At 33.8% G+C, this 72089-nt stretch overlaps 6 protein-coding genes across 10 annotated transcripts in view; 5 read left to right on the top strand and 1 right to left on the bottom strand.

The window, feature by feature from the left end:
* si:dkey-51a16.9 (RING finger protein 122) overlaps nt 1-3745 on the top strand; it is an 8343-nt gene extending 4598 nt beyond the window's left edge. Inside the window, exons 3-7 of the mRNA XM_056471157.1 lie at nt 224-372; nt 1924-1966; nt 2188-2229; nt 2578-2660; nt 3023-3745. Coding sequence (XP_056327132.1) covers nt 263-372; nt 1924-1966; nt 2188-2229; nt 2578-2660; nt 3023-3143 — 399 coding nt within the window. The 5' untranslated portion in view covers nt 224-262 and the 3' untranslated portion in view covers nt 3144-3745. The remainder of the gene's footprint in view (nt 1-223; nt 373-1923; nt 1967-2187; nt 2230-2577; nt 2661-3022) is intronic.
* A 5864-nt stretch (nt 3746-9609) lies between these two features.
* Nucleotides 9610-10247, top strand: LOC130240179 (ATP synthase membrane subunit K, mitochondrial-like). Its single transcript, XM_056471617.1, has 3 exons — nt 9610-9673; nt 9903-9925; nt 10158-10247. The coding sequence occupies exons 1-3, from the start codon at nt 9610-9612 to the stop codon at nt 10245-10247; spliced, it is 177 nt and encodes a 58-aa protein (XP_056327592.1).
* A 7940-nt stretch (nt 10248-18187) lies between these two features.
* On the top strand, nt 18188-19405 carry atoh7 (atonal bHLH transcription factor 7). Its single transcript, XM_056471317.1, has one exon. It carries the CDS (start codon nt 18625-18627, stop codon nt 19027-19029), a length of 405 nt encoding a protein of 134 aa, XP_056327292.1. The 5' UTR covers nt 18188-18624; the 3' UTR covers nt 19030-19405.
* A 4434-nt stretch (nt 19406-23839) lies between these two features.
* Nucleotides 23840-41331, top strand: pkd2l1 (polycystic kidney disease 2-like 1). Its single transcript, XM_056471569.1, has 15 exons — nt 23840-24141; nt 25380-25493; nt 26129-26256; nt 28605-28858; nt 30269-30493; nt 31267-31495; nt 31610-31780; nt 31867-32048; nt 34627-34747; nt 34827-34925; nt 35209-35330; nt 38033-38150; nt 38229-38320; nt 40072-40210; nt 40293-41331. Exons 1-15 carry the CDS (start codon nt 23886-23888, stop codon nt 40458-40460), a joined length of 2418 nt encoding a protein of 805 aa, XP_056327544.1. The 5' UTR covers nt 23840-23885; the 3' UTR covers nt 40461-41331.
* Nucleotides 41332-41427: 96 nt separating this feature from the next.
* On the bottom strand, nt 41428-53956 carry tial1 (TIA1 cytotoxic granule-associated RNA binding protein-like 1). 5 transcript variants are annotated; one of them, XM_056470517.1, is made up of 12 exons: nt 53802-53956; nt 52692-52788; nt 52298-52453; nt 51604-51658; nt 50515-50602; nt 49174-49249; nt 48762-48870; nt 46456-46551; nt 46288-46372; nt 44858-44981; nt 44626-44765; nt 41428-42739 (listed from the first exon to the last, which is right to left on the bottom strand). In XM_056470517.1, exons 1-12 carry the CDS (start codon nt 53828-53830, stop codon nt 42625-42627), a joined length of 1170 nt encoding a protein of 389 aa, XP_056326492.1. In that variant the 5' UTR covers nt 53831-53956; the 3' UTR covers nt 41428-42624. The 5 variants fall into 5 exon arrangements, with proteins under 5 accessions (XP_056326492.1, XP_056326493.1, XP_056326494.1 ...); XM_056470518.1 differs by having other exon boundaries at nt 52298-52450; XM_056470519.1 differs by having other exon boundaries at nt 52298-52396.
* Nucleotides 53957-55882: 1926 nt separating this feature from the next.
* bag3 (BCL2 associated athanogene 3) lies at nt 55883-69711 on the top strand. Its single transcript, XM_056471011.1, has 4 exons — nt 55883-56167; nt 63650-63958; nt 66168-66455; nt 67880-69711. Exons 1-4 carry the CDS (start codon nt 55976-55978, stop codon nt 68531-68533), a joined length of 1443 nt encoding a protein of 480 aa, XP_056326986.1. The 5' UTR covers nt 55883-55975; the 3' UTR covers nt 68534-69711.
* The last annotated feature ends 2378 nt before the right edge of the window (nt 69712-72089 follow it).

Here is a 72089-nt window from a genome sequence, read left to right as displayed (position 1 = left end):
ACAGAGAGAGAAATATGCCACCTACTCGCATGACTGATTCATGACGTATAAGTGACGAAATCAATGGTTGTGCTTTTAGTACATTTGAATCGTGCATTCTTATTTATGATAATACAAGATGATGCAAAAACGGATGCTATTCCAAAAATGAATGCCATGACTCTCATTATAAACTTTAGAGGGTATGTTTGACAAATGCATGGTGTCGTTTGTTCTCTTGCAGCATGCATTTGTGACACAGACTATAGACACACTCTGCAAAATGACCACAGACATCACCGGTCGTCTTCCACTCAACGTCTATCTCATCATTCTTGGGATCGGCCTCTTCATCTTCATGTTGAGCATGATCTTCTGTTGCTACCTGTTCAGGTAACGGTCTGTCTGTCTGGCTAGCTGTGTGTCTGTCTGTCTGTCACTCAATATACACAATAACTTGCCAACCTGCCTAGTTAACCTACTAACCTAGTTAAGCCTTTAAATGTCACTTTAAGCTGTATAGAAGTGTCTTGAAAAATATCTTGTCAAATATTATTTTCTGTCATCATGGCAAAGATAAAAGAAATCAGTTATTAGAAATGAGTTACTATTATGAATATAAAACTATTATGTTTAGAAATGTGCTGACTTCAGCTGTATCTATCCGTCCGTCCGTCCATCCATCCGTCCGTCTGTCTGTCTATGCATCTATCTATCTATCTATCTATCTATCTATCTATCTATCTATCTATCTATCTATCTATCTATCTATCTATCTATCTATCTATCTATCTATCTATCTGTCTGTCTATCTATCTATCTATTTCTCTGTCTGTCTGTCTATCTATCTATTTCTCTGTCTGTCTGTCTGTCTGTCTATCTATCCATCCATCTATTTGTTTGTCTGTCTGTTACAGGTAAACACAAATGCCAAGATATTAAAAATACAGTTGCAATCTAAATTATTAGCCCCCCTTTGAATTTTTTTATTCTTTTTTTTAAATATTTCCCAAATAATGTTTAACAGAGCAAGGAAATTTTCACAGTATGTCTGATAATATTTTTTCTTCTGGAGAAAGTCTTATTTGTTTTATTTCGGCTAGAATAAAAGCAGTTTTAATTTTTTAAAAACCATTTTAGGGTCAATATATTTTTTAGCCCCTTTAAGATATATATTTTTTAGATAGTCTACAAAACAAACCATCATTATACAATAACTTGCCTAATTACCCTAACCTGCCTAGTTAAGCTAATTAACCTAGCTAAGCCTTTAAATGTCACTTTAAGCTGTATAGAAGTGTCTTGAAAAATATCTAGTAAAATATTATTTACTGTCATCATGGCAAAGATAAAATAAATCAGTTATTAGAAATGAGTTATTAAAACTATTATGTTTAGAAATGTGCTGAAAAAATCTTCTCTCCGTTAAACAGAAATTGAGGAATAAAATAAACAGTAGGGCTAATAATTCTGGGGGTTTAATAATTCTGATTGCAACTGTACATAAGGGTTATTAAAGCAATAATAAAACAGTAATGGCTGATATTTCAATGGTAAAAAAAACCTGTAAAAATACTACAGTAAATATCCCTGACCTGGTATATTCTATATATTTATTGTGCTTTAATCTGATTGTGGATAAGTTATTTGTGATGAGCTTTGGTTCATCATATGACTTTCTTATCACCACAATGCTTATAGTTGTGGTTTTGTCTGTATAACAGTGTTTCAAAGCGTTTGGTGTATAACACAAAATTAATGAAATACGGTAGTTTATAATAAAACAATTATACTGTTTTTAACAGTAAATGTCTGGCAACCACAGCTGCTGTTTTTTTTACTGTATTTTTTACAGTGTGCAAGTAGTCAGGTAGAGAACATTGCAGAAAAATGATATAGTGAAGAGAAACACTGCTGTATGCAACAAATGTTTTTATTTCACAGACTCAGACGACAGGGAACACAAGAACAATATGGATATAATGAGGTAATTCATTACCTTAATCAAAAAGTGTGTCAAATCTTTTCATTTTGATGCAACAAAAGTTTAATGTTTTAATAATTTTTTTTATTTTAAATTAATGTTACATTGTCATTTAGCATAACACTGATGTAAAATTAAAACAACATACCTATTTTGAACAGTTTTTAATTAAATTTGTACCAATGTAAAAGACACACACAATTAAATGCCTTTTTTTCTTACAGGTTGTTCTAAAAGGCCCAGGGAAAAAGTTGAGTCTTCTCGGAGTAAGTAACCAAAGACAAATAGAAAAATACAATAAGTAATGACAAAGTTTTGTCATTTTAATCTGGTATAATCTTTTTTTTTTTACTGAAACACTAAACAAAATGACAGACAGATAGAAGGTCCAGGCAGACTTTTACTTCATCACCATTTTATAAAAAGCAACTTGACCATTCTGTAACTAACATGAGGATTCTTTTCCCTCTCCAACCTTCATTATATTTTCAGTCAACCATCAAAGTTGAAGTAATAATACTATGAGTTGTTCCCGATGTGTAACTGAATATAAATGAGAACAAAGCCCTCCGGCTGTCTCTCTTTTTTTTCATTCTTTCTCTTTCACTCTGCAGCAGACCTGTGCGGTTTGCCTGGAGGAATTTCGAAGCCGAGATGAACTAGGAGTTTGCCCGTGTTCTCATGCCTTTCACAAGAAGTAAGCTCTTTTACAATCTTCTTCTCACCCTATCCAATCTTTCTAATTATTATTTTGTAACTCTGTAAATATGCTGCTCACACTGACTCTGACACAAAACAAGTCTGCTTCGAAATCAAGTTGCAGATTCCTGAGACACCGAATATTGCTAGAGGCACTGAAAGAAAAATGAAAAGCACAAAACAAATTAAGCTGTCAAGGCATTGCGACTTAAACATGAGTATTATTCTCATGTCAGCCTGTTTGTTTCAGCCTGTCATTTTGTGACGTGGCCATAATGCATATCAGCACTGGAGTCTATAGATAACTAAAGCATAATAGAGCCAGCTATCTCTTCACTTTTCACCTTGTCTTTTACTCAGGTGTCTGGTGAAGTGGCTGGAAATCCGCAGCGTCTGTCCCATGTGCAACAAACCCATCTGCAGACTCCAGCCAGACCCGCCGCAGGGGGCCGAGGGGCCCCAGAACCCCCTGGAGGTGTGACAGAAGAGGGACGTCTCTTCTCAGAGATAGACCGGCTATCACACACCTAAAAAAACAGTGTTAAATCACCACACTACTGAAGCAGGCAGTTGAAGAAGAGTCCCAAATACAATTCTCCTGCTGATGGGGGGAGGGAGGGGAGGTGGGATTTTTGCGGTGAAGCTGAACTCATGAACTCGTGCTGTGTTCTTGGTCATAATGTAGCTTTCAGCAAGATAGATCGATGCCTTGTGGACTCCAAACAGATGAAGATATTCAGATTGGGCACAAAACGGGGGGTCTGAGTTGGCCAATCTGGGCAGTATAGTCTCCATCTGAGATGCACTGTGGTCAGAATCTAAAGTCAGGAACAGCTCAGATACCCAGGTCTGGAGCTTGAGGTTCTGTGTGGTCATCTGTGTTTACTCTTGCCAATTTTTTGCCGTTTGACGCTCATTGTTTAAGAGTCATGAAAGTGTCCTGGGTGCTAAAGGGAGCTCATAAGAACCCATGTAGTCCAGAAGAACCACATAAAAATGAGATTTGGCCTATTTAAGCTATTTAAGGTGGATGTTTTGTACTATATATGGCTCTCAATAAAATGTATAGTTTCTGTGATGGAACTTCTTTGTTTTGTTTATTTTATTTTAAATAATGGCTTCATTTTGGAACACGGAGGATTAATCTCATTGTCATATGTTGCCATTCATTCATTAATTTTCTTTTCAGCTTAATCCCTTTATTAATCTGGGGTCGCCACAGCGGAATGAACCAACAACTTATCCAGCACATGCTTTACGCAGCTGATGCCCTTCCAGCTGCAACCCATCTCTGGGAAACATCCATACACACTCATACACTATGGACAATTTTAGCTTACCCAATTCACCGTCTTTGGATCGTAGGGGAAACCGGAGCACCCGGAGGAAACCCACGCGAATGCAGGGAGAACATGCAAACTCCACACAGAAACGCCAACTGACCCAGCTGAATCTCGAAACAGCGACCTTCTTGCTGTGAGGCGACAGCACTACCTACTGCGCCACTGCGTCGCCCCATATGTTGCCAGTAAAGTGAAAATGACTCAAAGAGACTGTCATCATATCCCATCACTGTTTTAGTCAGGTAATCTCAAACATAATATTTATTCATTCATTCATTTATTTTCCTTTAGCTTAGTCACTTTATTTATCAGGGGTCACCACAGCGGAATGAACCACCAACTTATCCAGCATATGTTTTACACAGCGGATGTCCTTCCAGCTGCAACTCAATACTGGAAAATATCCATACACACCAGACCCGTAGCCAGCCTAGTGAGAAGGGTGGACCTTTTGCGGTTATATGCCTCATTTAGGCTACTATTTAATTACGAGAATTAAAAACTGCATTTTCATGACATTTTAAGCTGAAATAGATTGTTGGGTGGTCATCATAAAAAAAGTACATTTAAAAATTCATGAATAATACCAATAGCCAATCTAGTTTTCAAATTAAAGTCCCTTTTGGAATAAAACCCGAATGAAAGTTACTTGTAAAATATTTTCTCTATTTAAAAACAATACAGTAGCGAAAGATGACTTGACCTCATCAGATTGTATGTTCTCTTGCACAGCTAGATATTGGACTCATGAAAAATAATTGTGTGCACTGGTCAAAACTGATTAGCTGAAGTCACACCGAAGCAACACCCAACAGAGGATTCCACTTGGTCTTAAAATCTTGTTCAACAGGTTATTTTCACTATTTATGATGGCATAGCAGTCAAAATAGGACAAATGAGCCCATGTATGGGACAAAATCTGGACCATTCTCAGTGAGAGGTGGGTCTTATACACTTATGTCTAAACCACCCAAAACCCCCCTGGCTATGGGTCTGCACACTCATACTCTACGGTCAATTTAGTTTATGTAATTCACCTATAGCGCATGTCTTTGGATTGTTGGGGTAAACCGGAGCACCTGGAGGAAACCTACGCAAACACAGGGAGAACATGCAAACTCTACACAGAAATGCCAACCCACCCAGCTGGGAATTGAACCAGCGACCGTCTTGCTGCAAGGCGACAGTGCTATAGTATACGTGTATAAATGTTGTAACATAAAAACATTAACTAATTAACAGTAAAATATTACATAAATAAATAAATAAAGTGTCAATAACAATGCATATGTCCACCCTGTCAAGGAAGGATTTGTGACAGGGTGATCAATGACAGGGAGGACATTTTTGGCTAAAGATAGCATTTATTCAATACAGGTTGTACCTGCAGCTGGCAAAAGTGTTTCCCCATTCAAGCTCTTTGTACACACCCTAAAAGCTATATTTTTGATTTCTGATTTTTTTATATAGTTATAAATATTTTACTATGACACGGCGGACATGTTACCCTTGACAACATTTCGTTTCAAACACAATATGAGGAAAAATAGGAAACATAAGTGTAGATAGTTACTGTGTGCACATCAGATGTTTTAACCTCCTTTGAAGAAAAGCAAAATGGGCATGGGGGTGCCATTGAGTACATCAGAGGGTTTCTTAAAGGGGTATTTACCACATCATGACAGGGTGGACAGCAATTTCAAGGACACGTGCAAAATGATTAATAATATTATGAAAACAAAATAAAAGTTATCAAAATGACTTATTTTATCAAATAACTTGTTAAAGACAATAATAAAGACAATAATATTTAAAAATATTTTTAATTTGATTTAATTTACCTACTTTTTAGACTCACTGAAGTTGGCTGAGCAGTGTGTCACATAAATTAAATCCCAAAATCACATGCATTAAATGAAAGAATATGGCAAAAATTGACAAAAACATATTTCAAAACACTTATAATTCTACCTGCATGTGTGTAAATGTTTTACCAATCATATTGAACATTAGAATTTAATTATTTCACATTATATAGGACTGATTCAATCTTGTGGGACATCAAAGGCACCTTATAGTCATAATGATAATTAATAACATAATTATAATTGTATATTTTTCTGTCATTATTATTTCAATTGTCGCGTAAGTTATTTTAACTATCAATCTTGAGTATTGTAATTTTTTAGAGTCAGGGATCAAAGTTATTTTAACTCAATACCGTGTAAATATAACTCATGTATAGTGTTGTACAAGTAACTCTCTTAACAGTGTTATTTTAACTCTGATATTGGGACAATATGTTCACTCATTCTTCCTGTAGTTGATTTTGACTCTGTTAGAGTAAAAAAACTGCTATTTTTGCAGTGTATATTTTGTTTTAAAAAAGTGCTGCATATTGTTTGAGATGGCCAAAACAAAATTAGGAACCCATAAAACACAACAAAGGTGCGATCGTATCATTAGAACAGACTCAATGACCCAGTGTGTAGTTACAATAAGGATCTCATGACTTGTGTGGAAAGTGAATTATCTTGTTTGAATGGCTCTGCATCTGCTGTTTGTCGTGCTTAAACGTGAATGTGTCTATTTCAGGAGTCAACAAAACACATTGATGCAAGTCCTGTTATTCTAAAAGCTATGCAGTTGAGCTCCTATAATCTTGCTGGCCGAGTGTGAACTTGCTGAAGGCAGCTGAGGAACACAGGGTAATTTTCTCTGAGTGTTGGACAAGCATGTTATTGTTCTGATTAAAAGAGAAGAGTAACATTTGTGAGCTGTACAGACTTGCTGCCATATGGTGATCTGCTGCAATGTGCTACTTCAGGACGTCTGACACTTTGTCAGGCTAAAATATTGCCTCTGAAAGATGCTTTAAAGTGATAATATACACAAGACTAAAGTCAAGACATTAGCATTTTATATGCATAATCATTGGCTTTACTTCGTGGACTGTCACCACAAATTAGCATGCACTTCCAATGCCATGATTTTCAGTAGCTATAACCACATGTTATGCAGTGACTCACACAGCTATGAAACACTGAGGCTTCACTTTCTGGAGCTCAAATGAACACTTTGCTCTGACTGAGTGTGGGAATTCAAAATAGAAACCTTTCATCTCTGTATAAATACTTATGAGGGAATCTTTATCTCATCAAGGAGGAAATGGAAGAGGGAGGATGCTTAACTAAATGATTCAATTACATCTTAGCGAAATGAATGAACTTAAATCAAATGATGACAAATCCCTTGTAGCCATGCCTTCATCTTCCCCAAATCACAGCCATACCTGATACCTTCATCTTCTTGGCTGAGTTTAAGTTGCCATTTGATTGGTTGACGTTTCTATAATTAAAGCAGGGGAAATGCAGTCAAACTAGTGAAATGGGAAAATCGAGCGCCACCTGGAGGCCAAATTGTGTCTGAGGTATAGTTGTAGTTCACTCTAAACTTAATATCCTAGTATTTATTTATACATTTCTCTAATTTACTTACCATCAGGTCATCCAAGAGATGACTTTTTCTTAAGTTGAACATTTAAGATTTTAGCTGAAACCGTGGCCTTCGGTGACTCAGTGAATGCAACTGTGGCAAGCTGTTCTGATTTTCATTCATTCTCAGGATATGAAATCTTAAAAAAATGAAATTCTTGACATCAACAATCGGCATTTTTGATATCTTGATAATTCATGATAGTCCGGGATGCACATCTTATGGGCTATAACAACAGGCCTATAACATCATCAACTAAAAATGAACTTTTGTTAAACTGAGGTGAATAAAAAAATTAAAATTCAGAGACAAGATATTTTTTGGAAGAAACTATTTCTTAAAAGTAATCAAATATCTTGGGAAAAAACAATGAGGATAAAACATATTTTTGAGCCTATATATTTTTGTAATTTTTTATAGCCTATATATACTTCTGTAAATGTGTGTCCATTTATTTTTATTCAGGTTTTATATCAATTTCAGCATATCGAGTAACCTAATATGGTTCATGTACAATACAGTTTTTTTTTGTAGTAGGCCTAATGTTTTCTATTTTATGAGAGACTTAGGTCTGCTTTGTTTATCAAACAAGTGGATCTCACATATGGAGGACGGAAGCTGCAAAAACATTAATAAATAAATGTGCAAACAAATAAATAAATGAGTAAATAAATCCAGAAATTCCTGCATAAATAAAACAATAAATTATAGAAATATAAAACTAGTACACCCAAAAATATTAAATACAAATTTTAAAAAGAGGAAAAATCAAGAGAAGCAAAACAATAGAGAGGTTTTCTTGAAATTTTGTAGGTTGTAATTTTTGTTTTTGCAATATTTAGCTTGAATTTAATTGAATTATCTTTCAATTTCTAAATATGTTTGGTGACTAAAATATTATTTCAATAAATATATCTGTTTAATAAATCTGTTTTGTTTAAATGCACCAAAATACATTGCCAATATTCACTGAGAAATGTATTTACTGTACTCTCAAAATCATTCTGCAAAAATCTGCAGATTTTGTACAAAATTCTGCGCAGAAAGCAAAACAAATGTCAGCAGATTTTGTCTGGCCCTTTAACCTATATATTATGACAGGCTATGACATGACATGACTTTACTAATCCAACAAGGTTATTCTGCAGTAAAACGTTCATTCCATGAAATAAAAACAAATAAAACAGTATAACCGTTTTAAGCAGATCCAATCTTGTGTTATTGTTTTATAGTTTACAGTTGAAGTCAGAATTATTAGCCCCCCTTTGATTTTTAAATATTTCCCAAATGATGTTTAACAGAGCAAGGAAAATTTCACAGTATGTCTGATAATATTTTTTCTTCTGGAGAAAGTCTTATTTGTTTTATTTTGGCTAGAATAAAAGCAGTTTTTAAGTTTTTATGAACCAATTTAAGGTCAAAATTATCAGCCCCTTCAAGCTATTTTTTTTTTCAATAGTCTACAGAACAAACCATCATTATACAATAACTTGCCTAATTACCCTAACCTGCCTAGTTAACCTAATTAACCTAGTTAAGCCTTTAAATGTCACTTTAAGCTGTATATCTAGTCAAATATTATTTACTGTCATCATGGCAAAGATAAAATAAATCAGTTATTAGAAATGAGTTATTAAAACTATTATGTTTAGAAATGTGCTGGAAAAAAACTCTCTGTTAAACAGAAATTAGGGAGAAAATAAAAAGGGGGGCTAATAATTTCTGACTTCAGCTTTATGTAACTGGTAGCTTTGGTAGTTGTTTTAAATGTACAGTAGATGGCGATATTTATCACAAAGTAAACAAACACACAGACTGCAGCATAAGACGAACAACACTATCCATCTAGCGCCTGACCGCATTTCAGCCAGGTAAGATTCAATATTTACCTGAACACTTTTTAAATCGATATAAAATCCATTCTAGGCGAATCTTAACATGTTGCACAATGCTTGGGAGTAATAAATATGACAATGAATTCACCATGAACCAAGTGAGATATCACATAAAAGCTCTTCCAGTTAAAACATCTAGTCTGACTGGACGCTATTAAATACGAAACATGCACAAATTGTGTCAGAACATGAATATGTATCTCCAAACAGGAACATGGGAGGGCACGATGCTGGGAGCCAACACCAGTTTACAGGGATTGCCAAATATTTTAATTCATACACCAGCATTGCCAGCGGCCACTGGTAGGACACCTGACCCACCAGCCAGGCACTGGTTGGTCACATGACCCACCTGCTAGTTGTCAAATGCCGGGTTAGGTGCGGCTGCCACTGGCAGGTCAGGCTACCCGACAGTGGGACACTGGCGGCTGCCACCAGTCAGTGACAGGTCACGTGACCCGCCACTGGCAGCTCCAGCCAGCCAGTTGAAGATTGAACCCCTACTGCACACCATTACAGGAAGAAGGAATGTGAGTAATTGTTAATGCATTGAAATTTATTAATATACAGATATATACTGTACGTGTTGCTCCATAACGTCCTGATATACTTTCACTCTTCACAAGAAATGTTGCTTTCTTTTAAACAAGCAATGCCATGTTGTCAGTAGGACATTGCAATTTGCTATAGTGGGTTGAAAACAAACTAAACTGATATTTGTTTTTGCTTGGATATTATAGTTAGTATATGCTTTGATTCCAGTGTGGTCTGACCACTTATGCTGGCATTGCTGCCATTTTTCTGTACTTCAAACGGAAACCAAAGAAAAAGAAGGCAGTTGCTGCTAAGTGACTATGTAGCGTAATTTGTAAGTAGTCACTTGCTATTAAATAATAATCATTCATAATCCTATTTTATCTTATTATTTATAAGTAATTTATCAAATGTGTCCATTTAGTGTATTGCCAAAAGTCATGTATAACCTCATTTTTGTCTCTTCTCTCTTTTCAGGGACTTTGCTGTTATTATTATTATTATTTAAAGCAGCTCCTTCCTTAAATTTTCCCAGAGTATAATGCAAATACAAACTGTATGTTAAACAAAAACAAAACTATAAAGTCATACAAAAACTGTTCTGATTAAACAGTGCTGCTAAAGCAACCCCCTTTTGCCTTTTAATTGTTATGTTTTATGAATTCTGAGAATATTTTATTAATAACTTTAAAGGTTTTACATCTCTGACTGCCTTTTGGTCTGCCAAGCATGTTGTAATTTGCTACATATTAGATACATTAGAAACATCTCAGGGTTAAACACTAAGGTTTTTTCTACTTGTCCGATCAGGCCTGTGTTTGAGTTTTTTACTTGCCCTGCCAAAACTTCAACTGACCCTACCAAAAAACAAGTTAATAGTTATTTCTTAGCCAAATATTTTAAATAGTGTAGCAAAATAATATCTAATATCTGTGAATCTAGAATTTAAATATTTAAAAAATGGTAATAAATGTATAATAAGCAAAGCTCAACGTTTTATGCAAGAAAGAACATTATGGAAAATGTGCCGGTATTATATTGCAGTTCTAAATTGTTTAAGAAAAGGTGGCTGACTTGCCAAACTGATGGTAAACTGTGCAACTCTGCTTCCAAGACGTTAGAAACAGACGTTTTTCTTTTAGCCCTATAATTTGATGCTGCTGCCATGTTACCCGCTCTTCGCTGTACTGGTTGTTACCAGCTTACGGAAAAAAATAACATGCTCACAACATCCAGATCAAAGGAAGATTAAAGGAACTGAAAAGCAAAATGGCTTTTAAGACATTACAGAGAGCAGGTAGCATTTACAGGCTTAAAAGCACAAACTGTTTCTCGATTCTAAGACTGTTTTTGCATAAAATTGACAAATAGTCGCAGGCAAATTAAACTTTAGTGACAAACCAGCACTGGCCCGATCAGGGGTGTGTTTCCCAAAACCATCGTTAGCCAACTAAGGTCACAAGTTCCGTCATTGCAAACACAGTTTGTTGATTTGCCGTTTCCCAAATCCGTCGCTCTAACGAACATTTGCAAATTTGAGCACTCGCAATCACACCTCTGGAGCTGTAGTTAGGAACATAGTTCCTGGCTGTGTTCTATTCCTAGTTATCCCCCTATGCCCCATTTATTTAGAACATTCTAACAATCAAAGTTGGAATTATTAAAAATAAAAAAGCATTAAGGTCATCTCTATTAGGTTTAATTTGCTTTTAAACTATTTTTACAGTTCAGTTTTAATGATCTTCATGTTTACAATTGCGCTCCCTTCGCAGTGCACTTTGAAAACATTGATGTCATTTTGAACACAGCCTCATGGTGAAAGCTATATATGACCTATTATTATATATATTTCTAATGTATAATATTAAAAATAATAATAATTATCATCATCATCATCCTCATCATGATCATCATTAGTATTATTAATATTGTTATTAAATTAGGATTTTTAAAAATTCCTAATATATAATAAATATTACATTTCATTTATAATAAATAGCCTCATTATTTAGTTAATTGATTTTTAGTGATTTTATGTTTTAGAATAGGATATGTCATATTCTCAATAATATATGTGGCATTTATATATATTTCAGTTAATATGGAAAGCGAGTACATGTTTTTACCAAATCTAATATTGGATTTAATTTGAAATGCCTGTTTGTGTAAAACAATATAATTTGCACAAAGAAATGATGGGGCTCTTCTGTAAAGAAGTAGTTCCTCCGTCCCGTTAAGAGCATCATTATGAGCGTTTTACGTTATAACTAACATGGTTCAAGCGATGGATCTGTGACAGAAACTATACGTTTTGGGAAACACTCGTCACTACATCGTTCTTTTCCCAAACGATGCATCGTACTATGATAGTTCAGCTGCAAGTTACGTCGTTGTTTGGGAAAGGCACCCCAGGCCAGTAACAATCTTGCCTACAGTTCCAAACATCTTTCACACTGCACGGGTGAGATATATATATATATATATATATATATATATATATATATATATATATATATATATATATATATATATATATATATATATATATATATATATATATATATATATATATATTATAATTTTAACTTTTTTATTTAAATGTTATGTAATGTTTATGTTTAATAAAAGTAATGTTTAATAAAAATGTAAAAAATCTGATTTTATTTAATACAATTACAGGGAAGCACCTTTTAAAAATCATTACCTTAAATTCCTTAAATAAATATTCAATAAGAAATGTCTGTATATTTCTGTATTTTGCTATAGTACATTAAACCCAAACCCTCAGAATTTTTAAATAAATTTAGAATACATGCTATTAGGCATGGGATGATAAACGGTTTTAAGGTTTACCATTGTTTGGAAAAGTCAAGGTTTAACAGGTATCCTACGATATATGTAAAAAAAATTTTACATGTTTTTTGGGACTTTTTTAGGGCAATTTCCAGCAAAAAAAGGACCCTCCATATCAAAAGCTACTGTTCCAATATATTTGAAATGTTTCTTAAAATGAACTATATTGTGTTCAAAGGGGGAGGGTGGGGTGTGGGGGGGTTGTTGTTATTTAGGGGTGGGGTTAGGTGCCACGCCTCCTTTTTAAAATTGTAAAACTTCGTACGACTGAACTCATACGAATTAGCCACCACACTGACAAAACGTAAAATACTTACATTTTCTCTTGAGATCAGGCTGGCTATTTTTGGGGCAGCGTAAAATAAAGTGTAAATTGTAACACATTATAAAGAATTGTTTCTTTTAAACAAGGTGACAAAAATGATTAAACTTTTTTAAAACCAAAAATATAACCTTTTTGCTCCAAAAAATAAAACAATTAGGCAGGACACATTGTAGTACATAATAAAAACTATTTCTATTGTTTTTTTGATGCTTAAAAATACTTTTTATTTTTGTCCCACAAATGTTGTAACATTAACAATAATAATTGAATATAGATTTCTTGTCTAATTGACTGCCCTTAATAAGACATTGCTTCATTGACCAGTTAAGATTAAACATAACAACCAGAAGGGAACAAAAAGGCTCAAATAGGCATGAAATTACAAGCACCTTGCTTGACCTAATTACAGTGACGAGCCTCATCTCACCAGATGCCCCAATCTGACAGTGGGGGTTCAAGTCTCCTCATCTATGGAGGTCACTGTTTACACAATATGCCTCACTTTTCTGAATGACCTCAATGGTCAATATGCCAGTTCTGTAAGAATCGATCAAAAATAGCTTTAAATATTTGAGTTTCAAGTCTGTAAACTGTTTTCTTCTCACTTTTTTAGGTAGATTATGTGTTTAAATGACCAAATGAACAAATTATACTTATATCTCAGAGATCATATTTACTTTAATGAATGATATTATATTATATTATATTATATTATATTATATTATATTATATTATATTTTACTATATTATATTATACTATATTATATTATATTATATTATATTATATTATATTATATTATATTATATTATATTATATTATATTATATTATATTATATTATATTATATTATATTTTACTATATTATATTATACTATATTATATTATATTATATTATATTATATTATATTATATTATATTATATTATATTATATTATATTATATTATATTATATTTTACTTTATTAAACTATATTATACTATATTATATTATGTTATGTTATGTTATATTATTTTATATTATTTTATATTATATTATATTATATTATATTATATTATATTATATTATATTATATTATATTATATTATATTTTATTATATATAATATATATATATTTTACTATATATAATATTATATTATATTTTACTATATATTATATTATATTATATTTTACTATATATAATATATTATATTTTACTATATATAATATTATATTATATTTTACTATATATTATATTATATTATATTATATTATACTATATTATATTATTTTATATTATATTATATTATATTATATTTTACTTTATTAAACTATATTATACTATATTATATTATGTTATGTTATGTTATATTATTTTATATTATATTATATTATATTATATTATATTATATTATATTATATTATATTATATTATATTATATTATATTTTACTATATATAATATATTATATTTTACTATATATTATATTATATTATATTTTACTATATATTATATTATATTATATTATATTTTACTATATATATTATATTATATTTTACTATATATTATATTATATTATATTTTACTATATAATATATTATATTATATTATATTATATTATATTATATTATATTATATTTTACTATATATAATATATTATATTTTACTATATATAATATTATATTATATTTTACTATATATTGTATTATATTATATTATATTATATTTTACTATATATAATATATTATATTTTACTATATAAAATATATTATATTTTACTATATATATTATATTATATTTTACTATATATTATATTATATTATATTTTACTATATATTATATTATATTATATTATATTATATTATATTATATTTTACTATATATAATATTATAGTATATTTTACTATATATAATATCATATTATATTTTACTATATATAATATATTATATTTTACTATATATAATATTATAGTATATTTTACTATATATAATATCATATTATATTTTACTATATATAATATCATATTATATTTTACTATATATTATATTATATTATATTTTACTATATATTATATTATATTTTACTATATATTATATTATATATTCTTTTTGACAGATTGTTGAAATTATTACAAGAGTTTATTCTCATATCTCAGAGATTATGTTTATAATGAACTTTAATGATGTATACTATTGATGTATAATGTTATTATATTGTACTGTATTATGTTATATTCTTTTTGATAGATTATGTGTTTAAATGAACAGTTTATACTCATATATGAGTGATCATAAAGTCATATCATAGAATTGTAAATGACAATGTTATTATATTCTTTTGATAAACCTCTTTTGATATATTCTTTGGTTATTATATTAAATATTTTTGACAGATTATGTTTCAATGATAGAGCTGTAAATTATTAGTTCTATTCTATTCTATTCTATTCTATTCTATTCTATTCTATTCTATTCTATTCCATTCCATTCCATTCTATTCTATATTGTTTAAATGACCACAACAGTTTATACTTGTATATCAGTGATCATAATGTTATATCGACATACAAAATATATTATATTATATTATATTATATTATATTATATTATATTATATTATATTATATTATATTATATTATATTATATTATATTATATTATATTATATTATATTATATTATATTATATTATATTATATTAAACAGCACTGATTCTCAATTTTAGATCTATTATTTGACTGTCAACTTGACTTAAGTAGGAGTTTGATCATTAGTCGTCACTTTCCTCAAGTTCAGAGGATTATGCATTCGATTTTTAAGACCATTTTCTCCTTCTGAATGAACGGCGCTTCATGCTTTAAATGAAAAACAGATTTACTAAATCCTGGCTTAAGCTGTTAAACTGATAATAGACCTTCTCACTTTCCTCTCGTCAAGACAGAGTAAATCTTTAATCTGCTCAACACTGTCTCAAAAAGTAAAGGAGTAGCTTGTAACATATGGCCTTTTGCAGAGGAGACCAGACAAGCCTATCATGTGAACGAGTGAAAAAACAAGGCCGTTTTACAAGTCTGGACCAAGCCCTTTAAACGGGACAAGCAGCAGCTGGTCAGGCATGCCAATCTGCAATCAATGAAAACAAACTAAACCAGTGGATTGGGTTTATATGCCCAATTGAACAGCAGAATTACTCATCTAATGCAGATGAGCATATATGGCTTGATGGCCACAGTCAGCCGGGACATGAATTATGCAGGAGATATATAGCGATTTGTCACTTGTACACAAATCAGATGTAATAATGTATGTATTTAGTGCAGTTTTTGTATAGAACGCTACTTTATGATTTCTTGTATCTGTCGGAAAATATGTTACTTATTACTTATTAATGCATACTATAGAAGTGATAATTCATAATGGATAACTTCAAAAACATTGCTTTGTTACATAGTATAACAATAATATATATAGTATATAAGGTATACTGCATATATATTATTTTAATACTAATATATATATACATATTATGTTATTAATATATTATAACTATAGTATAACAATGATAATATTTAGGGAAGGTTTATGTATGAGTTTATTTGCCAACATTTTTTTGTGGGGGGGTAAAACTGTGACTGTCTGAATCTGCTTTGTTTGATTCACATTGAACAGATTGAGATCGACAGCTTGTCGAAGACTTCTGTCTGTCTCAATTCCTCTGAGACACTCGAATCAATTATTTAGTGCTGCCCCAGAAATGTGTTTTATATGGTTTTGTTATCAGTTTACTATATAATATTGAATATATATAGAATGTAATATGTAATATACAGAAATGTGTAGATCATGTAGTAGATGAACACTGACACTATATAAAAATATTATATATATATATATATATATATATATATATATATATATATATATGTATAAAATTATTACATATGGCTGTATAAAATGTAGAAACTTACATTTTGTAATTTTTTTCCTAAACAAGCATGCTGATTATTACTATAGAATTATGTAATGTTAAAACTGTACTGAGTAATTGCAAAATATTTTTCATTTTAAATGTTTATATTTTGCCATTATTCTTCAAACCACTAGGTTTTACTCATTTGTCAGCAAAAAAAAGTTAAAAATGCATTAACGATTCTAATTTAAATATTAATTGTTGAAAATATTTTAAAGAAAGTTACATTTAATGAAAGTTCATTTTAAATTATTAGAAGTATTAGAAAAATTACACACTCAAATTGCATTTAATATGCTTTCCGTGTAAATCACTTATGTAAATTTCATTTGATGCACACTAAAATGTCTCGTCTTTGACCTATATACATAATGTCATAATGTATTATCATATTCTAACTCAAATATTACATGTAATATTAATATTACCTTAAATATTTATGCATTACAATTTAACGTTATAAATAACAAAGACAACTGGAGTATGTTCGACCAAAACAAAACAACAATCTTTCTATTTGTAAAGGTTAATTTAAAAAAAAAAAGTGTTGTGATATGTAAAAATGTACGACACTTACTTATTTTAGTGAAACTAATGTGAATTATAAAATAATAGCATGAATATATGATAATATATCTATTTAATATCAACATTAATATAACATTGATGAATCTATCTATGAAAAGGATATACTGTATACATGATTTAATACATAAAACATAACACAATACAAACATTTATAACAAAATAATAGTTCACCCCAAAATGAAAAATCTGTCATCGTTTACTTACCCGTCACATGTTTCAAACCCTTATGAGATTCTTTTTTCCGTTGAACACAAAAGAAGACATTTTGAAGAATGCTGAAAACTGGTAACCATTGACTTCCCCAGTAATTATTTTTCCAATGAAAGCCAGTGGTTACAGGTTTTCAGCTTTCTTCCAAATATCTTCTTTTGTGTTGAACAGAAGAAAGAAACACATAAAGGTTTGGGACCACTTGAGGGTTCATAAAAAGTCCATAAATGTTTATCTTTGTGTGAACTAATTCTTCAAATTAATGTTTAGAAGATTCAAGATATATATTTAAATTCTGAGACCTACAACCCTGTAAAACGAACTGTAAAATCAAACTGGCAATTACTCCTGCAAACAATGTTCTCATTTAAGAAATCCAAAGATGTCACGGTTGCTTAAAGATGCATGCACTTTTTAATTAGGTAATGGTCCTTGCCACCCGGCGCTGGTTGTGGCCAGATGGTAAGTTATCACTGGTTTGTAACGCCTGCTTTCAGTGATAGAGCAGCCAAAGTTAATTGGAATGTCATTAAAGTTTGAGTTACTGGGGGTTGGGGCTGGACTGCACTAGTCCTGCTGTTGGAGATGTGCGTTTCATTAATAGTAATGGATGTTTGGATGGAGTAATAAGGGTGGGGCTCCACCTGCTGCCACCTGTTAATACTCTATATAAGCATCACTCATCCTTATGGCAGAACAGAAACGCTTAACAACCATCCGGAATTACATCCCAAGAACAACGCTGCCATTTTTGGAGACTTTTTTTGAGGAGCCATGAAGCCCCGCAGGCCGAGCTGTGCAGATTCAGGGTCTGATTCTGACTCCAGAGACCCGGAGAAGTTTGAGAGTGCCATGCGCCGCAGGATGGCAGCCAATGCTAGAGAAAGAAAGAGGATGCAAGGCCTGAACACGGCATTCGACCGGCTTCGGAAAGTGGTTCCTCAGTGGGGTCAAGACAAGAAGCTGTCCAAATACGAGACCCTACAGATGGCTCTGAGCTACATCATGGCCCTCAATCGGATCTTGAGTGACGCCGGGAGACACGTGGATCCTCAGAAAGACTGGCTTAATTTACAGTTTGACGGCCTACAGACTGAGGGATATTTTATGCACTATGATTCACCTGTGGAAAATGACTGCATGCTTTCTTCTTTCTCCTACCACTACGAAAGCCTCTGAACTGACTGACTGATGGAGCATTTACTGTGTCTTTCTTTATGTGGATACAGGAGGGTGTAAATATGTTTGTATTACTATGTAATATTTTATGTTCATGCTTTAATGGAGTCTGAATCATTCTAGTGGTAAACAGGGTGTGGAAAAAGTACGTTTTTTGCGCAATTGTAGAAAATCTTCCATTGGGCAGGTTGTCAACGATGACTTAAAAGCGCATTTGTTTATGAATCAGATGTTCATATTTTATTTGGATTGCTTTGTATCAAATCTTTGTGATTAGTGTGTGCTCAGCTCAAAGTTGAGAGCTGAATATCATACACTGTGATGTGTTCTTTGCCATTGCATTTTCTTGTTGTGTTTTGGTTATAAACTCAATGAGGGGGGGGGGGGGGGGGGGGTGGAATGTTATAATGTTAATAATAATACATTTTATATAATGTTTTGTACCGTAGCCAGAGTAGTTTGAGCTGTAGTTTATTTTCTGACTGAACTGGATTTAAAATGTTATATTTTGTTTATGGTGCAATTAATCTGTGTAAGAATAAACACTGACTAAACGACTCATTTGCTTCACTTTAAACATTTTATTCATGCAATTGTTTTAGATCATCTTAATTTTATTACAGAAATAATATATTATACTATAAATATTTTTAATTCGATTGTCTTGATTTTTAAAGATTTTAAAGATTTAAATTAGTTAAATTTAAATGAATTATCTTCATTTATTAATTTAAAATCATCATTTAGCCCCAGCCTTTAAATGGTAAATATTTATTATATAGTGAAAAGCAACATTACTGTTCTGTGCTATATATAAATCAAAACTTTAATGTTACAGTTAATACAGTTTCATACATATTCTGTACCATAACCTACAAAAAAATCTTGTCTGTACACTGTAAATTATCCTGTTTGCCTTAAAAGCTGCCTTTTAAGCTGAATCAAATTAACCTTATGAGTCCATTGAACTTATATTATGTTAAACTGACTTAAAACAGTTTGCATAACTTATAAAATTAAGTTAGAACATGATTAACTTGATGACCTAAAACATGCTGTCATGACTAATTGATAATATAATTTTTTACAGTGAGAAGATAAACATTTACTATATAATTTTAATAACGTAACCATTTTTCCTGTTTTGAAACAGGTTAGCTATGAAATATTTTACTACAGCAGTTTTTTTTAAATAAAAAGATCCAAATGCATTGCAAACAGCAGGTCTGGTGTGCTCGCTGGACAGATAAACAAATTTCACCGAAGCCCTCTGTATCCCAAGATAAGACGACACCAAACAAATGTCTCTAATGTCAGTGCAATGATGCTATAAATACTGTTTAAATGCCTGAATGACGTCACAGGTACATTGTGTGACCACTGTGCTGTTTACACAGAAACACTTTTAGAAGAGAGAAAATAACATACTAAATTTAATATTTAAAATTTAAATAATATTTTGCTTATTTTATTTGACCACTTTTTGAATATTTCATATAAACTAAAAAAAATTTATCACAAAAAGTCAGGACAACAAACATTTTTATGTTGCTTTAACGTATTTTAATAGGTTAATCAGGTTTCAACTCATTTAAAAAAACTGTAACTTAATATTTTTAGTCACTATGATGTAAGTTGAGATGACTAGATGAATTAATTTGATTCAACTAAAAAAGTGAAGTCGGCAAGAATTTCTTTACAGTGTACTCTATAGTAAACCAACTACATCAGTAGTGAAGAGAAAACATATTTTCAGAGCGAGTGGCACAAACTTGACCACGGCTGTCCTCATAACCACTCTTAATTTAGAGAGGAGATTAAACTCTTTGCTGTCCACTGACTGTGTATAACGTGTCTTTTCAGTGTTAATGAGGCATGAATGGCCAGTGCTCGGTCGAAAGCGTGTACATGAAGCTAGATAAACCCGTCTTAATCCGTTTAGCTTCGCCTGTCATTATGACCAATCATCATGTTATGATCAGTATGCATCAATCTCCGCTAAAGACACTTGCTTGTATCTTGTCTACAATGTTTTTTTTTAATGTTTCTGAATTAGACAGCTTAAGGTCAAGACATGGTTAAATTCCTATATTAAATATACCCTTATCATGATATCATATTAAAGGCATATTCATCCAAAAATTAAAGTTTAATGATAATTTACTCACCCACCCCAGGGCCATCCAAGATGTAGATCCAAGTGACCTCTCTTCAGTGTAACAATAAATAAGATTTTAAGCTGAAACCCTGGTCCTTGGTGATTCCTAGAATTCAGAAGTCAACAGCCACCAGCACAACGAGCGTCAAAACATTATAACACAATAAAGAATCTAATAAAACATTACAACTCAAAACCAAATGAATCCCCCTTTCTCCTGGTGATACATGGATCCTCTGAATCGAAATATTCCATCTGTGCACAAAATAAATAAATAAATAAATCAGTACATTTTTAAAAAGTCCAAAGTCAAGACCAAAATTATTCATACCCCTGGCAAATTGTGTGAAGTTTTTGATCAAATGTAAATAAAATAAAAGCTGAGAAATATTTTTGTTTCCACAATGATGCCTCTTCTGTTTTATATGGGTTGATCTCTGCCAAAATACTTATCCTTTTGTTTTGGAAGAAAAAAGAAGTTCTAACTCTTAAATTATGTCTGGCAGAGTTAACGGGTACATTACATCTGGAAAAAATCCAGTGTACCCTAATAGACAAGACTTTGTTATTTGAAAAAAATTGGTCCCCTTTTATTTCCTTTCTACAAACTTGTGATTAATATGTTTACTATGGCTTTAGTACATACTTTTACTATTGGATAGCACTGGTGGGTGATTGGTTGAGGCATGTTTATTTTTTGTTTAATTGTTATTTTTATGATGGTTGGTTGTTGTTGTTTTTCTTTTTTTAATGTCTAATTGTTAAAATGTTAAAAGTTTTACGTTCATATTTTTTTAAAAGTGTATTTACAAGTGAATGTCTGCTAAATTTTTTAACAATAAAAGTACTATAAAAACCACAAGGATGTCTCTGTCTTATTATCTTTTGGAAAAAGCCTGCGGTCTAAAACTATATATTGTTGAGCTTGAAAGTTTGCATACTCTTGCAGAATCTGTTAAAGTGTGAAGAATTTATACAAATTAAGAGAGATCATTCAAAATGCATGTTGTTTTTTTATTTAGTATCGTCCTGAGTAAGATTTGTTTTAGATAAAAGTTGTTTACAGATAGTTCACAGGACAAAAACACAGCTGAAATTTTAAAAATAACCCCCTGTAAAAGTTTTTAGTATGATCTCTTTTATTTTGAGAAAATTCTTTACATTTGAACAGATTATGCAAAAGAGTGCGCAATCTTTCAAGCACAGTTTGAATATATATTAACATTACCTATAAATCACAGTCCTGATCATATACTTACTATGCTATCTTTAGAGCGGAAATTGACTTCCTAGCACTTAATCTGCACTCATGATTTCTTATAATTTATTACACAAGTTTTCACACTTCCAGAGGGCCACAAAGAGATGGTAGGAGATCTCTGGATAATTTGAGAAAGGGATTTCTTTTTTGTATTTAACAAATATAGTTTTGTGAAAAGTCTTCTTTTAATATTTTGATAGTAATTCTTAACACCAGGTAAATTATAAGCAAGATTAAATGTAAAGCAAGATAACCCTGAACTTTATCAAGTGTAGACAATCCTATTGTTCTCTTACAAATCTTTTTTTCAAATAGCATTTTAATTATTGGTTTTAGACTTAGGCTAACACTAACAACGACAAATACAGTTACAATCAGAATTATTAAACTTTGAATTTATTTTTCTTTTTTAAATATTTCCCAAATGATGTTTAACAGAGCAAGGAAATTTTCACAGTATGTCTGATAATATTCTTTTCTTCTGGAGAAAGTCTTATTTGTTTTATTTTGGCTAGAATAAAAGCAGTTTTTAATTTTTTAAAAGCCATTTTAAGGTCAAAATTATTAGCCCCTTTTAGCAATTTTTCCCAATAGTTCAACATCATTATAAATTAACTTGCCTAATTACCCTTACCTGCCTAGTTAACCTAATTAACCTAGTTAAGCCTTTAAATGTCACTTTAAGCTGTATAGAAGTGTCTTGATAAAAATCGAGTCAAATATTATTTACTATCATCGTGTAAAAGATAAAATAAATCAGTTATTAGAAATGAGTTATTAAAACTATTATGTTTAGAAATATGTTGAAAGAATCTCCTCTCTGTTAAATAGAAATTGGGTAAAAAAATTAAATAAACGGGGGGGGGGGGGGGGGGGGGGGGGGGCTAATAATTCCAAGGGTTTAATAATTATGATTGCAACTGTAGGTCTAATGTTAGACTAAAACAAATCTATGGCTAAAACAAAGACTAAAGACTAACGTTAAGGTACTTTGGCTAAAAGCTAACATTCATTAGTAACATTCAAATCTTCTAATACATTTCTGTGCATACTTACGGAACTTAACAATTGTTTTGCTAGGCTAATCAATGAGGTAAACATTACGGTTTTACTATAATGGTTGATTTTCAAAAGGGCTAGGCTATTAGCTATAAGTATTGATCTCTCATTTATCCTGTGTACAACTTGTGACGTGGCTTGGCGTTAACTTTAGCTCTGTATTGTCGATCACTGTTCCAGAACATTAATGGATTTTGTTTTTAATGGATCTGTGGACAAAAGACGAGCCCCTCCTTTCCCAGAACCACTGCCCAGTTCTCACTGAGGTGATTCAAGCTGAAAGGTATAAATACAGGTAGAGTCTCTCCCTAGCCAAAAGCCTGTCTGGAACACATCAGGTAAATCCATATTTTCTTAACAAGAGAACTGTTTCCCACAATGCAGCACTTCGGTAACCGACCGGAGAATAACCTGAGCTGCGAGATGGAGAGCTTCGGTCGTGGAGGCTGGGTGAATCAGGCCTTCAGCGGCTCTCCTGCGGCCGTCCGGCGACCCGTGAGCACCATCTACAGCCCTCAGCCTGGGTTTCAAAGCCCTCTCGAGAATCCCTATCTGAACCAGGACAAAGCGCGGACTCTGCCCAATGAGGGCAAGAAGTCTGGATGTTGCTCCTTCTTCTTTAGAGCCATCAAAGGTAAGCAAGAAAACATGGACGTGTTTGTAATAATAATAATAATAATAATAATAATAATAATAATAATAATAATAATAATAATAATAATAATAATAAAGATAAAGTATTATTCCTATTATTGTTTTTTATTACTATTCAATATTTATCATTACATTTGTTGTATATATTATTATGATCAATATTTTTTATTTGTTGTGTTGCTAGTATTGTTATATTATTATTTTAAAATGAAATATTTTTAAAAACTATAATCAGTTATGTTTAAATATTCTTTACAATTTGTAATCATTAAGAAATAGATCAATTTGGAAACATCATAAACGTGCAAGTAAGCTTTTAACTGTTCTTTTTCTATGTTTACCGATTTTTTTATTATCTTATATTATTATTTAATTTGATTGCTAAGTTTTGCTAATGTTGCAAAAAATACAGTATTTGTTAATATTCCTTCATAATATTTTATATAATTTGTGCAATTCGTAATAATTAAAATTGTTTTTTTAATTTTATTTAATTTAATATTTATTTAATATTTAACCATTTTAAATAGTATTCACAGTTGTAGTAAATAAATAGGTTAAGCACATAGGTTTGTTTTCACTTTCTTCTATTGTTTTCATCTATTTTATATTATTATTTAATTAGTTTGAGCATATTTTGTCATAATTTAGTTTATTATTTTATTATTAATTTATATATTCAGTTTGTTTTAAAATAATAAGTATAATTGTATATTATAAGTATAAAATAAGAGACAATTAATTAAATAAAATTTTCTATTTACATATTATGTCATTAAAACTTTCATTTTAAATGTCTTATTTTTATTTTAATACCTTTAGTAAATAAACTTTATTATTATTATTATAAATTATAATAAATTATTTCTTTTAGCGTTTCATGTGTATTATTAATCTTTGTATTTTCAATACTATTATTATTTAATTTGTTTAAATGTTGCTATGCTATTTAATAATTTAAATAATAAAAATATTTTTACAGTTTTAATTAAATAATTATTTCCTAAGTAGTTAGTAGTTTTTATCTTTATTATTATTATTATTGTTCAATATTATTATTTAAAAGTATTATTCAATTTGTTGATTCAATTAAATGCTGCTTTTAGAATTAAAATTTGGTCAGTAAAAATATTTAAAATTATTAAAAATAAAAAATGTTTATTAGAAAATAATAATAACATGTAAATTTATAAACAAATGTTTGTTTTTGTGTGGTAGGACTGTGGGGAACAGCTTTGAGAAAGGATGCAAAGGAGAATCCTGAGCTCAACGTCAAAGCAAATCTCAAAGAACTGCTCATCTATATTGTTTTCCTCGTGGATTTATGCTTATGTAAGTTAATCTTTATATGATTATTGCATTTATAAAAAGAGTTGATGATGTTATACTTGAATATAGATTTGTCTATGTAGTTCTATGAGTTAGGAAAACTACTGCTGGAGCCCAAAACAGGGATTACCAATGAATACATATAGATCAGATGTACATATTAAAATCCCAGACAGACAGACAAACCATTAGCACAAATGTAAAATAGTTCAAATGACATTCGTTTACTCTTTTGTCTCTTTGATTGTTCTGGCCGTAATCCAAACTAATCCCATATCTTGCCATTCTCTTGCCCTCCATTATGATCAGAGATAAAGTGCTGGTTATAAAAGTCCCCTGTGTTAAAACACCATTGTCCGTGGCAAAATCAGGCCTGAAAGGAGCACAATCAGGATCCTGCTGCCTTTTACTGATAAGAGCTCAGGTCAGGCAATTGAGGTTTTGTTTGTGCTGGAGCTGTTTTGTTTAATGGGACTGTTTTTGTGTGTTCAAACAAACTCTTGGCCACTTTCATGACGTGAGCGCTGCTAATGGATGAGCGCTGAATGAATCTATGTGCTTTATTTATCTGCGTGAGTGTGGATAGATGGATGGATGGTGTGTGGTTCAGTACGTGATGTGATTGTGTTATCATGCAGTGACCTACGGCATGACCAGCAGCGCCACCTACTACTACACTAAAGCCATGACGGATTTGTTTGTGAATCTGCCGGGCAGCAGCGGTGTGAGCTTCTCCTCCATTGGCTGCATGAATGATGTCTGGACGGTGAGCTTGAGCTGCTTCTCTTGTTCTCTGGTGAAGGACAGACAGGGGAAAATCTGTGTAAAAAATGGCTGACTTTCTAGCTTTTTTCTAATAAATAGAGTTTATTATACTCAATCACAAATATGTTCACTTTTTAAAAATATTATAGTTTTTATTTAATTTATTTTCTAAAAAATATTTTGATTATATTCCAAAATGTTACAAATACAATAGAAAATTTAATTCTAAATATTACTGGTTTTATTTTATGTAGTTTTTATTAGTTTCATTCATATTCATCATCCTAAATATATATATATATATATATATATATATATATATATATATATATATATATATATATATATATATATATATATATATATATATATATATATATATATATATATATATATATATGTATATGTATATATATACACATAAATACACACATATACAGTTGAAGTCAGAATTATTATTATTGAATTGTTTTTCTTTTTTTAAATATTTCCCAAATGATGTTTAACAGAGCAAGTAAATTTTCACAGATAATATTTTTTCTTCTGGAGAAAGTCTTTTTTTGTTTTATGTCAGCTAGAATAAATACAGTTTTTAATTTTTTTAAGCCATTCTAAGGTCAAAATTATTAGCCCCTTTAAGCTATATATATATATTGATAGTCTACAGAACAAACCATATATATAAGTTGTAATATTTTAAATTCATTATTTTAAATGAGACTTACTTTTATTTTTGAATATTATTTGAAGTTAATGAACAGCAGTAAAATAAATGTACAGTTATGTGAAAAAGTTAGGACATCCCATTAAATTCCTTTTTCTTTATATCGGGACACAATCTAATCTTTGGCAGGTCTAAAACTTTGGGAAAGAAAACCAAAATATAACAGTGGTTAGCACCGTCCCTCAGAACAAAAGGTTGCTGGTTCGAGTCCTGGCTGGACCAGGAGGCCTTTTTGTGTAGAATTTGTCCCGGTTTCTTTAGGTGTGTGTGAAAACAAATGCCAGTCCCACAGCTAAAGCTTAGACAAAATTGGTTTATGCAACAAAATCCCAAGCACACCAGCAAATCTACAACAGTTAAAAAAGTTGGGAAATCAAGATGTTGCCATAGCCTGGACCTCATCTTGCCTGAAATGTTGTGGCTGTTCATTAAGATGACTATAAGATTTGTTTGAGCTCGGGTCGACCATGGCTTGTTATTATATGTATATATTATTACGGTGTAATGTCTCAGCTGTGTATTTAAAACATGCCATTTGTTTTCATTCTGGCTTGTTGCACAAGCAAGTGACGTATCTCTGTAAACCAAAAGCTTTCATTTGCACGTCTTACTCTGCCTTTTGGCCTTTTTGCAAAGGGTACCCAAAAAGTTGTAAGGTACGGGTACACTTTTAGGTACCTTTTGACTGTGGAAATGCCCATAAAAGCGTACCGAACCATATCGCACCATACCTCTCAGTGGAAACGGGCCATAAGTAATTACTGCTAACAGTAGATCTACAGTCATCTGAATCATAGGGTGTCTTAAGTTTGTCTCACTTATCCATCTTGGTATTATTTCTGTAATAACTCACATAGCATGAGAAATGTGATCATGATGTCATAATGTTATCCGTCTGAAGTTTTATCTTCAAAATTTCAAGATTTGCCAAGAACCATTCATTCATTCATTCATTCATTTATTTATTTATTCATTCATTTTCTTTTCGGCTTAGTCCCTTTATTAATCTGGGGTCGCCACAGCGGATTGAACCGCCAACTTATCCAGCATATGTTTTACGCAGTGGATGCTTTTCCAGCTGCAACCCATCACTGGGAAACACCCATACACATTCATTCACACACATACACTATGGAGAATTTAACCTACCTAATTCACCTGTACCGCATGTCTTTGGACTTGTGGGGGAAACCGGAGCACCCGGAGGAAACTCGCGAACATGGGGAGAACATGCAAACTCCACACAGTAATGCCAACTGACCCAGCCGAGACTCGAACCAGCGACCTTCTTGCTGTGAGGCAAACGTGCTACCCACTGCACGACCATGCAGCCTTGCCAATAACCAATCAATTAATATAAATTTTTGTAATATATTACTCACTCACTAAGTTCACTCAGCTTAGCCCCTTATTTACCAGGGGTCACCACAGCGAAATGAACAGCCATTTAATAATAGATTATATAATTTTTAATTACGTCCTAATACAAAAAACATGAAATTCAGTAGGGTGTCCTAACACTTTCACATGACTGTATAAATCTTTTAAACATGTTTATTCCCTAGCTGGGACAGAATGCACCCTAGCATCATTCTGGCTATCTGTTTATGTTAATGTGTATTTAGTATATGGAGGGCCCATTACTCGACAGCCTGTACTGGACAAGGTGGTACAACGATGAGCCTCTGGAGAATGGAAACCAGTCCTTCATTTACTATGAGAACCTGCTGTTAGGAGTCCCTCGGGTCCGGCAACTCAAAGTGAAACAGAACTCCTGCAAGGTGCCCACAGACTTTAAGAAAGAGATCAACGACTGTTTCGATGTGTACAGCATCAAGAAGGAGGATGACGGCGCATTTGGACTGATCAACGGCACCGCGTGAGTCAAGATTAGCTGCAGTCTTGTCAATCTTCAGGGGTTAAGATGTGTTCATTTGTTAAAGCGTGACAACACTGTTTGTGTATTTTTTTTTTTAAAGTGTTAAAGTGAGCCTACTGTAGAGAAAACATCCAGACAAAATCATTTTGTTTTACTGAAAGTTTTATTTAGTGAAAAAATAAATACACATTTGAAGTGAAGTTTCATAAACTAATTTCGAGAGGAGCACGTGATATGATTGAGCACGTCTGGCCACTCATCTGTAATCAGTAATAATCCAATCAGAGTGATCCTAGTTTACTATAAATGGATCATTTTCTCCCTACTGTTCTTTCTTCGTTTGGAAGAATCCCCCCTTCCACCCCATCTCCTCCTTTTCCTCCCTTTTCTAAAGGGGGAGCTCTCGAGACCTACCTGATCCCGGATCTCCTGATATGCTTATCGACCGGGCGGGAGCCCTGGGCTCAAATATTTCCGAGCTCAGGGTTCTCTCCCGGGACAGCATGCCAAACCTGCTTCATACGCCAAGCATATCTAAGTGGGAACTCTTGAAATAGTATATAATAGAATATAGTGAGAGACTTTCCACTTTTTTTTTTCTTTTAGTTTTTTCTAATTTTCCAACAATGAGAACACAATAATTAATGATAAATAACCTAATAATAAATAAATAAAAAGATTTGGAGGAGGAGGTAATGTGTCAAAGATTCAAGTAGAATTTTATTCAAATTTAGTGAATATATATTATAAGGGGTTGCCATTTATCATTAAATTCATACTGAGAGCATGTAATCTTTTTTAACTTTTCTTACAAATACATAGTATCCACAAGCCACTCTGAAATATCACACTTAATCAATTTATGTCTGTAGATTTCAATTACAAGTCCATTTTCTCACTGAACCATGCACTGAACCATAAATCTCCACTTCATCAACACTTACTGTACATACTCCAAACTCCACAGTTTATATATCTGTATTCTAAAGGGATTTACTGAAGGATACAGTATATGTTCATACATAAGTTGCCTGATTATATACATTTAATTCTACAAAAAAACCTAGAAGACTTAAAATAATAATAATAATAATTATATATATATATATATATATATATATATATATATATATATATATATATATATATATATATATATATATATATATATATATCATGCTTTATTAAAAGTTAAAGAAGTTGTGCTAAAAATGTAAACAAATTAGCACATATTACATATTTAATGAAAAAGTGCCTCGTTTCTATATTTAAACATAACATTTCAGAAAACTTGTGATGCAAAAAAGGTTTGCAATGCTTAATGTAATAAATCAACTGGGGAAGTACTGATAAAACTATTACTTTTATTCGTGACCCTATTTACCTGCAGTGTTTTGGCTTGTTCTTCAGCTGGCAGTATCACTCAGAGAAGGAGATGAAAGGCTCCAGTCATTGGGGTTTGCTGACAACATACAGTGGAGCAGGGTTTTATCAAGACCTGGCAACGACTAGAGATGAGAGCGCCGCTCTGCTGGAGGACCTGAGAGAAAACCTGTGGCTCGATCGAGGAACGCGAATCCTTTTCATCGACTTCACTGCATACAACGCCAACATCAATCTCTTCTGTGTTATAAGGTATAGAAATTCCAATGATACAAATTCGCAAATAAATAATAAATAACATTAAATTATGTATTGTTATTAGTTGAATTTATGCAATTCATTTATATTTATTTTCACCTTTTGTTGGATTCCCGATGTTTTAATATTTCATGAGAAGTTTTTATTTTCTACTTATTTTTAAAATTTATTTATTTGTTTGTTTTTATGTATTTATTTATTTATTTATTTATTTATTTATTTATTTATTTATTTATTTATTTATCAATGCCCAATAAATATATTTTAAAAAATTATTAAATTACTACAGAAAATTTATTAAATTAAATTAATACTTATATTAATTTATATATAAAAGTTATATTTCATAATATAAAATTATTTGTTTTGTTTAATATTATATTGTTACATTTTTATTAATTTGTTTAGTAAGCAATTATTTATTTTTCATTGATTTTTAATAATAAATATTAAATAAATATTCATGAAAATAAATACAAAAATTGTGATTTTAATAATAATAATAATAATAATAATAATAATAAATTGCTCGGTTGTATTAACCCAGTGTTGGGTCAAATATGGACAAACCCAATGTTAGATTTGTTTTTACATTTAATTTAAATGACATTTTTAACCAAACTGTTGGTTTGTCCATATATGACCAAGCGTTGGGTCAATACAACCCAGCATTTTTACAGTGTATTATTATTAATATTAAAATTTATAACATTATGTTATATGAATAAATCAAACGTTTTTTAAAGAATCTTATCTTCTTTCTTTAGATTAGTGGTTGAGTTTCCAGCTACCGGTGGAGCGATTCCATCCTACCAGATCCGCACCGTGAAGCTGATTCGCTATGTCACCACCTGGGACTACTTCATCATCGGCTGTGAGATCGTCTTCTGTGTCTTCATCTTATATTACATCGTGGAGGAGATTCTGGAATTCCGCATCCACAAACTTTCCCATTTCACCAGTATCTGGAATATCCTAGACATAGTGGTGATACTGGTAAAACCATCAAATATCAAGCCACATCAAGCCATTTTCTATTCATAATAATATAAATGAACCTTAAGTTATGCCATGGTTATTTTAACAGTATCTGTGGGCTCTTTTGAACAGCTTGCAGTGGTGGCGATAGTTTTCAGTGCATTCCGGACCATCAAAGTGGATGCATTACTCGGAAACCTTCTAAAACAACCAGATATCTATGCTGATTTTGAATTTTTGGCATTTTGGCAAACCCAATATAACAACATGAATGCAGTCAATCTGTTTTTTGCTTGGATTAAGGTAACGTTTTCAAATCACCTTCTATAATTTGAGGATTTTCATTGAAGTGATCCATTCTGATTCAGTAATGTCTTCGATCTCTGCAGATCTTCAAGTACATCAGCTTCAATAAGACGATGACCCAGCTGACGTCCACACTGGCTCGCTGTGCTCTGGACATCTTTGGATTTGCCATCATGTTCTTCATTGTGTTTTTTGCGTATGCTCAGCTTGGGTACCTGCTCTTCGGGACGGAAGTTGAAACTTTCAGCACATTCAATAAATGCATGTAAGGATGTTTTTATTAGTGACGTGTTGGATCAAGATCTAGTCCAAGTCATTTAACATTTAGTTTCTACCGATACTGTGCATCAGTCCCATAACTGTATTCTTCTATTGCTAGGTGCACTTTAATGTACAGTATAGTCAATAGATGATCTGCCTTATAGCAATTTTTGAGATCTGCTCAGGACAACCTTAGTTATTATTTTTAAATGTTTTTGAGACATATCAAAAATTGTATCAATTATTGATGTAAAAAAATCCTTACCTGTGATTGGGAACATTTGATTCTGTTACTAATTTAATTCTGTTTCACTTGTTAAACATTTTAAACCACTACAAGTGTTGACAACAACAGAGTTGTCATTTTCCACCTTTTTGAGAGTAACCTCAAGATGGGACAACTAGAAAAATTAAGTTTTGAAAACTAGAAAAATTCTGTTGGTAACAAGAAAAATTAAGTTATGAGAACTAGAAAAAAAGTTGTATAACTATAAAAAAAATAGGTTATAAGAACTAGAAAAAAATAAGTTGTATAACTATAAAAAAAATAATTTATAAGAACTATAAAAAATAAAGTTGGGCAACTAAAAAGTCAAGTTATAAAAACTAGAAAAATTAAGTTTTGAAAACTAGAAAAAATCAGTTGGTAACAAGAAAAATTAAGTTATAAGAACTAGAAAAAAAGTTGTATAACTATAAAAAATAGGTTATAAGAACAAGAAAAAAAAGTTGTATAACTATAAAAAAATAGGTTATAAGAACTAGAAAAAAAGTTGTATAACTATAAAAAAATAGGTTATAAGAACTAGAAAAAATAAGTTGTATAACTATAAAAAAATTATTTATAAGAACTAGAAAAAATAAAGTTGGGTTACTAAAAAGTCAAGTTATAAAAACTAGAAAAATTAAGTTTTGAAAACTAGAAAAAATCAGTTGGTAACAAGAAAAATTAAGTTATGAGAACTAGAAAAAAAGTTGTATAACTATAAAAAAATAGGTTATAAGAACTAGAAAAAAATAAGTTGTATAACTATAAAAAATAATTTATAAGAACTATAAAAAATAAAGTTGGGTAACTAAAAAGTCAAGTTATAAAAACTAGAAAAATTAAGTTTTGAAAACTAGAAAAAATCAGTTGGTAACAAGAAAAATTAAGTTATAAGAACTAGAAAAAAAGTTGTATAACTATAAAAAATAGGTTATAAGAACAAGAAAAAAAGTTGTATAACTATAAAAAAATAGGTTATAAGAACTAGAAAAAATAAGTTGTATAACTATAAAAAAATTATTTATAAGAACTAGAAAAAATAAAGTTGGGTTACTAAAAAGTCAAGTTATAAAAACTAGAAAAATTAAGTTTTGAAAACTAGAAAAAATCAGTTGGTAACAAGAAAAATTAAGTTATGAGAACTAGAAAAAAAGTTGTATAACTATAAAAAAATAGGTTATAAGAACTAGAAAAAAATAAGTTGTATAACTATAAAAAATAATTTATAAGAACTATAAAAAATAAAGTTGGGTAACTAAAAAGTCAAGTTATAAAAACTAGAAAAATTAAGTTTTGAAAACTAGAAAAAATCAGTTGGTAACAAGAAAAATTAAGTTATAAGAACTAGAAAAAAGTTGTATAACTATAAAAAATAGGTTATAAGAACAAGAAAAAAAGTTGTATAACTATAAAAAAATAGGTTATAAGAACTAGAAAAAATAAGTTGTATAACTATAAAAAATTATTTATAAGAACTAGAAAAAATAAAGTTGGGTTACTAAAAAGTCAAGTTATAAGAACTAGAAAAATTAAGTTGGGTAACTATAAAAATGAAGTTTTAAGAACTAGAAAAATAACTTTAAACTAGACACCACATGGCCTGTCTAAAACAGAAATATATAGATTTTTAGAATATTATATTTTTCAAATGGTAAATAAGGAATTCACTGAAATAATGGTATAACAGTTGACAAATAATTAATCTACTATTGTTGCACCATAAACATTTTGTACAAATTAATGAGAGAAGAATAATGACAGGCCCCAATTTCTTCACAATTTTCCCACCAGAGCAAGTGATATCACTTGAAGAAAGTCACATGCTTTTTCAGTGTTTTACAGATCATTATGCCCTTTTATAATCGTTGTAACAGAGTTGACGAGTACATGGGGACAGACACAAAATGTATTTTATTATTACTGAAATTACAAATTTTGCAACTTAGTAAACAAACAAAAAAAATTAAATAAGATTTTTCATGATAACTAAAGCTGAATGTAAGATTCAAGATGTAAAGGAAGTCAAAAGTAGATCTAGTGGGAGTCCTTATCATTTTCAAGACTAAATGACCCTAAATAAACATAGGATACAAACATTATTTCTAGAGAAAACGTTATATAATTACCTATGATACCTGTGATATAATTATTAAAACTGTTTCATTAAATATGTTGTAAAAAAGAAAAGGGTTTATCTGTAGTACAGTAGATGCGAAAATGTACCCACAATTCTAGAGTCAGCCATATATATATATAAATATTTTTAAATAAAATATAAATGTAATGTAATTGTTGTTATTCCACTCCTCTGCAGTTTCACACAGTTTCGAATCATCCTTGGAGATTTCGATTATGATGCCATCGATAGGGCAAACCGAGTGCTTGGACCAATTTACTTCTTCTCCTATGTATTCTTTGTCTTCTTTGTGTTACTGGTAAGTTTTTTAGACCCATATCATTTGTAAATGTTTGAGTGTCTCTTTATAAACTAACGTGATGACCTGGATTGAACAGAACATGTTTCTGGCTATCATCAATGACACATACTCTGAGGTGAAGTCAGAGCTCGCGTCTCAGAAAGACGAGTTCCAGATTGCAGATCTCATCAAGCAGGTCAGTCATACAATGCATCTGTTCAAGGACATTAATATAGGTATACTCAAGCTATGCTTAATTGGGAATACATTTTTGTCCATTTTGGTGGCGCCTTTGCCTCAAACACCTCATCCTCAAATGTTTAGGTCATCACAACTGCCATCGCTTTGTGACTGCAAATCGAGGAATGCAATTATAACTCGATACTGATCTACAAATTAATTAAATGTATACTCAGAAACCACATAAACCAGTTTTGTTGAACTGTTTAAATGCATGTGGAAAACTGCTTTAATTTCAGAGTTATGCAAAGACATTCATGAAGTTGAAGCTTAAAAAGGAGAAGATTTCTGATGTTCAGAAAGCTCTGGATTCAGGCGCGAGTGAGCTGGAGTTTAAAGATTTCAGGAACGCGTTGAAAGAGTAAGTCTCAGATGAAACACAGACACAGCACTGATAATACGATGACAACTGTAAATCAACTGTAATGTAGTGTCATTACAGAATCAGAATAGGAATGAGCTTTATTCGCCAAGTTTGTGCAAACACAAAAGGAACTTACATACATATTTACATACACAGAATGCATTCATATTGACACAACACTATAAAAATGCTGGCTTCCACACAACTGACCTTTCGCTAAGCCCCGCCCTCCTTAGTTACTGTTGCTACGCCTGTCAAGCTTTCGTGCCTGGCATGTCTATTACAATATGTATGCACCGGTGTCAGGCATTGCCAGGAATATAATTAGTCATCTTTGGCGAACAGGTAAGATATCCGAGAAAGCCAGACAAAAAAGGACTGCAGTATGCATTACAGGGGTATATTCACGACATAATACACAACCGATTAGAAAATAATTTAATCAAAATTGAAGCTAGGTTAGCCTAGCCGCATCATACGCTGACCATTCAACAGCTTTGTAATGCACAGCAGAAGAAGTGAAATTAAAAAATAATCTAATAATACCAAATTAAACCCTGATTTCTCCTTTTTTAGCCAAAAAGCCTGATAGATGAATTGTTGTGCAATGAAATATAGTGTTACTAACCGACGAGGAAACACGCACGGACAGTGCTTCTACATAATTCATTCACAGAAAGATCTGCTAGAAAGGGGAAATTGATGGATTTGTGCCAAATATTAGCATTATAGACCCATAACAATATAGAGTACCTATAACTGTCAGAATGTTTGTGTGCTTAAGTGGAAAAAATAAATACATTGAAATGCAAATCAAAGTATAAATAGCAGAAGTGAACAAATAGCAAATATTTATCAGACATCAAATATAAAAGCAGACACTAACCTGATATAACGTCGTTACCGTTGACTAAATCTCTAAAAGACAGATGAACACATTGGTGAATTGTAGGTCTAACATGGACATGAGGGTTATAAAGGACTAAAAAACAGCTGCGGGTGAACTATATTGATCGCAAGTGCTCAGATTGTGATCATATCTCGTTTTTGTTCTGTTTATATGCATTTTCAAATATTCGTAGCAGTGCTCATGATAATATCGAGCAAAAAAAAAATAAGAAAAAGACAGCTGGGAAACAGAACCTGCTTTGTATTTTTGTAGGAAACTCAGTTTAGATCTTTTCACTGTAAGAGGAGTGTGAGTTATAACCATCTATGACTGAATGTGGCAGGAATATCGAAACAAAACCAACTTAACTCCACTCCTTTAGCATCCCTCACAGAGCTTGATCCACGCTGGCATTTCTCCCCTTGGGTTTTAGGTATTGGAAAGGGAAAAAATTCCACCATCCAGTCCAAGCATTTAGGATACCAGGTATTAGATTTGCCCAATCCTTATGCACAATACTTTGGCTTGTTTCCCTAGCTCGAAAGCTTGACAGAGTTCCTGTGCGTAGCTACGGTTGCTAAGCCACGATTGGTGTGTGGCGGTTTTCGGGTGTGGCTTAGCGAAAAGTTAATTCCTTCAAGTTGTCCCAACACCAGTCGATTAAGTTAACTTGAACATGTTCACAAAACAATTAAGCTGTCCCCCAAATAAAACTTAAGAATTGTGTTGTCTCAACTCATTTTAAATAAGTAGTTTAAACAGCAAAAGTCATGTTTGAGTGAAGCTGACAGAAAGGACATTTCAGAAAGTGGGAAATAATGTTAACAATAAAATTATGTAAACGTAGATGATTTATGTGCATTGTTGACTGTTTCTCTATACACAAAGTATCATAAACAAAACAAACACTAACACAAAAAGTACTCACAAATCTCAATATTCAGACTTAACACATTCAACTCTGGCCTATACCACATACAAAAGTATCAACAAACACAAAGCAAGTGACCAAAAACAAGATGGCTGCCAAGAAAGTAGTGTCATGGCTTTTTAAAACGCTGTAGGCCAATCAGGAACAAGCAAGCTGGAAGTGGCCAATTAGATGTGTTCTAAGCAAAACAGAAAAGACAGATGAGACAAGACCAACATAGGGTTGTAACAGCATAAAAAATAAAAATACATCTTTACAAATAAGTGACTTTTTTTAGTTAACAAAAACCATGAAAACAACACAGTATTGTTTATCTCCATAGAAAAACAGGTAGCAAGTGATGTTCGAGCTATTATTCAGGTAAAATTAAAAGATTTAAACATTACCTGCATGTTTTACTATTTCAGAACTGTATATTTCCGCAATATGGACAATAATTTGACACAGCGACCTCTGTAAATCATCCCATAAACCTTCTTTGAAATCATACGTATCACACATCATGATTTTACCAAGTAAGATGCAATCCTGGGATAACATCTATGTTGATCATTTTGTTCGTAAATGTAATCCATATCTAATCCCTACCTCTAAACCCAACCATAACTGTAAATTATTCTCAAAATTAATAGCTGGATAACAAACATGTAGAAGTGAATAAACCTAACCGTACGCCTAACCTTAACATAAACTGTAAACAGATGCCTTAATTCTGATTGGCTGATTGGAATGTTTTTCTAGGATCAACATAGATGGTAATCCAGGAATACTTGGTGAAATCAGGTTGATGATACATATCCTGAAATGTGCTATACAAATAGATTGCACTGACCTGAATAATGCTGAAGTCATGCTTTCTGGTTGTGTCCCGCGTGTCAGGATGGGTCACAGTGACCAAGAGATCTCAGCCGCTTTCTCCAAATTCGACCAGGATGGAAACCAGACTTTGGACATGCAGGAGCAGGAGAGAATGAAGCAAGAGCTGGAGGAGAAAAGGGTATGTTCAGCTAGATATTGTTGATGGATGTCTATGATGACACTGATATAGATTTTTAATGTGCATTTTTATGCTTAGGATGCACTCAGTGCAGAGCTGCGTGACCTGGAGAACAGTGTTGAACCTGCAGAGGAACACAGAAACGCTGTTCCTCCAGAGGACTATCAGAGGTTTGTGTTCAGAATGTAATTCCTCAACATGTTCAGTGTTATTTTGCCATTGTTTACTTCTATATTATTATAGTAAGCAGGATTGTTTTGAGTTTATTTTTATCTTTTCAGTTTTAATCGTAGAATGTTTTCAACTAAAACCAAAATACTTTTTTTTGTTTTGTCTGTTCATCAGACCGTAACATGACAACAGCATTAGAGGCCTGAAAATTGAAAGATTTTGTTCATTTGTAATCCATTGTTTGTGTAAACTACTAACATGCTTCTTTGGGGGGAAATTTATATAAAAATGTTCATATAACAAATGCTTTTTTAAATTACACTTCTTTTTTAATTCAAGTGTTACTTTTAGTCAATTTTAACTCTAGCCAAGTTACAAAAAAAAAAAAAAAGAAAACTACAACACCACGAAAACCAAGCAACAACAACAAAAAAGACTTTAAGTGAGCATTAGATGGAGCGTCACATGGACATCGGAAAAACAAACCTGTGCAAAAATATTTAAGACCTAGAACAGCGAATTTAAGACGTTTTAGGGCCTTAAATTTCTTTTTTTAAACTTTAGACTTTTTAAGACCCAGCGGAAACCCTGAGACTGTCAATCTAAGCCTTAGAGTTTTTCAATTGTAGAGTGAACTTCAAGAGTTCACACTTAGATATTGCTTGATGCTATTAGCAGGCTTGGCATGCTGTCCCGGGAGAGAACCCTGAGCTTGGAGATAATTGAACCCAGAGCTCCTGCCTAGTCAATAAGCATATTAGGGCTCTCGAGATTTCTCCTGGTAAAAGTAGGAAAAGGAGGAGATGGGGTGGAAGAGGGATTCTTCCAAAATCTGTTGAAATGCTGTTGTATGGTGCTGCGAAAAGAGGCGGTATTGAACAAGATTATTAGACTTTTAAAAAAGTGATCGATCAGTCCATGTTTTAAATTTCTGTCCAGAGAGGTCATGTTTTGATCTTTAATTGGTCTCACGCAATGCGATTTCACAGGTCAGAGTTTACCAAGCTTGAACTTTCCAATACAGCGAACTTCAAAACTTGTTGCAGAGCTTGCGTTGTCAGTCTGTCGCATTCGCGTGCTTATGAATGGAAGTCTCTGAGGAGAAAAGTGCAGTGTGACCACAGCTTAAGTTTGTAAAACTTCACTTAAGTATATTGTATCTGAGGATAAGGTTTATAATGTAGTTTGTTAATGTACGTGTATTTTGCACATGGCTTATTTCTAAATGTAAATGATTCAATATATATTTTATACATAATGAACACTATCCTTTTTCAATTTGTATGTATATATGTTTGTACTTTTTCTATAAATATATGCATTTTCCATTTTTCTTAAATTTTATTATCTTTTGCGTGTAATTGTTTTTTCATTTTGTTTATGGGGGAAGGGTTGGGAATATATTTACATTTTTCCGTCAAACTAACCTATTTCTGTAAAAGTTTAATAAACAGATAAAAAAATAGGGTTCTTTCACACAATATTTATATTTTCACATAATATCGTGTTCATATCCAGCATGTTTAGTGTTTTTTTAATAGTATCTGTATGCTAGTATTTATTACTTCTAATAGACTTTTTACATTTGTACAAGTCTGTCATTTTTTAAACATTTTTATTCTATAGAATTTTTTGTGTTACTTAACAACAATGCTGATGTTTATAGGACTTTAAATATGTCCAAAAACACAGGGTGGTGGTGTATTTTTTGAATTAATGTCTAATAGTCATTTTTACTTTTCCATTACAGGCTGGTTCACAAAGTTTTACAGCTTGAAAATTCTGTTGCCACAATAATGTCTAAACTGGATTTTGTCATGGAGAAAATGAGACTTCAGACATTCAACACAGAAAGCAGAGACATGGATAAGCATACGAGTAGAGATGATGTGAGTCAGATATGATTTTTTTTTAGATCACAAATATGAAATATATAAATGATGTATTTACACTATCCTTGCATTATTACAGGAATCACGACCGGCTTCTGGAGGGAATATTCAAGTAAATCTGGAAAGAGTCTTAGCTCAGGGCCCATCCTGGTCATTAACTGGTCCAACGGGGAGCGCGAGGAATCGTCTGTATCCAGATGTAGGATGGCCAGTCGTCACTGAAAACAGCACTTCGGCACGCCACTAATTCCTCAAACGCAGAGTTGGTAACTGACTAATAATAAACCTTGTTTAGAGAGGAAGGTATTGCTGTACAGTAGATGAAGTAGTGCTCTTATACCTGTTCTCCATATTGATGGTTTAACGTGCAATTACAAACTGTGATTGACAGTCTGATTATATTCCGCTTTAAGACTTGAATAACGTTTCAGCTCGGTGTAATTGATGTATTGTGGTGCGTAAAATGTATTCCCACATTTCTTAGAATTTCAACTGTATCAGGCTGGAAATCTTCTCATTGAAGAATTTTCACTATTAGTTCTAATTAAATCTCAACCCAGCAAGTTTTTAAAAGATGTCTAATAGACATCTAAACACAGTCATCTTGGCTAAAACAAGGCTAAACTTGGGCTGACAGTGAAAAAAAAAATAGACTAGTCATCAAATAAACAGAAATGAATGACTATACATATAAAGTCTGTCTAATCTCTATTTGACGACTAGTCTAGTTTTGGGCTATTCTTAGATGTCTATTAGATTTTCACTGACAGCCCAAGTTGAGCCTTGTTTTAGCCACACGGTCTATGTTTAGATGTCTACTAGACGTCTATTAAACTAAATTATTTGCTGGGAACTTTCTTTCCAATCGCATAACATGGAAACTTGACTGAAAGCTGATATTAGACTGCTGCATTTGACATGTTCTGAAAAGTCCCTGTGTATTATTAGCCTTTGGAAAGTTGTTGTGTACATTTTTCTAAACTTATTTCTCCTTTGATATGAACTTGTATTTTATAGTGTGAAGCATATCGGTATATAACCAAACAACTATAGTTTATATTAATCTTGGAACAATATCACTTGCATGTATACAAAGACGTTTATATTTAGGTAATGAATATTCTCTCTATTCATTCTTGATTATAGGCAATAAATAATTGCAAAACAAAAGGATTCATCATTTTACTGTGCTGGAACAAAACGAGAAGAGAACGTTTCTTGTCCAATGGTTCATTTATTGTCTCATTTAGACCTAAAAAGAAAACTCAAAATGCTAGTTGTATGCAAACATTTCTGCCTTTTACATTCAATGCTTTGAGCAACCTCAATATTATGGTTTGAAACATGCAATTCCTCAACATCCCAGAGGGAAGAAAACAAAAATCCAAACCAAAAAAAGAATCCAAACCTTTTCTCTGGCTACTCAAAAAAAAAAATAATGGCACGCATATTTTTAAAACCAGCAAAGGGACAAATGTACAGTAGGATCTAAAATAAATCGTACAGCTCTCTATGAGGGTCTCAAAGTGTTCAGCTGAAATCTGTGTGTGACCGAGCGAAAATTAAGGCTTGTAAATGTCAGTCACACATGTAACGTTAGTCTAACAGACGCCGCTTTAGTTCTGCACAAAAGAGAGCGCATGCTTCTGAAATCCTTATTCCAGGCCGAGATATCAAAAGATATTTACAGGTTTGGCCGTCGTGACCCTTTCTCCGTAGTGAACGGGAGATTTCGCTGTCTGTAAATTGGGAGTAAAAAGATACATTATACACACAGTATCAAAGAGCTCTAGAATCCGAGGAGAACGGGGAGCTAATGTGGATTAAATATACACCACTGCACATAGAAATTCATTTACACGTCAACATTTACAAGACACGGGTCCAGTGAACCCCCAAAAAGTGCCTTTGCCAAGTCAGAATGAAGAATAAATGGCATTGTTTGTCGCTGTTTGTTGTGTTTTTGTACAAAATTCTAAGTCCATACTGTAATGAAGCAAATGCATGATCAGTAATAAGGAAGAGTGGGGGAAAAAAGAAAACACAGTGGGAAAACTGTTTACAATGTGGGATTTTCATGTAATGTACCTGTGAAGTTCCTGAAGTTGGGATTCAATGGAAAAAAATCAGCAGTTTTCCTTGAGATATGCAGTAAAAATAAAAACGGTGGGGGAAGAGATGCATTTCATCTCCAATTCCACTGAAGCAGGAAAGGATCTTGTGATTGAATTGAGACATCCAGTGAAGGCGCACGACTCGTTGGCTTCTTTACTCTAAATTTGCATCTTAACAATAAAGCTTTCCTGTTTGGGATCCAAAAGCCTGTATGGTAAGGAGTCTTCAGAGTCTCTCCCTGTGAGAGCAAGATGTACAGAAGTGAGAAGCGGCCGTTATGGGGAGGGACGGTCAGATCACTGTGTCTGGTATCCGGCCATGCCAAAGTTAGCCTGGTTCATCACTGCGCCGGGCTGAGCCTGAGAGGTTTGCGTCCCAAAACCTCCCACCCAGGCAGGGGACTGTGATTGTCTAGGGCAAAGACAATAGCAACAACAAAAATGAGTTGTATATATTTTGTACATATACATATTTTGAACTTCCTACATAAAAAACATGCTGATTTCGATGTGGGAAAACATGCAATATGTTTATGTACACCAGTGGTTCATTACAGTCCTCCGTCCCGCTCTGCACAACTTCTATTATTTACACATTCTCTCTTAATTTAACACACAAGGACCAGTTCATAGATCTTTCTGTTAACGAGTTGATGATCTAAACCAGGTGTGTTAAGACAGACATACAATATGAGGACGGGAAATGAGAACCACTAATGTACACCAATAACATGTTGCTATAACAAGATTTCAGCCATGTGGTAAAACATGTTTGCATTTGCTAAATTTTAAAATCATGCTAATACTGTGCAACAAACTCATACTAACAATACGCTAATACAGTTTAGGACCTTTAAGAAAAAATGTTCCATTCAATATTGTACTTCAGGCTTCTTAAATTAAATAGTTAAATTACAGTAATGAAAAATGAAACACCATAAAAACAACTGAAATCTAAAATAACAATCACATTTACAATTACATTTTAGGATTCATAGAACACATTTTACATTTATAGTCCGTTTCCACTGAGAGGTACAATACAGTTCGATACGGGTCATCTTGATCAGGCTTGGGGTACCCTTTTGGTAGGTGTGGTGTACAACAGAAAGTTTCAGATGACGTCATAGTAAAGTAACCATCACAGTAAAGCCGTACGGGTTGTTCACATATCATATGAGAAACACAAAACGAATGCTATATACACACAAATACTTCTGCTTAAATGTTCATTACTAACTTTTCTATGAACATGATTTGATTATAACTGTAGATCAATGATAGGGTGAAATAGCCTACTGCAACGACAGCAAACATACAAAATAAATAAATCAACATATATGAACAGATACAGCCCCTTACAGTCTCCGATGTGTTACCAATTACAAATAAACTCCACACAGCATACATTTAGTCCTTATTTGGGTTCAAAAACAACACGAAATATAGCCCACAGTCAGAGCAAACCTCTCATATGTGTCTTTAATCTTCACCGGCACATGTAACCTCTTGTAATAAAGTAATTCCGTCATTCCGAGTTCATAATACTCCAAAAAGGTGATAATAATAATTAAACATGGCAGTTTGTTCATGTTTTAGGTTGCAGAAGTATCATTATCTGCAGTTTTTTTCCAGCTTCTCATTTGTTTTTTTTTCACGCCTCACTCTTGCGTTTGTCTCTTTCTGAAAGGATCGGATATCAGAAGCACTTCAATGATCACGCGCACGTTATTAATATGATTTCAAGAAGTTTGTTATTTCAAAATATACACACGCGACGAGCTCTCTGGAGAAAGTTAAACTGCTCGCACTTTTAGACGAGCTCGTAAAACAAAAACAGGACACAGCCGATTTTGTTCTTCTCGGCTTTGTGGCTGTTAATTAGGTCGACGACAAGGTTTGTTTGAGCTCGGGTTGACCATGGCTCCTTATTATATGTATATATTATTACGGTGTAATGTCTCGGCTGTTTTTAAAAATGGCTGTTCCTTTGTTTTCATTCTCCGCTTCTGCGAGTGACGTATCTCTGTAAACCAATAGAGTTCAGCTGCGCGTCTAGCTCCGCCTTTTGGTACCCTTTTCTTGTGCTAGGTACCTTTTCGAAAGGGTGCCAAAAAAGTGGTAAGGTACGGTTAGCTTTTAGGTACCCTTTGACAGTGGAAATGGCCATAAAAGCTCACTGAACCAAACCGTACCATACCACTCAGTGCAAATGGGCCATTTTTTCTCACAAAACACGCAGCCTCCACATTTAATGCCTTTTTGTGATCAGTTTGATAAGAAGCCCAAAAAACTTACTCTACTCCAAATCCTTGCTGATTCCATGTTTGGCCGTACATTCCATAGGATGGTACTTGCCAGCCATTCGTCATGTACTGACCATACTGTTGTGGATTGCCATACATTTGATTCCATTGTCCCCACTGACCATACTCCATCTGTGAATACAGCATTGAGAACTACTGTAACGGCTCACTGAAGGTGGAAAGACCCATGCAGGCCTCATTCGAAAAACTAAACTCCACATTACCGGCTGGACATTTTTGGCCATGTCAGGTGATTCTTTGCCCCAGTAGCACTTCACCACATGTCCTTCAATGGTGGTACCATTCACGGAGACGATGGCATGAGCAGCACTTTCATGTGAGGAGAATCTGAGAGAAAAAAAATGATGATTGTGTGTGAAGAGAATGGCATTCCTATTGTTTACAATGAAATCAGAAGGATCATTTTTGTCACCATGTGGCTTATTAAACCTTTGACTTTACATTTAAAACCACTAAATAATACATACGAGTAAATTATCATGCATGTTAAAAATTATTTTGATTTTAGTTTTTGTTTCTGCATAAGCCTCTTTTGGGGTGAACCAATTTGAAAATGTTTGAAATATTATATTTTTAAATGTTATTTATTACTGTGGATTCATGAATTTTCAGCAGCCATTTATTTAATAAAATAAAAAGTTGAACCATTTTATGGAAAATAAATCTTTTGTAACATTACAATTGTTTTCAATATAAATGTTTTATTAAGATTTGTAAGAGTTTTTGAACATGTTTGTTTTCCTTTTTCTTTTAAAGCCCAAAATTGGTCGATTAGGAGGTTGATTGATTTTTTTTTCATCAGGTAATGATGCCCCCTGTTGGGAAATTAGTGTAATATCAGCTCAGCTTCAGTTTAGCTAAACAAAATCCATATTATCTATGCATTTTGAGACTACAGCAAACATGAGCAAAAAAGCATTGATTTTGTTTGATCAATTTTGTGAACTCATTTCCCACCATTAAATGGTATAACGATTACAAAAAAAACTGCATATAAACAATATTAAATTAATCACAGAGCCAACTCTGCTCTACATATCACAGGGTTTCTGCTGGTTTCACAAAGTCAAATTTAAGACTTTTAAAGACTTTTTTTTAAACCATGAGTAATGAATGTTAATGGCCCATACGGAAAAAAATGTACTGACCCTATCTAATATGATTTGCCAGTAATTCTAATTAGTTATTTCTTAGCATTTTAAATAATGTGTCAAAACAAGCAGACCCTAGTTATATACATGTTTTTTGCAACATTAAACACAATTAACAACATAAAAAACTCTGTTAATTCAACTTATTTTATTCAGATGTATTTGTTGGTTATTGGATGCGTGTTGGATTGATTGGGTAGCTTTACAACGTAAAGTTATCAAACAAAGGAAACGTTGGGTAGCAAACAAAGGAAAACTAAGACCCGTTGAAAGTGATTTTAGACCTTCAAGATAATAATTCAGTCAATTTTTTTAAGGGCAAAAATTTTGGTTATAAAATGTAAGACTTTTTAAAACCCAGCAGATACCCTGATATCAGTGAGTAGTGGTCTAACGCAAACATTAAACATATGAAAGTCTGTTTACGTTATTTTACAAGAACATAAATCAAGACTAAAAACAGAAAGTTACTGGAATGATACCTGATAAAAGAATAACCCTTCTCTGGAAACACTCTGATCTCCATTATCTGGCCAAAAGGAGAAAAGGTCTGTCGCATGAGGTGTTCTGTTTAAAGAGAAAAGCATGAGTCACGTGAGCGAGCATCAACACTAACAGTGTGAAAAGGCCAGTGCAGAATTAAGATGTACCTGAGAGTCCTGACTGAATGCCACCGCAGTAAACTGTGCAGTTCTGAGGACTCGACTGGTTCACCACCTCATCAAATCTCAGCTGCTTGGCACTATCTGTAATATTAGTCAGTATTAATTCACAGACTCACAGACCGTTAGCAACCGAAAAAAAAAAAAAAACAAAGAGAAATGGCTTTTCACATTTAAAATAGTTAACTCTGGGTTATTCTAAACCCCAGTTATCTAGTTTCACAGTTGAAACTGTCCAGTCCAAAAATTGTAATTTTTCACATAGAAAATGTACAGCGCATATTTACCCAATCACTGCTCTCAGCAAGTAAATGATTGCATTTAAACTACTTTTTACTCAAAGTAAAGTATGTTTTTGTTTAATGCAGTTATATGTATAGTGTATAGTGCAGTTATATTACATAACGTTTTACAATTTAGTTTTTGCTAAAAAATCTAAAAGTAGGGCTGCATGATATTGTAAAAAACTGACATTGCAATATTTTAGTTTTTCCACAATATATATTGCAATAATATTTAATAATAATGATTTCAGAAGCGTTTGGAAAGAATTCATAATTTTACACTGACTGGGATGATGTTTTGGGGGAGTGAATCTGCATAAAATTTACAAAATTCTAATATATATATATATATATATATATATATATATATATATATATATATATATATTATATAAAATATATAAAGTGTCGTCTGAAATTTCCATCGAAATTGAATATTTTTCTCCGCCTCATTTGTTTAAACTGAGTTATTTCACATTAATGACCATAAAAAGGACTTATTCTTTGCCATAAATGTGTTATTACTGAACCTACACACAGGAGCCTGATAAAAATGCTCATTTTGGAAGAAAATTTCAGACGGCATTTAGAGGCATTTTTTGCATCTGAACTCTTCAGATGAACAATAAATAAACTGTGCTTTATGCTTTTCGGTGAAAAACAGTGTTGAAAAAAAAAATCAATAATCAAATGTAAAATAACATGATACAGTCTTCAGACTGGCAAACTTTGTCATTTCTTGTGTCCAAATGGTTTAAATTAACTTTTCAAATTGCTTGACATCCTGCAATGTGACTATTGCAGATTCTCACATTGCGATATCGATGCTGAAACAATATATTGTGCAGCCCTATCTAATACTGTATTTGGTTTAAGAGTGATTAAAATCCCTTCAAGAAAATAAGAATAGAATCAATTCCTCACAGAATTAGACACAATTTAATAGAACATGTTTCGTGTGTTTATTAAAGCCTTTACAACAGGGGTGTCAAAACTCGGTCCTAAATGGCCGGTGTCCTGCATAATTTAGATCCAACTTCAATCAGCACACCTCCCTGGAAGTTTCTAGTATAGACTGATTTCACACGGCCGCCATTTTAAAAAGCAAAAACGAGGCTGTGGTGGGAAGAAACCCGGAAGTCTCGTTGGGAGTTACATTAGAACATTGTGAACTTGGCTGTATATCTTATCAGCGAAGAGAAAGTGACACAAATTTATAATTTCACCGCCTTCCGAGTGACCCGAAGGTCCGTTCTGAATGAATGGTGAAAATAAAAGGATATAAGAGCTCATTTTCAGCTAAGTTAAGGCAAATGGCACTAGTTAGCTAACGTTTTCTTTCCCAAACACACATTTTAGATGCCTTTTATTAAACTCGAGTTAAGATACTGATTCTTTCAATATATTAGACTTGTCACGATACTGAATTAAAAGAAAAACCGTCAATTTTCCGCTAACATTTAAGGCACTGTTGATGGCTTTCTTAAAACAGCGTTGATTGGCCATTGTGTTCATGTGCTCAACAGAAATGCTTGTGATTGGTCAAGATGAGCCGAGCGATCTGCTTGATGACTTGACTGATCTACATGGCTGCTTCACGCTCACGTTCAGTCTGCGTGTATCTGTGTTTGCACTGAGTGAAGAGCGGTAAACTGAGTGCAAACACGGATACACGGAGACTGGAGCTCGAAGCAGCCGCGAAGGTCAGTCGAGTCATCCACGCTTAGCGGCGCTTCAATGTAAGCGGGAAATAGAGGGGTTTCTTTCCACCGCAATCTTGCTTTGGTTCTTTAAAACGGCGGCCGCGTGAAATAAGCGTATACCTATAAAGAGCTTGATTAGCGGATTCAGGTGTGTTTAATTGGAACTAAAATATGCAGGACATCGGCCCTCCAGGACCAAGTTTAGACACCCCTGCTGTACAACAATAATAACCCTGGGTTAAGTGCAGTCTGAAAGCCATAAAGTGTTTGTTTTCTCTTAAAAGAGCATGAATAAAATGAAGCTTACTGTCTTGCACACTCTTTGGAGCGGGTGGTTTGCGAGTTGCCCAGTTAGTCCGGATTTGTCGTCCTCCAAGCCACTGACCACCCATGTGTACTATGGCATTCTCAGCATCCTAGAAAAGAAGAAACAACAGATTTACAAACACACATAAATGTGAAGCAAAAACATAAGCTCTCAGCAACACTACTAGTCTTTCATAGGTTCATCTGTATAAATAGAAACTATCCACATAAAATGTCCTAATTTGATTTTATTTACAATTACTAATCTTTCTAAAACCTCACACTGAAAATAAACACTAACAGTCTGATTAATTCTATTATACTGAATTGCTGAAAAGCTACAGCTATAATATGAATTGTAGTGAACAGAAATAGAATAACCTTCACTCTGTGTTCCTGTACTGGAGCCTTACCAGTTTGTTATAGAAGGACACAAATCCATACCCCTTTGATTTCCCTGTTGTCATATCCTTCACCACTCGTGCATCCCTGAAAGCAAAATGTAATAATGGAAAAGTCAGTCTACTGACGGTTTGCTAGAGGATCTTTAAAAGAAAGGAACCACACACAAACATTGCACTGTACTGACACTGTTACAATATCTTAAGTTATTCTAACAAAACTGTATACTATCAGTCTCTCTCGTGATTACTGGTACTTATTATACAGTTTATATCAAATAAAAACAAGTTACAAGGTCATGCAACCTACACTACTGCATATATGTTTAAAAACTCCTGCAAAAGCTTTTCTTAGACATCTCTCCTCATAGCTGTGCAATCATCATCATCTTAATCACTATAACATCAGTAAAAGTCATTACCATGCATTCCTAATTTGAACTGCTGTCTCTAATTCTACTCAAGAGTACATAGAAATATCAAAAGAGAAAAAAAGGAATTAAACGGCATACATGGCCTGTTAACAGATTTCTTTATTTTTCCTGGTCAATTCTTTACCACCAATATGGAGTTTGGGAAGCTGCAAATTTCGAGAAATTAACATTTTTTAGAGTTGTAGGAAAATCAAACTATCAACACAACTAGGAAAACCATAAAACAATTTTTACAAGCAAATAGTCATGAATCATCTGAAGTTTGTTAAAGGTCTACACTACGTCAGCGTTAATAGAAAAAATACTGCAGTATACAAATATGAAAAGCAAAGAGTGAATAGAAAAAAAATCTACATCTGAGTTCCCAGAGTGCACAGTTCCTTGCTGTTAGCCTTCAAGCTCCTGTCCAATCCTATGAGCATTTCTGTAAAATAACCAGAGCTCTATTAACTGACACTCAGAGCTAAAGGAGACTCTGAAAATTTGGCAGAGTAGCATTGCATAATGTTGTTTTTTGTTGACGTTTAGATAAATCGAAACTACTTACCAATTTCGGAAAAGCAGAGGAGATTAGTGGTGAAAATTTTTTAAGGTGCTCTTTACAACAGATCAATCTGGGTACACAATACTGACTAAATTGCCCCGTGTTCACTCATAACACTGACCATTAAAATTATCAATGCAAATTAAACATCTATGGTCTCTAAAACTGTATGACATCCTGTTCTCAACTCAAATGTGTAAGTTTAAAACTATAAATATTGCTGTTTTATATAAAGGAGAAAAAAGCTTTCATTACTGACAGAAATGTTTGAAGAAAACAAAGGTTAAATAATTACATGTAGAGGTCATCAGGCTTACAGTAAACACACCACTCAACATTATGCAGACAAGAGGGGTGTGACCTCTTAAAACTTACGAGATTTTCCCAAAGGGGGCAAATGCAGCTCTGATGTCATCAGTTGTGATCTCAGGGCTCAAATCTCCCACAAAAACATGAAAATGATCTGCAGAAAAATTAACACATTTAATGGAAAAAAAAAACTAAACCACTATTGATGTAAAAGACAATCTGATTTTCAACTTATGGAATGTATGAAATATTGTTTTGAAGTGCAAGCCTCTGGTCATTTGGTGCACATAAACCATTTTTTTTTTTTTACAAAATCATTGTGTACACTACAGTTTCTGATCTTTCTGCTACATCAAAGATTTTTTTTTTTTTAACAATTTATAAAATATTAATTACCGTCTGACCATCTGAGATTAGGCAAAAATATAAACATCATGACTGCAGGAGTATTAAAAAACACTGTGAGCAGTATATTACTACCATTTAGAGTTCGCTTTTGGCATCTGTTGGAATGTTAAGGCCGGGACACACCAAACTAACAGTCAACAATTAGGCAGCATTGGGCAGTCTGTGATCATTTGTCAGGCTAGTTTGTTTGGTGTGTTCCACACATCACCTCTCAGCTGAGGCAGTCAATCTGATTCAGCCTGTAAATTTGACATTGGCTGTTGATGAAAGAAAGAGCTCTGATTGGCTGTTCAGCTTCTAATCAGAGTGTGAGAACAAAAACTGATGTAACATAACTAAGCAAATGACACAAGTCAAGACAGAACAAAAAGAAGCTGGCTGTTGTTTTGTAGCATTTCTTAAATAGCTGCTATCCATATAGATTATAAGACATATTTGCATGACTGAATCCCTCCATTATGTGCAAAAATACAGTGGCTGCTTTGTACGTGTGCAGCACCTAGTTATGGTTTTACTTTGTTGAATGACAATACAGATTTTGCCATGTATGAAAAGACACATCCTCTTACACAGGCGCAGAACACGTTCTTGTTTCAGTCATCTGTTTGACTTTTGGCCCAGATAGGACTAGACACAGCCAGCAACACAGTTTTTGTTGCTGCATGTTTTAAATGAGAGTCTGGTGTGTCCCAGGCTTCAGGACCTAGAAAATGTGGTGTGACATCACCTAACAATCAGATAACTTACTTGATGTATCTTTCTTCTGACTGCTCGGAGTGGTAGCCCAATTTACCTTGACTTCCTGTCAATAAATAAATACTTTTGGTAAAGGCATTACTTCTGAAATTGCAACACTTCCCTACAAACTACACAAATCTTGTCTACCTAAGACCCTGTCCACAAAAACACGAACATTTTCAAAACTGCACTATTCTCTATGTGGTTTCACTATTAGTCCACACAAAAATGCAATGTCAGGTAACTGAAACTAAAACTTTCTGAAAACTCTTGACTAGGGTGAAGATTGTACAAAACTCTGAGTACAGTGTGGTTAAACGGACACTACAACTGGAGTTTTTGCCTCATGATGTCAGCCTGCATGTTGTTTTCTGCTTTCTGATTGGAAAACACGGCTGGGTTCTCCCCAAATGCAAAAGCCACAAATGTGTTCTACATCGTTCACATGCAGCACGGTAATCCGCCTGTTCTCATGTTTGCATTGATTTGTAAGTAATTTATTCATGCAAATACTTCATTTTCCGTTTGGTGTGAACCCAGCATAAGTGTCGTTATCGCCACCTGTTGGTTCGTGCGCCCATAATATGCATCATGCATTTTCATGTGGACATAGATTGTTTTGAAAACATAAGCGGGGAAAACTCCATTTACAAAAACACCCGTATACGTGTGGACATGGCCTAAATGATGCCACAAGATGTACCTTTCCCAAAATCTTCCTTCCGTTCATGGCAGCTAATGCCGCAGCAGCGTCTCTGTGTTCAAAGAACTCCACAAAGCAATACGGGTCATTGCTTGTATGCTGCAAAACAGAAAATCCAATAGAAGAAGAGTTCATCTTCCTGCTGCTATCAGACTGCTGAGAAGAAAAGCCAGGAAAATGTATTATTGCAAAGTCATGGGTATTGGGTGGAAGACTTGGGTGGAACATTTTCTATCTTTAACATCAATTTGGGTTGATTTTAAACACATAAACTTAGCACATTGATTTTTAAAGTTAATGTAAATGCAATGTTTTCCACACAAGCCCATTTACATTCATTATGAGCTCAAAGACATAACATTTGGGAAAAAAGTACTGTGTGATGGATGTTTACCTCTGTTATCATTTTACAACTTTTACATGGCCCAATCTGAGTAAATAACTGTAGGATCAAGTTCTCCGTTACATCTCTTGAAAGATTCCCCACATAGCTGAAAATGCAAATTTACCACATGTTAATTAAAAAACACACAAACATAATTACAGACTGGATGTCATGACTCATAGATCATACTCAATGCATTTACAAATAAAAGAGAACACAATATGACTACAGATTGATCTTATAACAGCAACATAAACCCGATAAACCTAATCTTTAAAAAAAATCTTCATAAATCATTTGATTGCCCAAGTATATTCAACAGCATACCTATCTTTGTATATATCTACATTTCCATCTATGTTCATATACAAGTATCTGAAGAGCTCAATTGCAAAAACTGGTCACTTCTTTTTTTAATTAGCCATTGAATACACTATAAAAACGTCTTCATAAACATAGACAGCCCATTTATGCCCGAATGACCTTATGACAGGAATACATTTACACTCAAAACCGAACTAGTGAAACTATGCGTCCAAGTATAACGTCAAGTGAATCCACAGGAGATCTATATCTGAGGGAAACAAATTCCACACTTCTATAAAAGACAAAAGGCCTGAGATTAAAAAACAGCTTTTACTTCACCGGCAGACAATGACATACTCGTTCAAACACATTGTCATCGAGCATGACGTATTGTTAGTTTATATACTAAACTCGTCTAACGTAACTCAAGAAGCAAAATCAAAATTTAGCCACTTTATTAATATTTGCCGATTATAATTTATATATAATCGACTTGCATAAATTATTCTCGAGGCTGGCCGTTTTGTCTACTTAGCCGTTAGCTTAGCTTAAACGTGCTACATATAATTATGTTTCCAAGGCTCGTCAAGTGAAGATAAACGCGTTAAGATTCCTCAACTGTATGAATAATGAGCAATAAAAGTTGACCGACAGACTACCAGTGATAAACAGAGATTAGTAAAAGAACGTGATGTCAAAACGTTGGTAGGACGTCGTTTTTTTATTGGAGCTAGCTGTTAGCTAAACCAGTGATGCTAAGGATTGAACGGTTATTTACTGAGCACTGACAGGCTTTGTGTTTCAGCTACTTACAGGGTTTTTGGGTGGCTCTCGTCTTCCATTATTGGATGCCGGAAGGAGTGCTAACAAAACCTGTTTTCAGTTTCTCAGAAGGGGTTTATTTTTAGTACGAACAATACAGGACTGGTGTTACTTTCAATCTTGAGTAGAAAATGGCGGAACCCGGTTAGTCAGGAAGACGGCCAGTGCGCGTGCGCAGAACCAGCCGGTGTTTTGGGAAATGTTGGATCCGACCGATCCGACAGAAAGTGCGAGCTTCCCAGTTATTTAATCAACGCAGGTGTATGACAGCTTTGTGAGGGTATTTTTATTTGATAATGTGACCTTGGATTATTTTTTTGATGGTTTTCCTTATTTTGGAGGAGTTTTGTACCTGTTTTTCGGTGTCCACTAGTGGCCAGTTAAATCGGCAATAGTCAGCAATAAAAAGGTAACCTACTGTGACAGTAGTTTTTTATTGCAATAACGATATAAATACAAACAGATAGAAGTATAGTATAAACAATACAAATACTACTTTTTTTGCAAAAAGAGAAATGTGACAATTTTAAACTCTGACACATAGTGTTGCTGCCTTCATATATAAACTTTACAGTGTAAAAATGCTTTGAAAAAATTAAAAAATTAAGTACAACAAAGCATCTGAAAAAATCATTATTAAATTAGATTCGCAGGTGAAAATTTAACTCATTATTTGAGAACATCTTGCGTGGGAACCTCGTCTTACCACTGTGAAAACCTCCCTAGACTATTTTTTCTGACTAGATTAATTTTTTTTACATAGTACCCTAAATATACAAACAAATGTGTGTGAGCGCTTAAATATTAGAAAATGCCATCGTTCTAATTTTGATGAAATTTAAAATGAAATGAAAATGCATATAGTCTAGCACAATTAATATAAATATTAATATAAATAAAATGTAAAAAATTGTAACACAAAATAATGCTATTATATATACAGTGTTCAGCATATATAAGTACACCCCTCACAAATCTATCTTTTAAATTCATATTTTTAATAGGAAGCTATACAATATTATATATGTGCATATACATTAGATTAGTCACTACTGAAGCCAAATCTGGAGCTTAAATAACAAAATAACTTACAATAACAGTCCAAAAACTAGGACACCCAAATTTATATGTTATATAAAAATATTATATATATATATATATATATATATATATATATATATATATATATATATATATATATATATATATATATATATATATATATATATATTTTTTTTTTTTTTTTTTTTTTTTTTTTTTAAGAGGAAAAATCAAGAGAAGCAAAAAAATGGAAAAATTTAGTTGAAAATTTTGTTGGTTGTAATTTTTTATTTATTTTTTTTTTTGCAGTATTTGCTTGAATTTTTTTGTATTATCTTTCTATTTCTAAATATGCTTGGTGACTAAAATATAATAATAATAAATGTATCTGTTTATTGAATCTGTTTTTTTTAAATGCACCAAAATACAATGTCCATATTTAGTGAGAAATGGATAAAAATATTCATTTTCATAATGGGGTGTACTCTGATTATGCTGAGCACTGTAAATATTTTCATATAGGAATATTTATATAAAACAATATAAAAACTCATTAAAATACAAATGTATTTACATTAATAGGTTATAAATATTTATATAAATTAGGATATAGGTTAAATATGAATTTTTTCTTTACAATCATTCTTTTTTACATTTTATTTTAATTTCAGTGTATTGTAATAGCCTAATTATTATACATTATTATTTCATGCATATGAATATGGACGATCATGATTTATTTACAGAAATAATCCAGGGATTACTGGACCAAGTCTTCACATATTGATAATTTCAGATTATGAAATGACAAATTGGAGGAACCTCATGGCAGATCTGACAGATTGTATGAAATGTGTCGATTCTGTCTGTATTTAGAAATGAGCAGTTAAAAGAGCAACAAGTGCGCCCGGTCCAGCAAACCGCGAGGGGAGGCGATTAAAGTCTCAGCAGTGGATCTGTGTCTGGACGGTCAAGGGGTAATTTTTGGTCACACGTGTGGGCGTAACAGTGATCCCTCAGCTAGAACTTTCTCGGTAGTCCTCGGACCTCGCTGCTTCGAGAAACCCGTCCCCATTTACAGTACGTCATCAAACGGACCCTTTAAAGCGTCTGTAGCGGCTGTAATGGCACAATATTCGGGAGCGAAGCAATATCAGAGTATGAAAACACTGTCTCCGGTCGAAACGATGGCAACTAACGATCCTCTGCCACCTGGCTGGGAGATCAAAATTGACCCGCAGACAGGCTGGCCGTTTTTTGTGGATCACAACAATCGCACAACGACGTGGAACGATCCGCGGCACGATACGAAAAAGGTAAGACCGATCCTGCTTTTGCGAAGTTGCGCTGTCAAACGCGATCGGTTTTCCGGCGATTTCAAAATGCAGATCTGTGTGTGACGCGATTAACAGATTACTTTGGGTTGTGGCATTTTAGAGGCTGTTTCATCGATAAAAAGCAATTTTGCTGAGTGCGTAGGCTACGATCCCACTCAGTACATCCAATCGTACTTGAGCAGACACTGACTGTCTAGGGAAGATGAGCCACGCACTTGATATTCGCTTTAGCTCGCGCGTGAATCGCAGTCTCCTCTTGGAAACACAGCGGTTCGCGTGCATTTGAACGGCCTGGCGGAATATGTTAGTGCACGGGCGAATATATATTAGTGTGATGATCTCAGGCGAAATGATTACTGTGTGACGCACTGCAGTCATATGTGAGAGTGTTAGAACGACTCCACAATGTTTATTTAAAGCCTCGAGAACTACGCACACTGCGCTTGTTCTCCACATCGCTGGAGCTACACAGCACTAACACGTCCCTCAAAGTTTCCCTTACATGGGATTTGAGAGGGATCCACCCACTCACCGATTCTGTCATTCCCAATGAATGGGCTTGAAAAGTTACACACTGGAAGTGTCAAACTGTTCTCTGCACATCAGGTTCTGGAAGTCAAATATGCGGAGGGGGGAACACAAGGGCTTGCCAGTTGGCATCTTTCATTAGGTAGATCAACACTTGTCCGAAGTTAGTGTCACCAAGGATCTGCTGGAAAGACAGCTGCCAGGAGATAAACTGGGCGCTACTCTTGGCGTCAAAATAGCAGAGGGCGTGAGGTCACCAACCAGCCATCATTCTCAATATTTAACATTTTGCTGTCATAATTGTGCAGCATTTCACCTTCAACAAGCTATCTTTGAACTTTTTCAGGCCTATGAGTCAGGAAAATGGAGTCTGAAGCAGTCTGAGTGTTGCATTTCACACTTGGCCTATCCATTTATTCCAACTTTAATGTCTTTACATAATTTGTTTTGATATTTACAGTCATTGATTTGTATTATGCATTTAAGTTTGGAACAGACAATGAAACCTCTAGACCATCTTCATCTTTTGAACTGTAAAATGTAAAAAATTTTTGATGCGTAGTTTTTTTTTTATCAGACACAAGCAAAATTTCAGCTACTATTAACTGGTGTAGTGACAGAAAGCACACTGTAATATAAAATCTGTAAAAAAAAAAAAAAACGTTCAAAGGACTGGCAGCAAGGCTTCCAGAGATATTCCGTTAATTTACAGAAAATAACCATTTCACAAAATTACATGCAAAAACTGTAAAAATACAGAGCATACTTTACGGTCAAAATTCATTGAATTACAGTTTACTGTTGATAATTTGCATTTAAACTGTGAAAAAATGGAACACAAACTGGTAATTACTGCCATTTTCCTAATTGTTACTGCAATTATACAGATTATTGCTGTCATTTTACAAATTATTACTGTAAATATATATATTTCTATTGTAATTAAACTAAATAACAAAGTAAAGGGGTCAAACGCAGCAAGGCAAGGGAAACGCGTCATAATGCTCACTAAACAGTTTAAGACTCAGCAATGATGTGTCTGTGTGTGCTGAGTTTATAGTCCTTGAAATCAGTCCGTAACGGTCTTCTGACGGTGTGTGTAATCAGTCAGAATTCATTGTTGTAGTTCATTAAAGTAGTGTATGTGTAGTTTTCCAGTGATCTGCAGCTGCTAGATCACTGGTGATCGTAACAATTAACATAGCAATATTGTTAGAGTAGTAAAATAGTTTACAGTGCATGCATTATATGCAGCCTACAAACAAAAGGCTATTATTTGACATTATTAACCTCACGTTAATCTTCATATGATGATTACTACCTTCACTAAAAACAATTTGACTACAATTTTGTTCCCTATTTTTACAGGAATAATCTGTAAATATTAATGTAAAATTACGTGTTACTCTCTTGATTTATTTTTTTGCAGTGCACAGTTCACACAAGTCACTTGAACGTGAGCAAAATCTGTGTGGAAAACCTTTTAATGTCGATTCCAATTGAAACGACTGTATTTTATCTGCAAAATTTATCTGAATACAGTAAATGCGACCGCATCCTCTTTATTCATTAGCCCCTTGTTGAAAGCCCCTCTCTTAAATTACGTAATTGTGCTGTTTCAACATCAAAATAGGTGTTTTGTGATGATATGCTAGGGATTTTATTTTGTTTGATGTTTGTTTTGTCTATGCACCTCTAATTTACATTGATGAGTAAGGGAGGCCCTCCCCCTCACAAAGAGTATTTTAAGACACAGTGTCAACAGCACAGGAACCCATTGAAAAATGCTACCTAGAGTGAGTCATGGCATTAGAATCCACAGCATACAGGGTATATCCTGTAAGCCAATGCAGTCGCTTAACAGTTGCTGTGCACAGTGAGTTTTTACCCACTCATATTTCATGCTTAAATCCTGGACTGCCTCGTCATTGAGAGAGGGCGGATTGACCTTTGCATGTTAAACAGATGAGAGGAGACGCAAGCCACAGTCGGGCTCGAGATTTACATTTACTTACTGGAATAATGCAGTGACTCAACACGCTAGCAAGTTGTTGGTTGATTGCCCGCAATAACCTAATATCAATTCACGTTAGACAGATTTACAACGGCTGAAAGTCGCATGTGACTGAATATGACTAGTTGTAAAAGCCTACAACTTGACAGTGATGTGAGGCTAACAGGAAAGATTTAGCAGGTGTAAAAGACTGTTAATCACATGATGTAATGCATCATGCCTAATACAAGAGTGACTTTTAGTTCACAAAATGTGCATCATCAAACTGATAGCATTATATAAAGCATTAGTGCCCACTGTGTAACAGCTCTGGGATAGCCTTTTTACCCGGAGGGATATTTTATAACAACTTTGTTGAAGCATTTTAAGCCATGAACCAAACTAAAAATTAGGTGAATCACACAATTAAAACTCTGCTTTGAAGCAAAGAAATATTTGAAAATCAGACAACACTCTGTAAAAAATAAATTTGTAAAATTTACGGTAAAAAAACGACAGCTGTGGTTGTCAGTATTTAACTGTTAAAAATACAGTACAAACCACAAAATTAATTCCCAGTTTTTACCATAAAATACAGTATTTCATTAATTTATAGAGGTAATATGTGTGTATTTTGAATAACCAACATCTACACATCTTTGGTTACACAGTTAGACACATTTACACAGCCATTTGCAGGAGGTGATCAGTAAGTTACATAATGAACCAATGCTCATCACAAACAACTTTTCCCACAAGCAGAAAAGTGTATCAGTTTATAGAAGGTGCTCAGTGTCATGCACACAGCTACTAAACACCAGTACGGTAAGACGCATAAAAATAAAGTCATGAAATAAACCTTGTTTATCAACGTTAGATGTAACATAAATCTCTAATGTACATAACTGATGGAGAAACAACTAAAAAGATCCATAGTATTGTCAACAAAAAGCAAAAAAGTGACGTGCCATGCAGGGAATTATGGGAAAGTCAATTTACGGTTTTTTGCCGTATATATTAAGGAAACATACCGTTAACCAGGTTATGGGTTTTTACTGTAGCAGTTTTACAGTTTTTACAGTTGAAATCACGGCCATTTTTGACAGTGCAGTAAAAGAAGGGTACAACATAAAAGAAGGGTACAAAGCATTGCAAACGACATAATGAAATTATACTGTAAATATGTGAGTACTATAAGATCTACCAAATCTAACAGTCTTTTGAGATGGTTTACCCACACAAATTGAGTTTTAAAGGGCATCTATTTGGACAGACATATGTGCATGTATGGTGTATAGACCGTCATATTGGGGTGATATAAACACACCCAGTCCTTTTTTTTCAATTTAACAACATAAAAACGGTGGACCAATTGGAGCGGTTTTCAGATCGACCACAACTTTACGTAGGAGTGCGGTCCCCCTGCCCACCGAATTGATTGACAGCTGCGTGTATTAACATGTCCCGGTAGTCACGTGTATAATCATCAACAAGACCAGAGGTGCGCAAAGCAACCGGGAATAAAAGGTCTGTGATCAAGAGTGAGTTTCACATGTTTAAAATGTTTTAAAACAGAGCACGTGTGTCATGAATTACAGTGATTTAGCTTAGCTTTACTTCATCAGCACAGCCGCGTGTCAGAACAATTATAAAGGAAGACGCTTCAATCCCGGTTTGTGGACGTTAAATCAGGTTTATTTTGTTCATTAACATAACAGATATCCGTACAGCAGTGAGGATTAACCTGTATCCTGTCACATATGCGTGCAAAAACAGTGCAAAGCTAAACGGGCGCTTTGTCTGCCTGTCTGTCTGTCTGTCTGTCTGTCTGTGTGTGTGTGTGTCTGCTGCGGTGTGTGTGTGTGCGCGCGTGTGAACTTTGTGTGACTCATCAATGCAACTGCACAACAAATACTCATTGGTAAAGTTCTTACTGTAGTATTTCTCACAAACGCTACGTGAGATCTGCTTCCATTAAGTCTGTCTGTTGTCTGACGCAGCCGAGGGAGGAGATTAAGGCAAGCAGAAAGGCATGTAGAAACGGTGGGCGGGGAGGACTAGCCTTAAAGGAGCAGTACACCAAAACCGCCACCCAGTGCAAAAATGTATAAATAGGAATTTAATAAAAGGTATAATAAAAAATCTGATGGGTGTTTTGAGCTGAAACTTTACAGAAACATTCTGGAGACGCAAAACACTTATATTAAATCTGAAAAAAGGGCTAACCTCGGTGCCCTTTAATACTAAGCATAATTAATGTGAACAGATCCCAGTAGGCACAGGACATCAACATGATGTTAGATTGACGTTGTACCCTAATGATGTGGGATGTTGCATTTTGTTTGGAAATAATAATTATGTTGAAGTCAGAACCCAACGTCAGTGTCCAATGGCCAACCTAAAATCAACCAAATATCAAAGTCTAATGACGTTACCACCATGACGTCTTTCAGATGTTGGATTTTGGTTGCCATACCTGACAGATAAATGTCAGTGTTTGACGTCAATATGACAGTGGTTGGCTCGACGTTGGATTTTGGTCACTTTCCAACACAACCTACAATTAATCAAATATCAATATTTTTATTGGACATCAAAATAACAATGTACTTAGATACTGGCTAGACATTGGATTTTGGTCTCCTATTGTCACGACCTAAATCTAGCCTAATATTAAGGTCTTATGATGTTGTGTGCCTGCTAGAATTTGTTAAACAAAATCATTGATTAACAACCATGGAGCTCTGTTTTTAAAGATATATTTTTTAAAGAAATCAATGTTCATATTGAGAAAATTAATGAATGGAGGGTTTACTTCCAGAACCACACTGCTGAGTTATATATTATTTAAAGGGACAGTTCAGCCAAAAATGTAAATTCTGCCATGCTTTACTCTCTCCCTTTCTTCTGTTACTCGTTCTAAACACAAAAGAAGTTATACTGAAAATGTTTTTTAAAAAAAGAAACTATTGACTTATGTACTATTTTCTGTTCCTCGTATGTATGTAAATAGCTGTTTTTTCAACATTCTTCAAAATACCTTGTTTTGTGTTTAACTAAATAAAGAAATTCATAATAGTTTAGAACCACTATAGTATGAAAGGCAAATAAAATTTTTGGGTTAACTATCCAAAAAATACAGTATACTAGACAGTGTTGTGTTACCTTATTAATACACTGTGATTTCTTATTATGTTTATAAAAGTGTGACTACACTGTAAAGAATTCTGTGGTTCCACACAATGGGGTAAATGCACACAGACTTCATTTCAGTCAGCCAGCCCCACGGCTTCTGGTGAATTGTCATCTCATACAAAATCTCAGCGTTTTAAAATCTGATTTCTTTAAAAAAACAGTGATCATCACTGTCTGGCTGAGATACGATATAAAGTGTGTATCAGACCAAACAAGAAGCACTGCATTAAATTATATTTTTCCGCACCATGTCTTTAAAATTATATTATAGATTACATTTGAATTGCATCTCTACATTGATGCTGTAAAAGCAACCTTATGAAAATAGTCACATAAACCTTTCACAGGAAGTTCATCATTGGCTGGAAAACACTAGCTGTGTAAATAGCCCATTCCCATGTTGTCCCAACACAAATCGATTAAGTTAACTTAGGCGTAATCCCAATTCTGTTTTTGTACCCCTACCCCTTCCCCATGGCCCTTAAAACCGAGTGTGAAGGGGAAGGGCTTTAGAATTTACCCCTAAGAATTGGGACTGCACTACAGCACCTCTACATGTCATTATATGTCATCGCGATCTCTTGCTTCAAATGAGATAAGACGATCGTGACTGCTGTTATTCCAGTTGTGTTATTTTTTGGTATTTATCTTCAGGAAATGACTGAAAGCATATATTATGTTATCATAACAATCTAATGTGGCAATAAGATCGTAACTGTACTGTGAATTTACACAGTGCCCATATTCATCAATGTAAACAAACCAAAAACAACAATAACATTATAGCAGACACTGTAAAAAGCTCATTTCCAGCCACTAGACTTTTCATACAGAGGATTCGAGTGTCAGAATTTTTTTAAAAGCATGACGGTAAAAATAAAACACGGTTATGACTATGTTAAAACATGCTAGTTTGTTGTAAAAGCTTGTAATAATGACAAAAAATACAAATTTGTGGATCTTCTTACTTCCGGGTGGAACAATTATGCCGTTGTGACTGACGTATTGTGGGAAATTTTCTTACCCCTTGGTTTCGAGTGTGGTCCTGAAAAATCTTCATTCAAAGGGGTATCTACCCCTTCCCCTTAGCCCTACGCCTTCAAGCTAAAGAGAATTGGGACACCTCTACCCCTTCACGGGAACGTGCAAAACGAGGGGTAGGGGTAAGGGGAAGGGCTAAGGGGTAGAATTGGGATTGGGCCTTAATTGTTTTTACAAATTTAAGTGGATTGAGCATAAAACAGTTAAGTTGTCCCAAAAAACACAAAAGAATTGTGTTGTTTCAACTCATTTTAAATAAATAGTTTGAATAAGGAGCAAAAATAGTTTTATTAAGTGTAGAAATGTTTGTCCCTATTTTGGCTTTTACATTTGCAGCAGAGTTATTTCACAGACAACACCTACATACCATTACCCCCGGATTGTTTTTTTATGTCTCTAGTCATAGCCAACCCATTGGTGCAAGTCAAACAATTTCTTCATGATGCTTATAATGACAATATTGATAACTGGAGCTTATTCAATAACCCAGTCAACTGCATGCTTTTGTTATTTGCCTTCTACTCCAAAGCAATTTCACAGACAGCTACTAAATACTTCACAGCTGAAGAGTATCATCAGAAGTGATGTTGTTGATCAGGCTTGCGTTGACCAGTGTATTTAAGAATTGCTGGCATTATGGTGTGAAATATTTCAGCCAATTGCATGAGAGATGAGTCTGAGCTGTTTACGTTTACTTGTTTCAGATTTTTTCCAATGGTCCCTCAATGTCCCCAGAGTCTCCTCAGGACATGCACAAAACCTTTATTAATGAGATAAGGCAACCAATGCTCCGGCAAGGCTACATCCCCATTCCCGTCTGCCATGAAAACCCTGAACCCAGGCTGCAGCAGTATCCCAGTTTCTCCTACATTCATCCAGCGGTGCAGCAGAATTTGAGAACAGATGGACGTACACCTTCCCCAACGCCAGCAGCACACTGTCGGCCTAGATCTCCAGTGCAGACCCCATCAGAAGCATGTTCGTCTTGCTCACCTACTTCACACGGGCCTGAGGTAAGATCATTAGAAAGCAAACTATGGATGTGGCATTATCTGTCTTGGCTTTATTGGGAAAGGTTTGCATTAAAACGATAGAATTGGTTGTTAATTTACTTGATCTTGGGTCATCTAATATGTGATATTTTCTTTAGTAGAATGTTAAAGAAAATATTTAGCTGAAACGGCAAAATAGGATATCGAGGAAAAACTGAGGTTTTGTGAAACGTGAAACAAAATTTCCGTCAGTGCAGGAAACTGAATATTATTTACCACTGTTGCATTTATGGCACAACCTAAGGCAAACTTTTAATTTGTCTCAGAGTAAAGTCAGAATAAATGAAAAGCAAATGTTTATGCTTTTTATGAAGATTTCTTCAGTTGTAAAATCTTCCTGATGCCCTGACTTTCTTTGTTATATTTAAAAACAAATGGTGTTTAATAGGTTGCTGAAAAATTACACCTGATGAAAGTTGTATACAAACATTTTATTGCTCTCTAAATACTTTTTAGCTTATTCATTCATTAATTTTCCTCCGGCTTCGTCCCTTTATTTAGCAGCGGTTACCACAGCAGAATGAACTGCCAACTTATCCAGCATATGTTTTACTCAGCGGATGCCCTTCCAGCTGCAACCCAGTACTGGGAAACACCCATAAGCCCATTGCATTCACACTCGTACACTACGGCCAATTTAGTTTATTCAATTCACCTGTACCCCATGTCTTTGGACTGTGAGGGAAACCGAAGCACCCGGAGGAAACCCATGCGAACACAGAAAGAACATGCTAACTAACCCAGCTGAGGCTCGAACTAGCGACATTCTTGCTGTAAGGTGACAGCGCTAACCACTGAGCCACTGTGCTGCCCATTATTTAGCTTAAATATAACTATATATTAACAGTTCTGTCTGGTTCTCGAATCTTATTGGCTGATAGCAGTGTGATATTCTGCAATATCAGAACCCGTGCAGCCTCCTCACCCTTCTGTATAACTCTGCCCACATAGTGACAACAGATCAATAAAGTCAATACAGTTTGACAGATATTGCAGCTGTTGGACAACATAATTTACTTTTGAGGCTTTTTTAGGCAAGAATGTAGTTGTTTAGATTGCAGCTACGCATTTTATTTATGAGGATAGTGCCTTTTTTAAATATTTATAAGATACCAAGCCATTTACAAGATGGCAACAGAGACCGCATAATAAGTCCTTAGAGGAGAAAAACTCAGTGTAATTTTAAACCACAGCTGATCAAATCATTCTAAACGTGTAAGTGACATTCATAGGTCAATCTCTGTCTTTTGTATGTTGTAGTGCTGTATTTATACCATAGTAATTGTAGTGTGTTGAGTGTGAGATGGGACTCACTTATTAGGAATGTATGTATTTTGAATTGGCCACTGTTTGTATAACCCTGAGTTACTTTTTGGTGGGCCATCTGTTTGTTTCTAATTAGTCTCCTGTTTTTCATTACTGCAGACTTGTTCAGTAAACAGAAAGAAAGAAGAAATGCCTGCATGTGTTTAACGTTTTTCTTTATCACAAACACAGCAGTAATCTGGTAGTGATTGCGCTGCTTTGGATTTTTCAGGGTTAATTATTGTGATATCCTGATTTCAACAGAGAAATACTGGGAAATCTCTGTAGACTGATGGCGTTTCATGCTGTTCAGCTTTATAATCTTAAACTGTGAGCAAAATCACGTGTTTTGTCATCACTTAAAATATTACACCAGAGAATCATTCAAATACTAGCTCTAAAGTGACGTGTGAATGAGCAACGGTTTCTGCTTTTCTGACGTCAGCTGCAGATGTGAGTGCTGGAAGAAAGTTCCTTATACAAAAGGGCCTGTGGCCTTGTGTCAACGCATATATATATATTGTAATAATATATAATTGTATATAATTGTAATAATATTATTATTATTATTATTATTATTTATTTTATTTTTTTTAAATATACTACAAAAACAATACTAGAATATTACTAATATTAATTTAAAATAAATATTTTCTATTTGAATATATTTTAAAATGCATTAATTATCCCTGTGATGACAAAGCTGGCTTTTCAACAGCAATAGAAATTTGTAGTAAATTTATATTTTGTGAAAACTGATTTATTTAGTTCTAATTTGTTTGTTTGTGACGTTTTGTATAAACAAAAGTGTCATTAAGGTAATTTTGACCAATTTAATGCAGACCCCAACTCTGTTTTTATTTAGGGTTATCAACCACAAGGGACCCACCAACAAATTAGTGGCCTTCACCAGCAGCCCAGATCCAGCAATACAGGTCTCCGGGCAGGATACATCCCCATTCCGGTGATCCATGAGGGTGCCGGGGGGGTCTTGCCATCCCAGCTCAGCCAAAGTTCTCATCCCACTCGAGAAAAGCTCTACCGTGAACAAGTGCCCATTCAGATTCAACAGAACCGTGCTGCCAGTCCCATCTTAGTCCCCTTAAGAGCCCAGTCGCCAGTCATGGCTCAGATCATGGGAGAGAGACCTCAGGTATGTGTGTTATTTATCAAGGGGATATTTTACTGAAAGATGAAAATAAAATCATTTACTTTTTAGAGTTTCTGTTTTTCTATTGCAGAAAAAAAAAATCTGAATCCATTGACATCCATAGTAGAAAAAAATTGATTTCAATGGCTACAGGTTTCCAGCATTCTTTAAAATATCTTCTAAAATATAACAGCAGAAAGAAACTAAAGCAGGTTTTGAACTAATGAAGGATGAATAAATGATGACAGAATTTTTCTTTTTAGGTGAAGTTTCTGTTTAAAAGTGCACTAAGCAGTTTTTGAGAAAGCTTATGACACCAGTGTCTGACCGATACCCAAAACCCACTTGCAGCCAATCAGCAGTAAGGGGCGTGTCTAGTAACACTAGTGGAGAATTCAAAAAGTTTCAGAAAGTTAGTAACTTTCTGATTTAGTGGCTAATTCATATGAATTCATACGATCTCATTTGTACAATTTAATATCATTTGCTTATTCCCAAATGACGGTTGGGTTTAGGGGTGGGGTTGGGTGCCACGCTTCCCTTTTAAAATCTTACATTTTCGTATGACTGAACTGAATTTGCCACTAAACTGACAAAACGTAAAATAGTTACTTTTCCTCGTGAGATCAGGCTGGTTTGGTTAAAGGCGTATTATTTTTCAACATGGGTTCATTCTGAAAACGTCGCCCTATGTACATTTCTGGACATCGCGAATTATGTAGCCAGAGCTACATATGGCTGCATTTCATCTTTAAAATAAATGCTACAGGGCGGTATGACGCCGTTCCTTTTCACGCTTACCAGCTGACCGCTTACCTCCGTTTGGATGGCTTTCAGGCTGTTATCTATTTGTCCGGTTTGCTCGCCATGTACAACGGCGGACTTGAGACGCAGAGAGGAGTTGACCATGGCAACAGGGTTCAAGTCCGATGAAGAACGGTTACAAAAAGCAGATAAGACAAAAACAGAAGCCAAAAAAATAAAATAAACAAGTAAATAACAGGATGAGAATGTGGTAAAATCTGTAAAATGTGGTAAAAATCAGGGGAATGCTTTTCTTGTTTTGGATTGCTTTTTAAGATTGTCGGTTGGGTTTAGGTAAGTGAGTGGGTCAATCGGTGCTTTTAAAGATCTCTTTAATTTGAGATCTCAAAAAGCACACACAGCGGCTTCTGGTGTATTCGGCAAAACAAAAACTGCAAAAAAACGTAGCTCCTGGGACGTATTTGGGACTCTCCAGGAATGCATATAGAGGTACAGTTTTAGAATGAGCCTGGGTGGTTATTTTTGGTACTTTCTAAAAAAATTGCTTTGTGCACCTTTAATGTTCATTCATGTCATGTTTACTGTTATTATTACTCGAGTAAACATAAAAAAGTAAATAAAATAAGTAAATGAAACTAAAGAGTATATGTTAACATTTCCAGATGCAGCAACATATTGGACACACAGCCATACCTTCAAAAATTGAACATCCAGTTGAAGAAATCATCAGAGTACCTACATTTGAGGTTCCCATTCAAAGAGTGAGTGAAGTTCCCCAGCAGATACATCATCAGCCAGTACAACAACAACAACAACCTACACAACAGCCTCAGCCTAAAGCACAACCCTCACCGCAGGTATCAGAAACATCCAATATTACCATACAAGTTCCTCCAGCACCAGAGCCCCAGGAAACAGCTGCTCCTCAAACGCCTCAAGAAGTCCCGTCCCCGCAATACCAGCCTGAAGAGACTCTGGAACAAGATCTGAGCCACCCAGGACTGGTAAAAGTGCAGCAGATAGTGGATCGTGTGGAGAAGCTGGCACAGAACGTGAAGTGCTTCGATGGAAAGAAAAATGATAAAAGATACTTGGTACTGGAGGAGATGTTGACTAAAGAACTGCTGGCCCTAGACTCTGTAGATCCCGAAGGTCGTCCGGATGTGCGTCAAGCTAGGAGGGACGGCGTCCGCAGAGTTCAGAATATTCTAGACGAACTGGAGATGATCGGAGAGATGCAGGCTGGAAATGAGGCGAAAGGAGAGCAGAGTATGATTGACCAGTTGAACACAGAGAGAGTCAAGGAGTTTTCATAACTGCGCAAAGAAGACACATTTGAGAACACTAATATAATCCCCATTCTTCTTATTACTTGTGCAATTATTATTAGTTGCATGCACAAATAATTGAAGTTTTCTGTTGGAAATGATCTAACGTGATTTGTTTACTGAGTGCTGTTATGTGATGCTGCTGTTGTCAAATCTCACCTTGCCAATGTCTTGTAGCAAAAGACATAACGGTGATCAGTTTTATTCAAGAAACATACCTGAAAATGAGGCCTTGAACCAGAAGAAAGTATTTTAACGGCCAAAAAGTATCTTTTGTACCATGTGGAATGAATGAAGAATATTCCTTAAGAACACATATTGTTTTTGAAGTCGTGAGTTATCGGTGTGGAAACGTTTTAATTCGATTTTTAAAATCACGTGGATTAAAAATGAAGAAATCTACATATTTTATTTAAGATTTTTGGTTTTGGATTATGGGATTATTTTGTTTCATACTTGTATAAACAATTAATGCCTTAGAATATAATCATTTTAACATCGTGCAGAAGAATAAGTCATTGTTGAGAGCAAGCTTTGCTGACGGAATTCCTTGTGATGGTTTGACCGCTTGTCAGTATTGTTATTTGTTGAATGAAAAGATACAAATAATGCTATATTTTTATTCTATTTTTCTGTGCCAAAAAGAACATTTGCACTAGTACGAATGTTCTGCTTAAAAATAGAGAATTTCAAAAAATAAATATTATAAAATACTGATTGAATATACAGTATGGTCGCCTTTATGATTAAGGCTTTGTTTTTTTAAGGCAGTCAGGGTCAGTGCAAAGTTGTGGACTCCTGTTTTGTCAACATTGTGACCTTGAGCAAGATAACTTAATCACAACTTGTTCCTAGGGAAACCAAAAGTGTACCAAAAATGACTTTGTATAATCTATTAGCTCAATTCAATTCAAAACCGAGTGCTATTTGTCTCACATGAAGCTGGTGAGGCTTTCTTTTTTTATCTCAATGACCTGTTACTGACTCAGATATCGTACTAATACTGCGAACAAAACTGGTTTCAAAGTCTGTTTTGTGAAATAGTATGCAATGTTCAGTGTTCACAGCTTGATTATTTGCAGTTTGTTAAAATGTCGACAAGATATGGTCACATAAGCATGACTGCAAATAAAAAAAATTCAATTAAATAAAGCACTTTGCTAAAATGATGTTTCCAGGTTTTTCATTTACAACAAAAGCTTCATAGTTTTCAATATTTATCAGTGTAAAGTACTTGAGGAATTATAGTGTGGGATCATAGTATGCTGAATTTATTAAATCTGAACTTTGATATCATAAAATGCATAAAGATTAACAGAATAATATAGTAAAATTCCTGGCGATTTTTAGCTCCAACCACTTTCAAATGAAGGCAAAGACACTGGTTGCTGTTTTTGAGTGGATACTTATTTTAAATAAGTAATTACTTTAATACCACTATAAAGTATGTTTTATTTATTAATTCATTTTCTTTTCAGCTTAGTCCCTTTATTAATCTGGGGTCGCCACAGCAGAATGAACCACCAACTTATCTAGCATATGTTTTATGATGCCCTTCCAGCTGCAAACCATTACTGGGAAACATCTATACACACTCATTCACACACATACACTACACTCTCAGAAATAAAGGTACAAGAGCTGTCACTGGGGCACATTTGTACCGAAATGGTCCATATTGGTACCTCAGAAGCATATATTTGTACCTAAAAATGTTAAAAGGTACACTTTTGTTCTTTTTAGGTCCTAAAATGTAGCCTTGAGGTATTAATATGGACCCTTTAGGTACAAATGTGCATCTTTTGGAAAGGCACCACCCCAGTGACAGATCTTGTACCTTTATTTCTGAGTGTACGGACAATTTAGCTTACCCAATTCACTTATACCGCATGTCTTTGGACTTGTGGGGGAAACCAGAGCACCTGGAGGAAACCCACGCGAACAAGGGTAGAACATGCAAACTCCACACAGAAATGCCAACTGACCTAGCCGAGGCTTGAACCAGTGACCTTCTTGCTGTGAGGTAATTGTGCTACCCACTGCGCCACCGTGTTGCCCCTAGTATGTTTTATATATTATGGATATGTGTAGAAAAATAAAATTTACCATGTTATTTATCAGCATCAATTGTTTTGATAATTGCCATTCACAAATCCTCTACCATGGCCTCATGGGATAGCAAAGTGTCCATTGTATACTATACAATACACAATTCAAAGTGTTGCAAGAAGTAGGTCACAGATACTGTTTTTTTCACGAGAAAAGTATCTGCAATTATAGATTCAGCCCTTGATATTAGGAAAGATCAAAGCTCTGAAGGACAGGTTTTTACACCCCCTGCCCTAGATCTTACAGAAACATGCCGACAAGATTATACGACTTAGTAAAAATTTTCTTTCAAAAATGTTACTACAAAACAGTTAACGCATGTTGACACAACACTCTAGCAAAAACAGACAACACTATCGAAATGATCCTCCTCGAGAGCTTGGAGAGAGTTTGGATGGAAAAATCTGATGAGGTTCTTCATAACTCCTAAACTGTCTGCATCGCATACAGGTATTGAAAGTTTGGGCTCTTGATGGAGACAATGTGGAACCTCAATGGCAAACTATTTTCACGTATTTTGGGCTTGGCCAAAAATACAGACCTTCTGGTATGAAATAGCGACCAAAATAAAAAAGATAACTGGAGTAGAATTAGACTACTCATTTATTACATTATACCTTGGGAAAATACCAGAAATTATTCCAACTATAGACAAATACGCAATTCAAATCCCTTTGGTTAGTAGCAGAAAAGTCATAAATCGAAAATAGTTTCAGGCTGATCCTCCAATAAAGGCTCAATGGATAGGAAGTGTAAATGAATTACACTGTATGGAGAGACTGACTTTTAACCTAAGATTTGATTAAAAAAAAGTGCAACAAGTACTGGCATTTTGTGATAATGTCAAATGTATTATGACTTGATTTTGTAACCCATATGACAACTGCTTTGTTTTTATTTCTATTTTTTCCCCTTCTGTCATTTTTTTTCTCTTCTAAATAAAATAAGTAAAAAAAAAGAAATCATCTTGGCTCACACGGATCATGACAACAACTAAAATGTCTGTATTATGAGCATGCAAGGCAAGCACTGGCTCTGTTCCAAATGGCCCCTTAAACCCTTGCAATCTTCCTCGAGAGTCCACTCTTTCATGACATAATGCAGCTTTGACCGTTGTTTAGAAGTCAGTTGCTTAGAGATTGCCATGGCAGAAGTGTGCATCGAGGACTCATAGTGGGTACAAAAAGGGGCACTTGCAAACATCTATCTGAAACCTTAGGGCCTCATGGACAGTGCTATGCAAGTTACTGTACTTTCAAATTGTATTACATTCAGTGTTGGGTAAAAAGTCATTACAAATTTAAGCCTATATCTTAGTCTAAAAATAATGCAACATAAATAATATATAACAAATAATTACATACTTTCACATCACTTTCATTAAAAAGGAACTAACATATTTAGTTACTTTAAAAAAGTATATTTTTGTAATACT

Source organism: Danio aesculapii, chromosome 13 (genome assembly GCF_903798145.1).
Source record: "Danio aesculapii chromosome 13, fDanAes4.1, whole genome shotgun sequence".
Lineage (NCBI taxonomy): Eukaryota > Metazoa > Chordata > Actinopteri > Cypriniformes > Danionidae > Danio > Danio aesculapii.
Note: the sequence above shows the minus strand (reverse complement) of the source record. Positions and strands in the feature narration are given on the sequence as shown.

Coding starts and splice junctions, on each gene's coding strand:
- pkd2l1 (XM_056471569.1), top strand. CDS start 23,886: ATGCAGCACTTCGGTAACCGACCGGAGAATAACCTGAGCTGCGAGATG. Junction 35,331..38,032: donor TTCAGGAACGCGTTGAAAGA/GTAAGTCTCAGA, acceptor CCCGCGTGTCAG/GATGGGTCACAGTGACCAAG. Junction 38,151..38,228: donor AAGAGCTGGAGGAGAAAAGG/GTATGTTCAGCT, acceptor TTTTATGCTTAG/GATGCACTCAGTGCAGAGCT.
- atoh7 (XM_056471317.1), top strand. CDS start 18,625: ATGAAGCCCCGCAGGCCGAGCTGTGCAGATTCAGGGTCTGATTCTGAC.
- LOC130240179 (XM_056471617.1), top strand. CDS start 9,610: ATGGGAGGGCACGATGCTGGGAGCCAACACCAGTTTACAGGGATTGCC. Junction 9,674..9,902: donor TGCCAAATATTTTAATTCAT/ACACCAGCATTG, acceptor AACCCCTACTGC/ACACCATTACAGGAAGAAGG. Junction 9,926..10,157: donor CCATTACAGGAAGAAGGAAT/GTGAGTAATTGT, acceptor CTTTGATTCCAG/TGTGGTCTGACCACTTATGC.
- bag3 (XM_056471011.1), top strand. CDS start 55,976: ATGGCACAATATTCGGGAGCGAAGCAATATCAGAGTATGAAAACACTG. Junction 63,959..66,167: donor CTACTTCACACGGGCCTGAG/GTAAGATCATTA, acceptor GTTTTTATTTAG/GGTTATCAACCACAAGGGAC. Junction 66,456..67,879: donor TCATGGGAGAGAGACCTCAG/GTATGTGTGTTA, acceptor TAACATTTCCAG/ATGCAGCAACATATTGGACA.
- tial1 (XM_056470517.1), bottom strand. CDS start 53,830: ATGGAAGACGAGAGCCACCCAAAAACCCT. Junction 51,659..52,297: donor GAAGGAAGATTTTGGGAAAG/GTACATCTTGTG, acceptor ATTTATTGACAG/GAAGTCAAGGTAAATTGGGC. Junction 44,982..46,287: donor AAGGGTTATTCTTTTATCAG/GTATCATTCCAG, acceptor TTTTTCTCTCAG/ATTCTCCTCACATGAAAGTG.